The sequence below is a fragment of the Magallana gigas genome, chromosome 9, assembly GCF_963853765.1.
Source record: "Magallana gigas chromosome 9, xbMagGiga1.1, whole genome shotgun sequence".
NCBI classification, from domain to species: domain Eukaryota; kingdom Metazoa; phylum Mollusca; class Bivalvia; order Ostreida; family Ostreidae; genus Magallana; species Magallana gigas.
This window is the reverse complement of record NC_088861.1, coordinates 16,007,917-16,078,283: the sequence shown is the minus strand read 5'-3', so window position 1 is coordinate 16,078,283 and position 70,367 is coordinate 16,007,917. Positions and strand designations below refer to the sequence as shown.

Here is a 70,367-nt window from a genome sequence, read left to right as displayed (position 1 = left end):
GTGAAAATCATGACCCCGGGGATAGGTTTGGGCCACAATGGGTGGGGGGGGGGGGTCAAAGTTAAACATAGGAATATATAGAGTAAATATTTAAAAATCTTCTTCTCCGAAACTAATCAGCCAGATGATTCTTTATAATTGTTAAGACTTTGGCCCAAGGACAGTTCTTTGGCCTCACAAGAAGATTCAGAGTATATGAATATAATAATTTTTATAATAATACATATATAAACTATTGTTAAGGATCTTTTTGAGAACTGCAATACTCAACATGCGATATGACTATAAAATCAATATAAAATCATCCTTTTAGAAAAGGAACTTATGATTATAAACATAAAAATATTTAGGGGGGAAAATGGATTTTATTTATACAGGATCTACAGGTATTATTGTACATTGTCCAGGTAGTTTGCATTGTGACCCCATTAAGCTGATTTTATCATACCTATTGTTCCTCAGGTGAGAGATGTGGCCCATTTGCCTCTTGTTTTAGTTTTTCATTGTTTTTCAATATTAAAAATTAAACATATGTAACCTACGGTAATTTTCATGATGAGTACAAAACTAAAATCCGTTTTTAAATCGGACGATGCATAACAGATATCGGGGTTTAAAAATTGATTTTTCAGAAATTTTGATTCTGCGTTTTTGGTTTCAAAAATAGCGTAAAATTCAAACTCGTACCAAAAATAATTCGAATTTTGTTAAGTACTTTGACACCTTCGGAATTATATTTTTGTTAAGTCGTTCTTAGAATCGTTAAGGTTTTTGTTAATTCGTACATAGTATCATTCGTATTTATTTTTATCTTTTACTTTAAGTTGCTCTTGTTATTGATTAAAACACTCTGCTTCTTGCATGAACATCAAGCTTTACTCTTGACATGAACGGAAGACCCACTCGTTGCTTTGCAACGAGCTTTGCTCTAGTTATTATTATTATACTTTTTCTTTTTTTTCTGACTCCTTTTTTGCTTCATAACTCAAAAAGTTTTCAACCGATTTCAATGAAATTTCCAGAGATTTTAGCAAGTTATTGTCCCTCACAGATGTTTAAGTTTTACAGACAACGTCACTTCCGTTTTGACGTTACGTCATTTTTAAAATTTTAAAAAAGTCATTTTGTCCGGGACTTTTCTCAAAAATGCTTTAAGATAGAGGCTTGAAATTTTCAATGGTTATGATTTGGTCGATTTACCTCTGTAATGAGGCTATATAATAATTATTCGTCACTTCCGGTCGAAACCGGAAGCGAATCAAATTTTTCGAAAAATTGAATTTTTTGATCAAACAAAAAACGTATACGTAGTTTGTAGAGCTTTTTATGCTGAATGTAATGCTGAAAACCGTTTGAAATTTGGAGGATGCATTAAAGAGATATCGGGGTTTAAAAACTGATTTTCCCGGAAATGTTGATGCCGCGTTCTTGGTTTAAAAAATAGTACAAAATTCACACTGAAAGTAACTTCTACTGCAACAATTCGTACTGATCATTAAACTATATAAAAAAAACATAAAATTAGATGCATATTGTAGAGTTTGCAATGCTAAATACAAAACTTAAATTCGTTTTAAAATCGGATACTGCATTGCAGAGATATCGGGGTTTAAATATTGATTTTTCCGGAAATGTTGATTCCTCGTTATTGGTTTAATAAATAGTGCAAAATTCACACTGAAAGTAACTTCTGCTGAAAAGATTTCGTACAGGTCATAAAACCGAACTCCTTTTTTATATAGTTAATCAGAGTGTTTATTGAAACAATTTCGTTAATTCGGTCGATAATTACGTTGTTAGTTTTTTATTAGTCTTAATAGTTTTAACCGAAATAATTATCGTACGATTCACCATGTCAACTCGCCATGTTTTGACTGCGAACAACAGCTGATAGCGGTGTATCAGAAGAATGGCCTGCAAGATGGCGATAGTGGAAATTTCAGCTCAACTAACGTATGACAGATTATAAAGGTATGTTTCAATACAGGATATATCGTATTGACTTTTTCTTTTCAAAGTGTTTGTGCACTTTTCAATCTATTCCGACATTCCTCTGACTCTAACCTCCGCTTTTGACGTGCGTAACCATGCGCGGATCTAGTGGGGGGGTCGGGGGGGTCCCGACCCCCCCTGGAAAATGAAAATTTATTAAATTTACATAGTAAAATTATCGCGAAAATATGCCTCGGACCCCCCCCCCCCCCCTGGCAAACACAATTATCCTTCGGACCCCCCCCCTGGAAAAATTTTCTGGATCCGCGCATGGTAACAATATAAAAGCGGGCATTTGAGTCAGAGAAATCTCGGGATATTATCTGTCCAATGTATTTTCACGTGTATGTTTTGCACACTACTCTTTTGAATTTCTATTTATTATTCTGTATATGTATGTCTTATTTTTTATTGAACAACACAGCACACACTGTAAAACTGTGCAATTAAAAGGGGTGGGGGTCCAAAGGCACACAAGAGAAGAATGTTGTAATTAGAGTGCATGTTTGCATGATGATAACTTTACCCTAAATATTTGAATATAGCAGATCTTTACCATATCACCTCCACTTAATTAATGAATTAAAGAACTCAGACAGGCTTGTGCTTAATTAAATAAATATATTTGACATGGTAAATATTCAGTCTAATTAAAATTAGAACTTTTGTGTGGCTCGCCGTTATATATGATTATCGCCTGTGAAAGAGCATGTAAAACAGAGTGCAAGATGAAAAGAACTTTAAGTTCAGATTTTAGATTTATGTTCCCTGATATCTATAAAACATTTTTCTCAAGATTTGATTATTTCACAGAACCATTGTAAATTCTTTGAGATTAGTTTATCTTTTATATATATTGAATTTTATTGATTCATTTTAGGTAAACTTTACATGCAGAACACATCTACATTGTAAACAATTTTTACAGTAAGACTAATGTATGTAATAATTTTTACTACATGTGCCTCAGATCTCTCTCTCTCTCTCTCTCTCTCTCTCTCTCTCTCTCTCTCTCTCTCTCTCTCTCATGCTTTTAATCTCGGCAAAGCATCACAGAGCAACATCATTTTGTGCATATCTCTATCTAGTAAAAGAAATCAACAATGCTTTAAATTTCAAAATGAGCATGTTTTATCGTGCAATCCCTCATTTTTTCATTGTGCAACTAAAATCCAAAGCTTTGTAAAATTGTTTATGGAATTTTATACATACTAAACATAATATTGTTTTTAAAACCTGTCATTAATAAGAGAAAAAAAATCCTCGCTAAATTTATTTGCAAAAAAAACCCCAGTAGAATTCATTTAATAAAAAATGGTATAGCAGAAAATTATACTTTGAGGCTGTTTGGATGAAATACTGTAAGTCGTTTTAATTCCACCGTGTTAAAATTTCATGATTTTTACTAAAGTATCGATTGCGATGGTTTTAATTTCACGCTGCTTAAAAATTCAATTGATCAGAATAGAAGCATTTAAATTTCATAATATTTGGTTAAAGTGTTCAAACTAATGCTTCTTAGGAAAATCAAAAAATAGGGGGATGGTATACATGTAAGGGGATTTCTAAGTGATGTGATGCTTTTGTCATGATAATATCATGTATATGTATGTAGTTTTGAATAAAGTTTCTTATTTAGGGAGGTTGAACAACAGTTGACCTCTAAAAGATTAGGTAAAGATGCTTTATTTATGGAGAGCCCTATGAATCTGTGTTAAATAGAGGAAAGTGGAAATGCTGGGTTCACTTAAATGGCCATATTTATCTTAATCCTTAATGGAATTGGCAAAATGAGGTATACTTTTTCTCAGAATAGCATAAGTTTTGTAAGTTTCAGACAAGATGACTTTTTAGAGAATGTTAGTGTAAGTTTCAAGACTACATGGTATTTTCAGATTTCTCATTTAACTGTAATTTTGAGTGGATTTTGTACCAAAAGTAGTCTATTTTGGGGAAATGGATGATTTTGTTGGTTATATATGTCATTACATGATTTATTAGCTATAATATACAAGGGAAGTAACTCCCTTTTAAATGTGTAGAATGACCACCACTAGAGTAAATTGGCTTAGAAAGTAGGTATTTCCTATCCTGATGACAATTAATAGGCTTAAGTTAATTACTGAGATAAGAATAAATACTGTAAAAGAGTTTTGATCAATTGAATTATTTAAATGATAAATTTGCAGCAATTTTGCTGTCTGATTTCATGAAATAACATTAAGCAACCTGACTTATATAACTCAATTTTTTTAAAACAGCATATTTTTCTTTCAAATAAAATTCACATGTAGACAAATGCAGTTATCAAAGTATACAATATGTCAAAAAACTCAAGTTTTTGCTCCTTCCTATCCAAAAGTGATATTTTAGATATATTTACAGAATTCAAAAAGCCACCCCCTCTTTCCAATTGTCTGCATTACCATTACAAGTTGGATATGTAAATGTACATTTGACCTTGAAATAACATCTGCTATAATAATTACTCTCGAAATGATCAAGAAACAACATATTTTTACCCTTTTATTGTATATATGCATCAAAAATGTAGGAAAACATGTAAAATTTGAACATTTATCATGGAATTCTCATCCGTCCCCAGGTACCCGGTTGTGTTTGAATTTCATTTTAATAAAGAGCAGACATCACACTTGTAGGTCTTACTATTTTAGCAAAGTTAAAAGGAGACTAGAAACCAGAATAATAAGATATTCACTAAATATGACTACAAGCTTCCTGTTTCATGAAAACAAGAAATCACATGTATGGCGGCATGTCTTTTTGTAAAAAAAATGTTACATTTCATCCATTTATCAAGAAAAGATCAATTTTCAATATCAGTGATGGTTGTTTTTAAATATGTGTGAGAAATGACTCAAGGGAATTGCCACAAGTTTCATAATATTAGGTTAAGGTAACTCCATACTCGTAAAATTCTCTGATGAAAGTTGAAAAACCGAATTGATTTCAACTTATTAGACTTTAATTTCATCAATTGTTAGAAAAAATATACATGTCATCACACTTTTTGAGATGCCAGATAAACATAAACTAAAGCATATTTTAGCACCAGAAAACCGTATTTTTTTGGTTAAAAATAAAATTTTTGTAGGCAGAAATTTGTTTATCTTGTTTAATTTTATTGTCAACTTTATCAGAAAACTAAAACTACAAAAATCTTTTAAAATTCATTGTTGGGATAAGAAAAACTATGGCATTTAGACATACAACTGATAGAAAAGTAAGAAAAAGAGTTATTTCCCCTTAGCATCGATAAAATGTATAAGAAATTGGAAATTTTGCATAAAATTAAGCTGCGAAAATATCTTGAACCTACCAATAATTCTAATTTCTTCTGTGTTATTATATTTGCATAAAATAGATAAAACTATCTTGCAAAAATTTTACCAAAAAGTATGACATTACAGAACACTGGATCTACTTTAAAGTGTTCAAACTAATGCTTCTTAGGAAAATCAAAAAATAGGGGGATGGTATACATGTAAGGGTATTTCTAAGTGATGTGATGCTTTTGTCATGATAATATCATGTATATGTATGTAGTTTTGAATAAGATTTCTTATTTAGGGAGGTTGAACAACAGTTGACCTCTATAAGATTAGGTAAAGATGCTTTATTTATGGAGAGCCCTATGAATCTGTGTTAAATAGAGGAAAGTGGAAATGTTGGGTTAACTTAAATGGCCATATTTTTCTTTATCCTTAATGGAATTGGCAAAATGAGGTATACTTTTTCTCAGAATAGCATAAGCTTTGTAAGTTTAAGACAAGATGAATTTTCAGAGAATGTTAGTGTAAGTTAAAGGTAGCAAGGGACAGTTTCGGATAAAGTACCCGTCAATATTTTTGTAAAATTGAGAGTTGCTGTACTTGAAGGCTCATGAGTGTTGCTAAAATTCATGAAATGATTTTTAATGATTATCATTAGTTAGAGGGATGTCTCTTGTTGAAATTGATATTCAATATAAAGGCCCCATATGTTAGGTACATGAGATTCAGAAGTAAAGTGTGAAATCTGTGGCTATGACTGTTGTGTTGACTTTAGACAGTGAAAATGCAAGTTACAGACGAGAGGGAAAATAACACAAAAAGTAGGTGGATGGGACATTATAAACTAAACACCGGTAAGTTTCTGACTTGTGATAGAGCAACATGCACATTGTACGGAAGGTCAACCCTTTGCAGGGAATTGGCTGGGGGAGGTCTAAAAAGCTGAAAAATTAGCAAAATATGGAAGGGTCAATATCTCATAAAAACCAGTATGTAGAAAATTTTACAGGTTTTGACTAGTAATTTTCTTCAGAAATTGGTGATTGGCCTTATTAAGAGTGAATTAAAGGTATTTGTGCTGAATGGGAACTGAGGAAATTCTAGTTAGAGAGTTCCGAAGACACACGTCCCCAGGCTACAATGAAATGTATCAAAAAAACTGTCCTGTGCCATCTAATGTCATGAATCGGGATATGTCATACTAATTACACTGCATGTTCAGTGTATTTTTTTTTCAGAAATACCATGCATATGTTAATGTAAACACAGCTATTATTAGTACCGGTACATGTATTAACACAGCCTATTGATTTTTTTTAATTTCAGCTTTTGGTGGCCACATGGTTTTTACCTGTTGATTCTTTTCAGCTCTTGAGGTTAACCTGTCACCTCTACCCACATGCATATTCCTTATGTGTTCTACAGACTATTCACCAGTAATTCAAATTAAATCGGATAATTCATGAACAGTTACTTTAATGGAACTTTAAGAAAGCATCATGCCTTGATGTAGTTTGTGTTTGAAAAGAAATTATAACAAACAAAATTATGGCTGTTTAAAGTAATTTACAAATGTTAGCTGTGAAAATTTGTTTTTCAATAAAAGTATGCCATTATGTTTCCTTTATTTTATTTTTAGCTCACCTGAGCCAAAGGCTCAAGTGAGCTTTTCTGATCACAATTTGTCGTTGTCGTTGTTGTAAACTTTTCATATTTTCATCTTCTTCTCAAGAAGCACTGGGCAGATTTCAACTAAATTTGGCACAAGCACCACTAGGTGAAGGGGATTCAAGTTTGTTCAAATGAAGGGCCACGCCCTCTTTAAAGGGGAGATAATTGAGAATTGTTGAAAATTTGTTGGTATTTTTCAAAAACCTTCTACTCAAAAACTATTCGGCCTGAAATGCTTAAACTTGTGCGGAGGCATCCTCAGGCAGTGTAGATTCAAGTTTGTTCAAATCATGGTCCCCGGGGGTAGGGAGGGGCCACAAGAGGGGGATGAAGTTTTACATAGGAATATATAGAGAAAATCTTTTTCTCAGAAACTAATCAGCCAGGAAAGCTGAAACTTATGTGGAAGCATCCTTAGGTAGTGTAGATACAAAGTTGTGAAAATCATGACCCCGGGGGTAGGTTTGGGCCACAATGGGTTGGAGGGAGGGTCAAAGTTTAACATAGGAATATATAGAGAAAATATTTAAAAATCTTCTTCTCTGAAACTAATCAGCCAGATGGTTAAGACTTTGGCCCCAGGACAGTTCTTTGGCCTCACAAGAAGGTTCAGAGTTTGATGTAGGTTTATATCCCATATATAAACTATTGTTAAGGATCTTTTTGAGAACTGCAATACTCAACATGCGATATGACTATAAAATCATCCTTTTAGGAAAGGAACTAATGATCATAAACATAAGAATATTTAGGGGGGGGGGGGGGGAATGGATTTTATTTATACAGGATCTACATGTATTATTGTACATTGTCCAGATAGTTTGCATTGTGACTCCATTAAGCTGATTTTATCATACCTATTGTTTCTCAGGTGAGCGATGTGGCCCATTTGCCTCTTGTTTTAGTTTTTCATTGTTTTTCAATATTAAAAATTAAACATATGTAACTTACGGTATATTCCATGATTAGTACAAAACTAAAAGCCGTTTTTAAATCGGACGATGAATAACAGATATCGGGGTTTAAAAATTGATTTCTCGGAAATTTTGATTCTGCGTTTTTGGTTTCAAAAATAGCGTAAAGTTCAAACTCGTACCAAAAATAATTCGATTTTTGTTAAGTACTTTGACACCTTCGGAATTATTTTTTTGTTAAGTCGTTCTTAGAATCGTTAAGGTTTTTGTTAATTCGTACATAGTATCATTCGTATTTTTTTATCTTTTAGTTTTAGTTGCTCTTGTTTTTGATTTAAACACTCTGCTTCTTGCAGGAACATCAAGCTTTACTCTTTAATTTAACGGAAGACCCACTCGTTGCTTTGCAACGAGCTTTGCTCTAGTTATTATTATTATTCTTTTTCTTTTCTTCTGACTCCTTTTTTGCTTCATAACTCAAAAGGTTTTTAACCAATTTTGATGAAATTTTCAGAGATTTTTGCAAGTTGGCGTCCCTCAAAAATGTAAAAGTTTTAAAGAGAACGTCACCTCCGTTTTGACGTGAGGTCATTTTTAAAAATTTCAAAAAGTCATTTTGTCCCGGACTTTTCTCAAAAACGCTTTAGGATAGAGGCTTGAAATTTTCAATGGTTATGATTTGGTCGATTTACCTCTGTAATAAGGCTCGAAATGAAAATCTGTCTCTTCCGGTGGAAACCGGAAGTGAAACAAATTTTTCGAAAAAATAAATTTTCTGATCAAATCAAAAATGAATATCTGTTTTGTAGAGCTTATTAAGCTGAATCTAACACTGAAAGCCGTTTTAAAATCGGACAATGCATAACAGAGATATCGGGGTTTAAAAATTGATTTTTCCGGAAATTTTGATTCCGCGTCCTTGGTTTAAAAAATAGCGCATTGTTCAAAGTAAAATTAACTCGTACCAAAAATAATTGTTAAGTCGTACAGTAACACATTCGGATTTTTTTTGTTAAGTCGTTCTTGAAATCGGAAAGGTTTTTGTTAAGTCGTACTTAAAATCATTCGTATTTTGTTAAGTCGTACCAGGAATATTTCGATTTTTTTATCTTTTATTTTAGTTACTCTTGTTATTGGTTTAAGAGCTCTGCTTCTTACAGGAACTTCCAGCTTTACTTCCGACATTAACGGAAGACCCACTCGTTGCTTTGCAACGAGCTTTGCTCTAGTTCTTTTTATTTTTTTTTCTGACTCCTTTTCGGCTTTATAACTCAAAAAGTTTACAACCGATTTTAATGAAATTTTCAGAGGTTGTGTGCAACTATAATACCTCAAAGTTTGTGAAGTTTCTTGGACAACATCACTTCCGTTTTTACGTTACGTCATTTTTAAAATTTTCAAAAAGTCATTTTGTCCGCGGCGTTTCTCAAAAACGCTTCAAGATAGAGGCTTGAAATTTTCAATGGTTATGATTTAATCGATTTGCCTCTGTAATAAGGCTGGAAATGAAAATCTGTCACTTCCGGTCGAAACCGGAAGGGTATCAAATTTTTCGAAAAAATGAATTTTCTGATCAAATCAAAAATGATTATGTGTTTTATAGAGCTTATTAAGCTGAATCTAACACTGAAAGCCGTTTTAAAATCGGACGATGTATTACAGAGATATACGAGTTCAAAAAATGATTTTTCCGGAAATTTTGATTCCGCGTTTTTGGTTAAGAAATTAGTATCAAGTTCTTGGTTAAATTAACTTGTACCTAAAAATTAATTGTTAAGTCGTACTGTAACACATTCGGATTTTTTTTGTTAAGTCGTTCTTGAAATCGGAAAGGTTTTTGTTAAGTCGTACGTAAAATTATTCGGTTTTTGTTAAGTCGTACCAGGAATAATTCGATTTTTTCATCTTTTTATTTAAGGTACTCTTGTTATTTGTTTAAGAGCTCTGCTTCTTACAGGAACTTCCAGCTTTACTTCCGACATTAACGGAAGACCCACTCGTTGCTTTGCAACGAGCTTTGCTCTAGTTATTAGGGTCTTCCGTTTTCAACGGAAGACCCTCTTGTTATTCTATTGTTTTTTTTTATTATTATTATTCTTCTTGTTTTTCCTTCTGACTTCTTTTTTGCTTTATATCTCAAAAACTATTCAACCGATTTGCAAGAAATTTTCAGGAATTATGTTAAATAGTTGTCCCTTGAAGATTTTAAACTTTCAATCATTAAGTCACTTCCGTTTTCTAGTTACGTCAATTTTAAAAATTTCAAAAAGTGATTTTGTCCAGGACTTTTCTCGTAAACGGTTGTTTATAAAGACTTGAAATTCTCTGTGATTGTAAATCTGTGGATTTACTTATGGCAAATTTACAAAAAAAATTATTTTGTCACTTCCGGTCGAAACCGGAAGTGATTCTAATTTTTCGGAATTTTCATTTTTTTAAGCGAATAATAAAATTATATGCATGTTGTAGAGTTTGCAAAGCTTAATGCAAAACTGAAATTCGTTTTCAAATCGGATGATGCATTTCAGAGATATCGGGGTTTAAAAATTGATCTTTCCGGAAATTTTGATTCCGTGTTTTTGGTTTTAAAAATAGTGCACATTTCACACTGAAAGTAATTTCTACTGAAAACAATTCGTACTGATAATTAAACTATATATAAAACACAAAATTATATGCATATTGTAGAGTTTGCAAAGCTTAATACAAAACTGAAATTTGTTTTCAAATCGGATGATGCATTGCAGAGATATCGGGGTTTAAATATTAATTTTTCCGGAAATTTTGATTCCGTGTTCTTGGTTTAAAAAATAGTGTAAAATTCACACTGAAAGTAACTCCTGCTGAAAACAATTCGTGCAGGTCATAAAACCGGACTCTGTTTTTTAATAGTTAAATAAAGTGTTTTTCGATACAATTTCGTTATTTCGATCGATAATTACGTTGTAAATTTTTATTAGTCTTATTAGTTATAATCGAAATAATTATATCGTACGATTCCCCATTTCAACTCGCCATGTTTTGACTGCGAACAAACAGCTGATAGCGGTGTGTCTACATTTTTAAAAGAAGCAAGGCCTGCAAGACGTCGATAGTGGAAATTTCAGCTCAACTAACGTATGACAGATTATAAAGGTATTTTTCAATACAGGATATGTCGTATTGACTTTTTCTTTTCAGAGTATTTGCACTTTTCAATCTAATCCGAGATTCCTCTGACTCTAACCTCCGCTTTTGAAGTACGTCACAATATAAAAGCGGGCGTTAGAATCAGCGGAATCTCAGAATATTATCTGTCCAGTGTATTTTCACGGTAGCTGCAGAACTGTAGCTCTCCGGGAAAAAAATAATGACAGACCGGAGAGCTACAGGGCCACCCATTGAAAAAATTGTACATGTATATTTATTGCGCAGAAAAACGTTCGCTTGTTTTGGACTGATTTACCTTATTTATACGCAAATTCTGTGAAAACAATTAGTACCATTAAATTCCTCATGCAATTTACTACTGATATCGCCTCTTTATTTGCCTCAGACTTTCTCCGAAACACGCTACCGACTTTGGAAAATCAAGTATGTTGAATTTACATCGAGATCGAGAGTCGCCATTTTTACATGTAAACAAAGTGGACCACATGAATTTACGGGACTGGTGATGGTGTTTAAAAGACTATCCGAGACAAGTGAAGAGAGGATATCAGTAGTAAATTGCATGAAGAATTTAAAATTAAAAGCGGTGGGAGTCCTCAGGTACACAAGAATAGAATGTTGTAATTAGAGTGCATGTTTGCATGATGATAACTCTACCCTAAATATTTATAGCAGATCTTTACCATATCGCCTTCACTTAATTTATAAATTAAAAAACTCAGGCTTGTGTTTAATTAAATAAATATATTTGACAAAGTAATTATTCAATCTAATTAAAATTAGACCTTTTGTCTCGCTCTCTGTTATATATGGTTATTGCTTGTGTAACAGGCATGTAAAGTCTCAAATTTCATATTATATCAAGCTCAGAATTTAGGTCAATGTTCCATGATATCTATTAAACAGTCTTCTCAAGATATAAGTATTTCACAGAATCATTGTAATTTGAGAGATTAGATTATCTTTTATACATATTGATTCATTTTAGGTAAGCTTTACATGCATATCACATCAACATAGTATGTAAATAATTTTTACTGCATGTGCCTCAGATCTCTCTCTCTCTCTCTCTCTCTCTCTCTCTCTCTCTCTCTCTCTCTCTTTTAATCTTGGCAAAGACTTATGAAACTGTCAGAGGGCAACTTAATTTTGTGACAAAAATATCTCTATCTTGTAAAAGAAATCCAAAGTGCATTGAATTTTAAAATGAGCATGTATTATTAATCCCTCATTTTTATGCGCATTATACATAGTATTGTTTTTAAAACATGTAATTTGTAAGAAAAAAACCCTCGCTAAATTTATTCGCAATAAACCACAGTAGAATTGACAAAACATGGTATACACGTAGCAGAAGCTTATACTTTGACACTGTTTGGATTGGTAATATTCCTAAAGTTTGTAGTTTATGAATTGAAATATTGCTGTCGCACTTCAAGTAAAACAAACTCTCTCGCTCACTCCTGCTCTCGCTCAATCTGATATGTCTATACCCAAGAAATTATTTTAATGTTATGATATTATGACTTGATATGCACATTTTTGTTTTTGTACTGGCTAAATGTTAATGTCATATATTTGGATATGTCATACTTATAACACTGCATGGTCAGTGTATTTTTTCCAAAAATATTATGTATATGTTAATGTAAACACAGCTATTACAAGTACATGTACATGTATGTTAACACAGCTACCGTAATTTATTTTTTTTAATTTTAGCTTAAAGCAGACTCTTGTTACCACATGGCTTTTACCTGTTGATTCTTGTGGTTTCAGCTCTTGAGGTTAACCTGTCACCTCTACCCACATGCATATTCCTTGTGTTCTACAGACTATCTACCGGTAATTCAAATTAAATCGGATAATGCATGAACAATAATGGAACTTTAAGAAAGCATCATGTCCTATTGTGGTTTGTTCATGTTTGATAAGAAATTATGAAAAACAAAATTAAGGCTGTTTAAAGAAATATAATTGTTGTGAAAATTTGTTTTTCAATAAAAGTATGCAATTATGTTTCCTTCATTTTTTATTTTATAAAGATATTTAGATGTGTTTACATAGTTGAAAAATCACCCAACTCTTTCCAATTTTCTCCATAAGATTACATGTAGGATATGTAAATGTACATTTGACTTTTGAATAACACCAGCAATGATAATTACTTTTGAAATGAGCAAGACACAATCTATTTTCACCCGCTTAAGGTATATATGCATAAAAAAGTAGAAAAAAACATGTCAAATTTGAACATTTTTAATGGATTTCTCCTCCACCAGCTACCCGGGTGTGTTTGAATTTAATTTTATTTAAGGCAGATGTTGAACTTGTTGATCTTACTGTTTTAGCATGGTTAAAAAGAGACAATAAACCAGAATAGATTAGATATTTAATAAATATGATTGTTAGCTTACTTTTTTTCATGGAAAAAAGAAATCACATGCAGGAATACTTGTCTATTTAATTATTAAAATGCTACAAATCATTCAAGAAACATAAACAGATCAAATTCTAGTATTATTGATGATTGTTTTCAAATATGTGTGAGAAATGACTCATAGAAATTGCCACAAGTTTCAGAAAATTAGGTAAAAGATTTCAAACCATGACTTTTTTATGAAAATCAAAAGATAGGGGGTGGGTATACATGTAAGGGCATTTCTAAGTTATGTGATGCTTTTATCAAGATAATATCATGTAGATGTATGTTGTATTGAATAAGGTTTCTTATTAAAGGTGGTTGAACAACAATTGACCTCTAAAAGGTCAGGTAAAGATGTTTTACTATGGAGAACCCTGTAAATCTGTGTTGAGTAAAAGAAATTGGAAATGGTGGGTTCACTTAAATGGCCATATGTTTATTAAACCTCAATGGAATTGTCAATATGTGGTATACTTTTTTCTCAGAATTGCATTAGCTTTCTTATTCTAAGACAAAGACATCTGTTCATAAAATGTACTAAGTTAAAGGTAGCAAGGGACGATTCGGATAAAGTATCCGTTAATATTTTTGTAAAATTAAGGTACATCACTACACCTAGAATTATACTTTTTAAGACACTTCTTCACAAGATGGCGATTTAAATATTTTGTTGAACTCATAATATCGTTTGATTGGGTTGTATACCGTCATAGCTTAATGGTTAAAGTATTGGGTTTCTAAAGCGTTTGAGTTTTAGTCCGCCTGGAGCTTTTGTTACTGTTTATTGAATTAAATTTTTGAAAATGTAATTGTTCATCCAAAGGACTAAGTGCGGTTTTATGCAATTTTTGCCCCCCAAAATCAAAGTTTCAGAAAGAGCTTTAAAATAAGGTGAAAGATAGTTAAAATCATATTGGAAATAAAGGTGTAAAAGGTTATCACCACAGTGACGTCATAATGTAGAAATGATGTCATGAATATTGCAGTATTTTCATAAATTGATGTTTTGTAGCAAAATATGGGTGTTTTCCGATGGTTTTTCGACTGGGAAACATCGAGCGCAGGCTTGCTCAAGTACCATTTTTTAGTATAATAGATATAACTATCTGAAGTAAAACATATGTTAAAATAGCACTTGAGCAGACCTGCGCTCTATACTTCCGAATGCAAAATATAGAGCAAAAATGAGAATATCTTCATTTGTTTGCAAATTTGCGGGAATTAGGTCATATAAGTGACGTCATAGATAAACAGCGAGTGAGCAATGATGACTAAAATCAAAATTAAAGTTATAGGCATCCTCTTTACAATGATTTGTGAAGATTTCATTTTTATACGATACTATTTAAAAATTGGTTGAAATCGGGGGCAGATATTTGACCATACCGCACATAGTCCTTTGCACATTTTTTGCCTATTTGACTTAAACACTTCTTATCAATTATGATATCTATCATAATCAAGTAATTTTCTGCTGATTTGAGAAAATATTTCAAGGTGTTTTGAGCCACCTTAAGAGATGCTGCACTTGAAGGCTTATGAGTGTTGCTAAGATTCATAAAATGAATTTTAATGATCATCATTAGAGGGATCTCCCTTGTTGGAATTGGTATGCAATATGAAAACCCCTAATGTTTAATACGTACATGAGAATTGAATAGTGAAACTTGCGGCTAAGACTGTTGTGTTGACTTTACACTGTTTGTCAATTGCAGGTTACAAATGGGAGGTTATATAACTCGAAATTTATGTGGATGGGACATTATATACCTTTTCACTTGGTATGAGGATAATAGCAAGTTTATTGTCCTCCAAGACAGCCACTATTTCATGGGCGAAGCCAAGTGAAATAGTTGCTGTTGAGGGGGACAATAAACTGTCTGTCATCCTCACACAACACAACAGTCTCAGTCTGTCTTTCTGTCAGTAAATAGCTATAGGTATCTTAATTATTATCCTGAAAAAAACTTTATTTGTTGGCGATGCAGAATTTCTTGATGATAAACAAATTAGAATTATCGGACTTTGAATTTAATGCTGTGATCGGATTATACCAGAGGTGTTCCGAGTTTAAAAAAGGGAAATCGTATGCTGCTGGTGAATAGCATAGAAACTATTTCACAGTTAGATGGAATAGCATGTTTATTCATTGTAATTTTACATAGGAAATATTCACAGAAATATAATAAACTTTACATTTCTAAGTTTCTGACATTTGATGGTGCAACAAGCACAGTTTGGAAGGTCAAAGGTGACATCTTTTGTATCTGACTCCTTTTCGGCTTTATAACTCAAAAAGTTTATAACCGATTGAGATGAAACTTTGAGAGATTATGTGCAACTATTATGCCTCTAAGATCCTAAAGTTTCTTTGAAAACGCCCTTTCCGTTTTTACGGTACGTCATTTAAACAAAAAATTTTAAAAAGTCATTTTGTCCAGGGCGTTTCTAAAAACGCTTTAAGATAGAGGCTTGAAATTTTCAATGGTTATGATTTAGTCGTTTTACCTCTGTAATAAGGCTCGAAATGAAAATCTGTCACTTCCGGTCAAAACCAGAAGTGAATCAAATTTTTCGAAAAATTGAATTTTTTGATCAAGTCAAAAATGAATATCTGTTTTGTAGAGCTTATTCAGCTTAATCTAACACTGAAAGCCGTTTTAAAATCGGACGATGCATTAGAGATATCGGGTTTAAAAATTGATATTTCCAGAAATTTTGATTCCGCGTCCTTGGTTTAAAAAATAGCGTAATGTTCAAAGTAAAATTAACTTGTACCAAAAATAATTGTTTAGTCGTACTTGAAATAAGTAAGGTTTTTGTTAAGTCGTACTTAAACTCATTCGGATTTTGTTAAGTCGTACCAGGAATAATTCGATTTTTTTCATCTTTTTATTTTAGTTACTCCTGTTATTGGTTTAAGAGCTCTGCTTCTTACATGAACTTCCAGCTTTACTTCCGACATTAACGGAAGACCCACTCGTTGCTTTGCAACGAGCTTTGCTCTAGTTATTATACTTTTTCTTTTTTTTCTGACTCCTTTTTTGCTTCATAACTCAAAAAGTTTTTAACCGATTTCAATGAAATTTCCAGAGATTTTAGCAAGATATCGTCCCTCAAAGATGTTAAAGTTTTAAAGACAACGTCACTTCCGTTTTGACGTAACGTCATTTTTAAAATTTTAAAAAAGTCATTTTGTCCGGGACTTTCCTAAAAAATGCTTTAAGATAGAGGCTTGAAATTTTCAATGGTTATGATTTGGTCGATTTACCTCTGTAATGAGGCTATATGATAAATATTCGTCACTTCCGGTCAAAACCGGAAGCGAATCAAATTTTTCGAAAAATTGAATTTTTTGATCAAACAAAAAACGTATACGTAGTTTGTAGAGCTTTTATGCTGAATCTGATGCTGAAAACCATTTGAAATTTGGAGGATGCATTAAAGAGATATTGGTGTTTAAAAACTGATTTTCCCGGAAATTTTGATGCCGCGTTCTTGGTTTCAAAAATAGTGCAAAATTCACACTGAAAGTAACTTCTACTGTAATAATTCGTACTGATAATAAAACTTTATAAAAAAAACATAAAATTAGATGCATATTGTAGAGTTTGCAAAGCTAAATACAAAACTTCAATTCGTTTTAAAATCGGATACTGCATTGCAGAGATATTGCGGTTTAAATATTGATTTTTTCCGGAAATGTTGATTCCTCGTTATTGGTTTTAAAAATAGTGCAAAATTCACACTGAAAGTAACTCCTGCTGAAAAGATTTCGTACAGGTCATAAAACCGAACTCCTTTTTTATATAGTTAATCAGAGTGTTTATTGAAACAATTTCGTTAATTCGGTCGATAACTACGTTGTTAGTTTTTAATAGTCTTAATAGTTTTAATCGAAATAATTATCGTACGATTCACCATGTCAACTCGCCATGTTTTGACTGCGAACAACAGCTGATTGCGGTGTGTCAGAAGAATGGCCTGCAAGACGGCGATAGTTGAAATTTCAGCTCAACTAACGTATGACAGATTATAAAGGTATGTTTCAATACAGGATATATCGTATTGACTTTTTCTTTTCAAAGTGTTTGTGCACTTTTCAATCTATTCCGACATTCCTCTGACTCTAACCTCCGCTTTTGACGTGCGTAGCTATATGAAAGCGGGCATTTGAGTCAGAGAAATCTCGGGATATGATCTGTCCAATGTATTTTCACGTGTATGTTTTGCACACTGCTCTTTTGAATTTCTATTTATTATTATGTATATGTATGTCTTATTTTGTATTGAACAACACACCACACACTGTAAAACTGTGCAATTAAAAGGGCTGGGGGTCCAAAGGCACACAAGAGTAGAATGTTGTAATTAGAGTGCATGTTTGCATGATGATAACTTTACCCTAAATATTTGAATATAGCAGATCTTTACCATATCACCTCCACTTAATTAATGAATTAAAGAACTCAGACAGGCTTGTGCTTATGTGACAGTGGGTTGTCCCAAAGAAATAAACAAGTCCACTTTAAGGGTTCTTCATTTTATTCGGATACATGGATAGGATTAAACCCTGTTTATGGAACAAGGTTTCATGCACAATCCTGATTACTCTGAGAATGGTACTTTCTAATATAACTGACTGCTTCAAATATGTTGATGAAATAAATAAATAAGTGAAATCGTCTCTTGAAGAAATTAGGTCTTACTCTTAAGAATACTAGCCTTGGTCTGTCACAAAGGCTACTCAGTTAGAGCGGGAAAAAATTATAAAAACATACTATTGGTTAAGTAAACCACCTGATCCTGTCCACATGTATGTAAGTGACCATACAGGTGAAATGACTTAGGGCTATAAAATATCAGAAGCCACTAGAATAGGTAATTAAGTAATGATTACTTGATAGATGCATAAAAGACAGGGAGTTAAAGGGATATTAGTCTGTTTCTAAATATGTACATGTAAAATATGGAATATAGGATGATGATGTTGATGATGAAATATGAATAATATTCATGAATGTAATTATCATAAAATGCACCCTATTACACTATATTAAATAAATATATTTGACATGGTAAATATTCAGTCTAATTAAAATTATAACTTATGTTTGGCTCGCCGTTATATATGATTATTGCCTGTGAAAGAGCATGTAAAACAGAGTGCAAGATGAAAAGAACTTTAAGTTCAGATTTTAGATTTATGTTCCCTGATATCTATAAAACATTTTTCTCAAGATTTGATTATTTCACAGAACCATTGTAAATTCTTTGAGATTAGTTTATCTTTTATATATATTGAATTTTATTGATTCATTTTAGGTAAACTTTACATGCAGAACACATCTACATTGTAAACAATTTTTACAGTAAGACTAATGTATGTAATAATTTTTACTACATGTGCCTCAGATCTCTCTCTCTCTCTCTCTCCCTCTCTCTCTCTCATGCTTTTAATCTTGGCAAAGCATCACAGAGTAACATCATTTTGTGCATATCTCTATCTAGTAAAAGAAATCAACAATGCTTTAAATTTCAAAATGAGCATGTATTATCGTGCAATCCCTCATTTTTTCATTGTGCAACTAAATTCCAAAGCTTTGTTAAAAAATTTATGGAATTTTATACATACTGAACATAATATTGTTTTTAAAACCTGTCATTAATAAGAAAAGAGAAAAAAATCCTCGCTAAATTTATTTGCAAAAAAAAAACCCAGTAGAATTCATTTAATAAAAAATGGTATAGCAGAAAATTATACTTTGAGGCTGTTCGGATGAAATACTGTAAGTCGTTTTAATTCCACCGTGTTAAAATTTCATGATTTTTACCTAAGTATCGATTGCGATGGTTTTAATTTCACGCTGCTTAAAAATTCAATTGATCAGAATAGAAGCATTTAAATTTCATAATATTTGGTTAAAGTGTTTAATGCTTCTTAGGAAAATCAAAAAATAGGGGGAGGGTATACATGTAAGGGTATTTCTAAGTGATGTGATGCTTTTGTCATGATAATATCATGTATATGTATGTAGTTTTGAATAAGGTTTCTTATTTAGGGAGGTTGAACAACAGTTGACCTCTAAAAGATTAGGTAAAGATGCTTTATTTATGGAGAGCCCTATGAATCTGTGTTAAATAGAGGAAAGTGGAAATGCTGGGTTCACTTAAATGGCCATACTTTTCTTAATCCTTAATGGAATTGGCAAAATGAGGTATACTTTTTCTCAGAATAGCATAAGCTTTGTAAGTTTAAGACAAGATGACTTTTCAGAGAATGTTAGTGTAAGTTTCAAGACTACATGGTATTTTCAGATTTCTCATTTAACTGTAATTTTGAGTGGATTTTGTACCAAAAGTAGTCTATTTTGGGAAAATGGATGATTTTGTTGGTTATATATGTCATTACATGATTTATTAGCTATAATATACAAGGGAAGTAACTCCCTTTTAAATGTGTAGAATGACCACCACTAGAGTAAATTGGCTTAGAAAGTAGGTATTTCCTATCCTGATGACAATTAATAGGCTTAAGTTAATTACCAAGATAAGAATTAATACTGTAAAAGAGTTTTGATCAATTGAATTATTTAAATGATAAATTTGCAGCAATTTTGCTGTCTGATTTCATGAAATAACATTAAGCAACCTGACTTATATAACTTAATTTTTTTAAAACAGCATATTTTTCTTTCAAATAAAATTCACATGTAGACAAATGCAGTTATCAAAGTATACAATATGTCAAAAAACTCAAGTTTTTGCTCCTTCCTATCCAAAAGTGATATTTTAGATATATTTACAGAATTCAAAAAGCCACCCCCTCTTTCCAATTGTCTCCATTACCATTACATGTTGGATATGTAAATGTACATTTGACCTTGAAATAACATCTGCTATAATATCTCGAAATGATCAAGAAACAACATATTTTTACCCTTTTATTGTATATATGCATCAAAAATGTAGGTAAACATGTAAAATTTGAACATTTAATTATCATGGAATTCTCATTCGCCCCCAGGTACCCGGTTGTGTTTGAATTTCATTTTAAGAAAAAGCAGACATCACACTTGTGGGTCTTACTATTTTAGCAAAGTTAAAAGGAGACTAGAAACCAGAATAAATAAGATATTCACTAAATATGATTACCGGTACAAGCTTACTGTTTCATGAAACAAGAAATCACATGTATGGCGGCATGTCTTTTTGTGAAAAAAAATGTTACATTTCATCCATTTATCAAGAAAAGATCAATTTTCAATATCAGTGATGGTTGTTTTCAAATATGTGTGAGAAATGACTCAAGGGAATTGCCACAAGTTTCATAATATTAGGTTAAGGGAACTCCATACTCGTAAAATTCTCTGATGAAAGTTGAAAAACCGAATTGATTTCAACTTAATAGACTTTAATTTCATCAATTGTTAGAAAAAATATACATGTCATCACACTTTTTGAGATGCCAGATAAACATAAACTAAAGCATATTTTAGCATCAGAAAACCGTATTTTTTTGGTTAAAATTAAAAATTTTGTAGGCAGAAATTTGTTTATCTTGTTTAATTTTATTGTCAACTTTATCAGAAAACTAAAACTACAAAAATCTTTTAAAATTCATTGTTGGGATAAGAAAAACTATGGCATTTAGGCATACAACTGATAGAAAAGTAAGAAAAAGAGTTCTTTCCCCTTAGCATCGATAAAATGTATAAGAAATTGGAAATTTTGCATAAAATTAAGCTGCGAAAATATCTTGAACCTACCAATAATTCTAATTACTTCTGTGTTATTATATTCGCATAAAATAGATAAAACTATCTTGCACAAATTTTAAAGAACTCAAAGTTTTACAAAAAAGTATGACATTACAGAACACTGGATCTACTTTAAAGTGTTCAAACTAATGCTTCTTAGGAAAATCAAAAAATAGGGGGAGGGTATACATGTAAGGGTATTTCTAAGTGATGTGATGCTTTTGTCATGATAATATCATGTATATGTATGTAGTTTTGAATAAGGTTTCTTATTTAGGGAGGTTGAACAACAGTTGACCTCTAAAAGATTAGGTAAAGATGCTTTATTTATGGAGAGCCCTATGAATCTGTGTTAAATAGAGGAAAGTGGAAATGCTGGGTTCACTTAAATGGCCATACTTTTCTTAATCCTTAATGGAATTGGCAAAATGAGGTATACTTTTTCTCAGAATAGCATAAGCTTTGTAAGTTTAAGACAAGATGACTTTTCAGAGAATGTTAGTGTAAGTTAAAGGTAGCAAGGGACAGTTTCGGATAAAGTACCCGTCAATATTTTTGTAAAATTGAGAGTTGCTGTACATGAAGGCTCATGAGTGTTGCTAAAATTCATGAAATGATTTTTAATGATTATCATTAGTGAGAGGGATGTCTCTTGTTGAAATTGATATTCAATATGTAGGCCCCATATGTTAGGTACATGAGATTCAGAAGTAAAATGCGAAATCTGTGGCTATGACTGTTGTGTTGACTTTAGACAGTGAAAATGCAAGTTACAGACGGGAGGGTAAATAACACAAAAAGTAGATAGATGGGACATTATAAACTAAACACAGGTAAGTTTCTGACATGTGATGGTGCAACATGCACATTGTACGGAAGGTCAACCCTTTGCAGGGAATTGGCTGGGGGAGGTCTAAAAAGCTGAAAAAGTAGCAAAATATGGAAGGGTCAATATCTCATAAAAACCAGTATGTAGAAAATTTTACAGGTTTTGACTAGTAATTTTCATCAGAAATTGGTGATTGGCCTTATAAAGAGTGAATTAAAGGTATTTGTGCTGAATGGGAACTGAGGAAATTCTAGTTACAGGGTTCCGAAGACACACGTCCCCAGGCTACACTGAAATGTATTTAAAAAAACTGTCCTGTGCCATCTAATGTCACGTATTGGGATATGTCATACTAATTACACTGCATGCATGTTCAGTGTATTTTTTTTTTCAGAAATACTTTGCATATGTTAATGTAAACACAGCTATTATTAGTACCGGTACATGTATTAACACAGCCTATTGATTTTTTTAATTTCAGCTATTGTTGTCCACATGGTTTAAATTTTCCTGTTGATTCTTTTCAGCTCTTGAGGTTAACCTGTCACCTCTACCCACATGCATATTCCTTAATGTGTTCTACAGACTATTTACTATTTACCAGTAATTCAAATTAAATCGGATAATTCATGAACAGTTACTGTAATGGAACTTTAAGAAAGCATCATGCCTTGATGAAGTTTGTGTTTGATAAGAAATTATAACAAACATATGTTTAAAGTAATTTACAATTGTTAGCTGTGAAAATTTGTTTTTCAATAAAAGTATGCAATTATGTTTCCTTTATTTTATTTTTAGCTCACCTGAGCCAAAGGCTCAAGTGAGCTTTTCTGATCACAATTTGTCGTTGTCGTTGTTGTAAACTTTTCATATTTTCATCTTCTTCTCAAGAAACACTGGGCAGATTTCAACCAAATTTGGCACTAAACACCACTGGGTGAAGGGGATTCAAATTTGTTCAAATGAAGGGCCACACCCTCTTTAAAGGGGAGATAATTGACAATTGTTTAAAATTTGTTGGTATTTTTCAAAAACCTTCTTCTCAAAAACTATTCGGCTGAAATGCTTAAATTTGTGTGGAGGCATCCTCAGGTAGTGTAGATTCAAGTTTGTTCAAATCATGGTCCCTGGGGGTAGGGAGGGGCCACAAGAGGGGGATCAAGTTTTACATAGGAATATATAGAGAAAATCTTTTAAAATCTTCTTCTCAAAAACTATTAGGCCAGAAAAGCTCAAATTAAAGTGGAAGCATCCTCAGGTAGTGTACATTCAAGTTTGTTCAAATCATAGTCCCAGGTGGTATGGTGGGGCCACAATGGGGGAATGGATTTTTACATAGGAATATATAGAGAAAATCATTAAGAATCTTTTTCTCAGAAACTAATCAGCCAGGAAAGCTGAAACTTATGTGGAAGCATCCCCAGGTAGTGTAGATACAAAGTTGTGAAAATCATGACCCCGGTGGTAGGTTTGGGCCACAATGGGTGGGGGTGGGGTCAAAGTTTAACATAGGAATATATAGAGTAAATATTTAAAAATCTTCTTCTCTGAAATTAATCAGCCAGATGATTCTTTATAATTGTTAAGACTTTGGCCCCAGGACAGTTCTTTGGCCTCACAAGAAGGTTCAGAGTTTGATTTATCTTTATATCCCATATATAAACTATTGTTAAGGATCTTTTTGAGAACTGCAATACTCAACATGTGTCGTACAGGAATATTCGACTTTTTTCATCTTTTTATTTTAGTTACTCTTGTTATTGGTTTAAGAGCTCTGTTTCTTACAGGAACTTCCAGCTTTACTTCCGACATTAACGGAAGACCCACTCGTTGCTTTGCAACGAGCTTTGCTCTAGTTATTATTAGGGTCTTCCGTTTCCAACGGAAGACCCTCTTGTTATTCTTCGGTTTCTTTTTATTAAGGTCTTCCGTTTCCAACGGAAGACCTTATTGTTTTTCTTCGGTTTTTTTTTCTCATTCTTCTCCTTTTTTTTTCTTACCGATTTTGTGTCAGCGATTACTCGAAAACTGTTTGATCGATTTTAATAAAATTTGCAGATCTTATTGACATTAGTTTAAACTTGATCGGAAATTTTTTTGGTTGATGACGTCATTTCCGTTTTTGAAATATCGACGTTTTCTTGATTTTCAGAGTGTCGGCTTGTCCAAGAGAGTTATCAAAAACTATAAAAGATATTAAGTTCAAAATTTCAGGAATGATAGACAAAAGATTGTAGATATGTAATAAGGCATTAATAAATTTCAGGCACAAAAGGCGCTAAAGATCGGTAGGGCTCGAAAAATGAGATGAAAAAAGCGTTGTGATTTTGCTTGGTTTTCTTAGATTATCTTTTTTCTCACAAATATTTTGTTAAGACATGTAGAAGAACAAAAATTTATATTTACAAGATCTTTTGTTTGACTCCTAGAAAAAGGGGCTGGCCCCTCAAATTAAGGACCTAGAACCCTTCAAAGTTTTCACTTTATAACTCAAAAGCGGTTAAGATTTCGATATGGCTGTCGCGGCAAAAGTTGTTCATTATGATCTTATTAATGTCGTTACAATAATATTTTGTTCGGGTATTGCGTAATATGAGTGTAAAAAGCCAGACTTGTTACCATGTATTTGTGTTTTATTTGACAAATAAACGGGGTATTTGTGCGTATAACTGACATAAAGGGTACCGGTTTACACACGGAAAGTGTTTAAACATTTTAGTTATTTTCTAGTGAAACACATTATGGATAAAAGAACTGTTTCTATGCAATGCATTTGAGTCGCATTTAAAATCTAGCTGTATACCGAACTGTGTATGTTAACAATTACGTATCCGATCCCTTGCCGCAGCCGAGGAAATGGGTCACGAATGGACTAGCGAGCGGTCTGCCGTTATCTAATACACAAGATTTGCGTCTTGCTGTAATGCACACATGGGTTTTTTATGTAGCTGCAAACACAAAACTTCCGATTTTAATGATTTTAATAGTAAATAAAAAAGATTATACCTTTACCTAATACCATAGACAGTGTACTAGCTTGCATTCGGAAAGTGTTTAAACAGTTTAATTCTTTTCTAGGGAAATATATTATGTGTATAAGAATTGCTTCTATGCAATGTATTTGAGTCGCATTTAAAATCTTGCTAGCTGTATTCCGAGCTTCATGTATGTAAACAATTATACGTATCCGATCCTTGCCCGTGGCCGAGAAAATAGGTCGCGGCTGGACTAGCGAGCGGTCTGCCGTTATCCAATACACAAGATATACGCATTGTTGTAATGCACACACGGGTTTATTTATGTAGCTGCAAACACAATTAATTCAGATTTTAACGATATTAAAGAGTAAATAAAAAAAAGACTATATTATTAACTACGAAGTATTGCTGTTTTGCTCTCGTAATTAAAAAAAAAAATAGATAGTATGGCTGTCATTGAAAAAAAGGCGTTCTTTGTGTTCTTGTCTATGTCATGAAACAGTTTTATTGTTGGAAAATAAAATTCAGTTATCAAACTGCAAACGTTAACAGTTCAAACCCACCACGTTGAGTGTACATTTTCATAACACGGGCCGAGGAGATGCCGCGCTAGTGGACAGCCGATTCACTGTAGGACACATGCTTCTCGTGTTTATACGTTATCACACATTCCAATGCCCATTGATTCGTTGTTATTTTCATTTCCAATTATATTGGTTAACGATGCATCAAACCATTGATTTAAATCGTAGTTCGTATAATAAAGGGGAAAAAAAGCTGCCATCAATGAATATAATACAATTGTACGTTTTACAGTCGTACGATTTGAAATGTAAATAAATTCACTTGTGTCCGTTTGTGACATTTTGCTGCTGAGAATTAAATGCATTACACTACCAATTTCAACAAAATATAGGCGATATTCACATATCTATGATAATGTGATACTTCATTTGGCTAACAAAATATTAGAATTTTTATGAGTTATGAGAGAGAGAGAGAGAGAGAGAGAGAGAGAGAGAGAGAGAGAGAGTGTGTTAAGCAGGATGTAGTAAGTAAAAGTTGAAATATATTTAAAAAGCGTTCGAGATAAGGCAGCTTAAGAAGTCCAATGTTACATGCTTGCGGTAGGTACGGGCACGATAAAACAAACCATTTTTAAACAAGTTGAGGTTTTATTTACATTCAGGCCGTAAAATAATAAGGGTCACAATATTGGTATAACCTCTTCTCAGTGGTAGTCAGATTCATTAAAAAGCAAACTCATTGCTGATTTTATTCATTTATAAACTAATTTTTTTTGATTCTGAAAGAATATGTGAGTTTTAAAAATGTAATGTACATGTACATTCATTGTAAAAGTTTTGACTGTATTCGGACAGTTGAAGATCGAGTAGCGAACACTAGACTTAGTAGATTAATTGTCTAATACAAATCGAATTGGCTTTAAAATTTGCATATTCAAGCACACTTAAATAGTTTATTCATAAATTATATATAATTATGTTAATAAAAACGTCTGTATGCTGTATTATGTATTTGCTGTCTGATTAGGACTGTTCTTCCCCAAAAAGAAGCGCTCGGCGATCGCGTAAAAAACGTTCTGTAAAGTACAACACCTGATTGGAGTACATGCTTATACATAGGCGTCGGAACCGGGGGGGCTAGGGGGGGATTAGCCCCCCCCCCCCCCCCCACACACACTTTTTTTGCAAAGTTATACCTAACCATTACAAACATAGCCTGATAGAGGGTTCAGCCCCCCCCCCCCCACACTTTTTCTCGCAGGAAAGATTATTGTTCCTAAATATACCTTGAAAGGCTGAGAAGTTGGATTCAGATGCAGTCCAGCCCCCCCCCCCCCCCCCCCCCCCCCGGATTAGGATTTCCATGATTTTGGGAATTACTTTTTTCTCAATATTTCAGAGGATTAGTCTAGCCCCCCCCCCCCCCCCCCACTTTCAATTTGCTTCCGACGCCAGTGTTATATACAATTTTTTTAAAATGTGTACGTTTAACTAAGCGAAATTGTAGATGTCATGGAGTCAATAGGCAAATCAAATTCACCAATCAGGCAATATCAGTTATCTAATGCCATGTAAATATGAGTTTTAAAGCACTCACTGCTCCCGTATTAAAAGCTCCCGTTACCTGCATTCTTTTATTAACGATTTTGTGCACACATTTATTCGGAAATGGCTCAAATTTGTTACACGGGCCCGATAAGAAGATGAAAGGATGACCCCTAAAATTTCTTTCCCAAATATTTCAAGAACGGTCTCAAATTTCAAACACTGGTTGAATAACTTATAACTTAATTTGTACAAATTTTTATGTGCATGAATGACAATGTTCCTGTAACTTAACAAAAAATGACACTTTTTGAAATGTAAAAGTTTCTGAATTCATCATAAAATTAATAATGTTAGACGGCCCATGCAGCAAGTTTTTCTAGTCGAGTCTTTCGTTCATCAGCGCATCGATTGTGAACATTTCAGCGGGGTTTGGGGTTGCAACAAGAGGGTGAAACGACCACGAATTTTGACAGATTTGGCTACAAAGAGTTTAAAAGAGATGGATACAAAACACAGGTGCGATTATATCTTTAAGAGATAAAAAATGATTAATCTGTTTGCCATAAATACCCATTTTTATCATAAGAATATTTTAACATTTGGATCCGCCGAATATTTCCATTTCCCTTCATTGTTTGGTGCCTGATTTGAAATAACGTTTCGAGGTATAATAAGTTGAGAAATTTCTTCAAGCTGCATGTTCCGATTTGTCGGCCATTACAGTATCAAATAATTTTCCTTGCAAACCTAATGAATAATCTTACAAATTTATAGACGTATTTAAACGGAAGTGCTCTCCTTTCAACGTTAGAAATATTCAAAGTAAATAAAAATAAATTTGGGGCATACAAAAACCCCCCAAAATACATCATTGGAATGTTTAAAAAAGGAAACCGTTGGGTTTCATCCTCCGAATGATTGAGTTTATTTGCAATGCTTATAAACAACGTAAACATCAAAACTATTAATGAACAAATGTACACTGCTTTATTTTTGTTTAAAAAGTCATGCTGTATATTTTATATGTTATAATAGATTATATAAAAAAAAGATGTCAAAGTCGTAATACAATCATACTAGCTTCGACGTAAGGGGCCAGTTTAAACACGCGGCGAAATAACGCAAAACCCTTTTATGTCGATTATTTTGCGAATACACAACAAAACTTGTCTAATCCGGCGGAGGGTGGTTCTGAAAAAAAAATGGCCTGATTAGGCAACATCCGGTTTAGAGGATATTGTTGCAAATTAATTTTAGTATTTAATGCAGTAGGTCCTGATCGTGTATTCTTGCAAAATGTTTAATTGTTCTGAATTATATTAGATTTCATCGATCTTATTTACGGTACAAATTTTCATTTTAAATATTTTTTTTCAGACAATAAATCCATAACGGAATACATACGATGGAAATCCTTGAATTAAATCGTCGTTATTGATAATCTTTCAAACATCCGATTTACCTGAAAAGTGCATGCTTAACCGTAAATTGTTAAACAAAACATTAACAAGTCAACAGGTGGCTGAAATACCTGATGGCGAGAACTGTTTTGATGCAGGGAAACAATAGATAAATATTAATATAAATGAGAATTTTATATAAAAAAAAAATTGAGCATTTTGACAGAATAATATGCAACTCTGTACGTGTAGCCATGCAACGGAGATAACAAACGATATCGGCAGTCTTACTCCCGCAGTATCCTGAATCACGGCCTGAAAAAAAATTGGGTGAACTATAATCTAATTATCCAATTGCAATTCATAACAAGACTTTACGGTATTAACTGAAAAAAGTTGCTTCTTTGGATCTATATTAACAGTTGTTTAAATCAATAGCAACGACAGAAAAATTAGTCAATAATTGAGCATTAATATCTCGCAGAAGGCCGATCGATCGATAAGTGGACGGACTACGGGAGATAACTCTCACTAATAATATGCAGTAGGCTTTTTCATTTCGCCGGTTAACAGAATAGATAGGATCCGGATTGCACAAATTTTTTTTTAAACAAAAATGATGGGAAAATGTCAAGGGGCTGAATAATGTCGCCGGATTGGGCAGCATGCCCTAATAAACAACATCCGGATTCAACGAGTTTCAACATGTACATAATTTTTTCATTGAAATATGGCTTAATTGACAGGGAAAACTACATGTACTGCAACGTATATTATTGCACACATACTTAGCATAACCATCGTTTAAAAGCGTACAATTATTTTATTGAAAATCGGACCAAGCAGCTTTAACATTTACATGTGTAAGACACTTTATTTGTCATGTGCATGATCATGTGCATTAATTATTTTCAATACCTGCTTATTCTCCACAATGATCTCCAATTCCACTCACAACTGTTGTCATTCAAAATCACATGAATTAAACAAAATTTAAAATTTTGTGTCGATCTCAACTGTTATGTATCCAAGAAATCTATTGATTTTAACATGTGTTACGTAATTAGGTAATAACGTTTTTAGGGGTCAAACTTCATTTACAAATTACCATTTTTCCTTCGTAAACATTCACAGGATCGAAAACAGATTTCCTACGGATATTTATAATGGGGAATGTTTACATCTTTCCTCAATTCGGAAGTCTTTCGGAATATCTAGCACAATTTCTTAAAGTTATCATCCGGGCTTTATATTGGCTGATGCAATGCAAAATCCCCGTAGACGTTCTTTTATTAGCCGTGTATTAAAACCTGACAAGCTAGAGGGGGCGTTTCAAAAGGGAAATCTTGGGATTTTTTCATACTATCGAATGAACATCGTTTGAATCAAGAGATATTTACAAATATCAAATAATTTAAGAGAATGTGTGGCAAAAATATCTTGGGACAGACTTAAGGTATAATACGTTTATATATCCTTACAATATAATGATTTTCTCATGCGTTACCTAACTAGGGATATTAGGGGCCAGAGGTAAAAAAGTTTAATCTTGTCTATTTCAATTGAAAGAAATGCAAGTATTTAAAAAAGCAACGTAAGAGAACTTATAAAAAGCATTACAGGTAAGCATTAGTACTTCACTCCTATTTCCATATCATGTTTTGTTGTCGAAAATTAAAGTCGATGACGTGATTTACCTTTTAAAAATCGGACGGAAGACCTCCTCGTTGCTCGCAACGAGATCGTGTCTAGTTATTATTAGGGTCTTCCGTTTTCAACGGAAGACCCTCTTGTTATTCTTCGGTTTCTTTTTATTATTAGGGTCTTCCGTTTCCAACGGAAGACCCTCTTGTTATTCTATTGTTTCTTTTTATTAGGGTCTTCCGTTTTCAACGGAAGACCCTCTTGTTATTCTATTGTTTCTTTTTCATTATTATTATTTTTCTTTTTCTTTATTTTTCTGACTTTTTCAAAGCTTAATATCTCAAAAAGTTTTCAACAGATTTACATGAAACTTTCAGGGATTATGAAGCATTATTGTGCCTCAAAGTTTTAAAATTTTCAACTACAACGTCACTTCCGTTTTTACGTTACGTCAATTTTTAAATTTTAAAAAAGTAATTTTGTCCAGGGCGTTTTTCAAAAACGGTTCAAGATAAAGACTTGGAATTTTCTGTGTTGAAGCAATGATCGTTTTTATTTGGACATAAGACTGGAATTTAGTTTCCGTCACTTCCGGTCTAAACCGGAAGTGTTTTAAAATTTTCGAATTTTCGAATTTTTCGTTTTAATTTAAAATGTTTACGAGGTTTGTAGAGTTTGTTATGCTGAACACGAATCTGAAATCCGTTTGAAAATCGGACGATGCATTACAGATATATCGGGGGTTAAAAATTGATTTTTCCGGAAATTTTGATTCCGCGTCCTTGGTTTAAAAAATAGCGTAATGTTCAAAGTAAAATTAACTCGTACCAAAAATAATCGCTAAGTCGTACTTGAACACATTCGGATTTTTTTGTTAAGTCGTTCTTGAAATCAGAAAGGTTTTTGTTAAGTCGTACGTAAAATCATTCGTATTTTGTTAAGTCGTACCAGGAATAATTCGATTTTTTTCATCTTTTTATTTTAGTTACTCTTGTTATTGGTTTAAGGGCTCTGCTTCATACAGGAACTTCCAGCTTTACTTCCGATATTAACGGAAGACCCACTCGTTGCTTTGCAACGAGCTTTGCTCTAGTTATTATTATTATTCTTTTTCTTTTCTTCTGACTCCTTTTTTGCCTCATAACTCAAAAGGTTTTAAACCGATTTTGATGAAATTTTCAGAGATTTTTGCAAGTTGGCGTCCCTCAAAAATGTAAAAGTTTTAAAGAGAACGTCACCTCCGTTTTGACGTGACGTCATTTTTAAAAATTTCAAAAAGTCATTTTGTCCCGGACTTTTCTCAAAAACGCTTTAAGATAGAGGCTTGAAATTTTGAATGGTTATGATCTGATCGATTTACCTCTGTAATAAGGCTGGAAATGAAAATCTATCACTTCCGGTCGAAACCGGAAGTAAAACAAATTTTTCGAAAAAATGAATTTTCTGATCAAATCAAAAGTGAATATGCGTTTTGTAGAGCTTATTAAGCTGAATCTAAAACTGAAAACCGTTTTAAAATCGGACGATGCATTACAGAGATATCGGGGTTTGAAAATCGATTTTTCCGGAAATTTTGATTCCGCGTCCTTGGTTTAAAAAATAGCGTAATGTTCAAAGTAAAATTAACTCGTACCAAAAATAATTGTTAAGTCGTACTTGAACACATTCGGAAATTTTTTGCTAAGTCGTTCTTAAAATCGGAAAGGTGTTTGTTAAGTCGTCCTTAAAATCATTCGTATTTTGTTAAGTCGTACCAGGAATAATTCGATTTTTTCATCTTTTTATTTGCGTAGTCTTGTTGTTCGTTTAAGAGCTCTGCTTCTAACAGGAACTTCCAGCTTTACTTCCGACATTAACGGAAGACCCACTCGTTGCTTTGCAACGAGCTTTGCTCTAGTTATTATACTTTTTCTTTTTTTTTCTGACTCCTTCTCGGCTTTATAACTCAAAAAGTTTCCAACCGATTTTAATGAAACTTTCAGAGATAATGTGAAACTATTATCCCTCAAAGATGTTAAAGTTTTCACGACAACATCACTTCCGCTTTGACGTAACGTCATTTTTAAAATTTTCAAAAAGTCATTTTGTCCGCGGCGTTTCTCAAAAAGTCTTTAAGATAGAGGCTTGAAATTTTCAATGGTTATGATTTAATCGATTTACCTCTGTAATAAGGCTCGAAATGAAAATCTGTCACTTCCGCTCGAAACCGGAAGTGAAACAAATTTTTCGAAAAAATGAATTTTCTGATCAAATCAAAAACGAATATGTGTTTTGTAGAGCTTATTAAACTGAATCTAACACTGAAAGCCGTTTTAAAACCGGACGATGCATTACAGAGATATTGGGATTTAAAAATCGATTTTTCCGGAAATTTTGATTCCGCGTCCTTGGTTTAAAAAATAGCATAACGTTAATAGTAAAGTTAACTCGTACCAAAAATAATTGTTAAGTCGTACTTAAACACATTCGGATTTTTTTTTGTTAAGTCGTTCTTAAAATCAAAAAGGTTTTTGTTAATTCGTACTTAAAATCATTCGGATTTTGTTAAGTCGTACCAGGAATAATTCGATTTTTTTTCATCTTTTTATTTTAGTTACTCTTGTTATTGGTTTAAGAGCTCTGCTTCTTACAGGAGTTTCCAGCTTTACTTCCGGTATTAACGGAAGACCCACTCGTTGCTTTGCAACGAGCTTTGCTCTAGTTATTATTCTTTTTCTTTTCTTCTGACTCCTTTTTTGCTTCATAACTCAAAAGGTTTTTAACTGATTTTTATGAAATTTTCAGAGATTTTTGCAAGTTGGCGTCTCTCAAAAGTATTAAAATTTTAAAGAGAACGTCACTCCCGTTTTGACGTGACGTCATTTTTAAAAATTTTAAAAAGTCATTTTGTCCCGGATTTTTCTCAAAAACGCTTTAAGATAGAGGCTTGAAATTCTCAATGGTTGTGATTTGGTCGATTTACCTCTGTAATAAGGCTCAAAATGAAAATTGGTCGCTTCCGGTCGAAACCGGAAGTGAAACAAATTTTTCGAAAAAATGAATTTTCAGATCAAATCAAAAATGAATATGTGTTTTGTAGAGCTTATTAAGCTGAATCTAACACTGAAAGCCGTTTTAAAATCGGACGATGCATTACAGAGATATCGGGGTTTAAAAATTGATTTTTCCGGAAATTTTGATTCCGCGTTTTTGGTTAAGAAAGTAGTATCAATTTCTTGGTTAAATTAACTTGTACCTAAAAATTAATTGTTAAGTCGTACTGTAACACATTCGGATTTTTTTTGTTAAGTCGTTCTTGAAATTTGAAAGGTTTTTGTTAAGTCGTACGTAAAATCATTCCGATTTTGTTAAGTCGTACCAGGAATAATTCGATTTTTTTCATCTTTTATATAGTTACTCTTGTTATTGGTTTAAGAGATCTGCTTCATACAGGAACTTCCAGCTTTACTTCCGACATTAACGGAAGACCCACTCGTTGCTTTGCAACGAGCTTTGCTCTAGTTATTATACTTTTTCTTTTCTTCTGACTCCTTTTTTGCCTCATAACTCAAAAGGTTTTTAACTGATTTTGATGAAATTTTCAGAGATTTTTGCAAGTTAGCGTCCCACAAAAATGTGAAAGTTTTAAAGAGAACGTCACTACCGTTTTGACGTGACGTCATTTTTAAAAATTTCAAAAAGTCATTTTGTCCCGGACTTTTCTCAAGAATGCTTTAAGATAGAGGCTTGGAATTTTCAATGGTTATGATTTGGTCGATTTACCTCTGTAATAAGACTCGAAATGAAAATCTGTCACTTCCGGTCGAAACCGGAAATGAAACAAATTTTTCGAAAAAATGAATTTTCTGATCAAATCAAAAATGAATATGTGCTTTATAGAGCTTATCAAGCTGAATCTAACACTGAAAGCCGTTTGAAAATTGAACGATTCATTAAAGAGATATCGGGGTTTAAAAATTGATTTTTCCGGAAATTTTGTTTCCGTGTCCTTGGTTTAAAAAATAGCGTAATGTTCAAAGTAAAATTAACTCGTACCGAAAATAATTGTTAAGTCGTACTTGAACAATTCGGATTTGTTTTGTTAAGTCGTTCTTGAAATCGGAAAGGTGTTTGTTAAGTCGTACTTAAAATCATTCGGATTTTGTTAAGTCGTACCAGGAATAATTCGATTTTTTTCATCTTTTTAGTTTAGTTACTCTTGTTATTGGTTTAAGAGTTCTGCTTCTTACAGGAACATCCAGCTTTACTTCTGACATTAACGGAAGACCCACTCGTTGCTTTGCAACGAGCTATGCTCTAGTTGTTGATTATATTTTCATGCTCGTCCATTTCATCTCAACAGTCAATGTGAAAACCAGTTTAAACCGGTTTTACAAAACAGCTGTTCTTGCTATTACTTATTCACTCCCTCCGTGATCTGCACTTTATATCGATTTATTTAAGTAAACAATTGATTTCTTCAATAAGGGAATGTAAATATAAGCATTAAATGATTTATTTTTGACGTCGTCGTGTCAATAACTGCCGTCAGTTGAGCAGACAAATTGAATAACGCGCGTTAGCGCGTTATGATAATTTGTCTGTTTACCTGACGGCAGTTATTGACACGAATCAAAGCTATAGTATAACACATGTAGCATACGGGGGGGGGGGGGGGGGCAGTTAAATTGAAACTTGCCGCCCCCGCCCCCCCCCCCCCCCCCCCACACACTGATGATTAGGATTTTCAGAATTTTGGAAAGTAACCTTTTCTTTTTCTTCTTTTTTTTTTTTTTTTGCTTGTCAAGATTATTTGAATGAGTCTGCCCCCCCCCCCCACCTACTTTTTCAAAAACGATGCTACGTGCCTGCTTAGCTAAGAAAAAGTGGGCGGGGAGCCCCCAATCCCCCACCCCACCTTGGTTCTAAAAACCTTTTTAAAAAAATTTAGCTATTTTTTTTTATATTTATGTCGGTTTTTCCTCTACATATATTTTCAAAATTACATGTAAACAAGATCATGGAGAAGCATCGTTTATTTAGATTTTAGGAACTTGAGGAACAAAACAATAGAAAAGTAAAAACAATGCCAGCGCTCTTATTTAGTTGTACCTTGTACATCGATGAAATGCCATATGTCTTCTTGGTAGACAGATTAATAGGACATGCAGGGCATAGGTGCTTGAGGACAGGACCCCCCCCCCCCCCCCTCACTAATCCCAAGTATAAACTTTCGGGACTTTATCGCGATAATTACCTATATAAAAAAAATAAGAAATATAAATCTACCAATTAATTCATGAAGGTATACTTTAGATCAGAAATATATCCAGAGACAATATATAACAGTATAATATATATACGTCCCTGATATATCATAAAAGGATGATAAAAAAATAGAGTAAAGTCCCGAGGTTATACTTGGGGTGGGGGTGGTCGGATCGAGGTCGGTCGTTTCTCGAACACCTATACATGTATGGAATAAATAAATTATATTCCGATCTCAGATTTTTTTCTACCAAGAGACTAATCTATTTACAATTGATCTCGAAATGATTGTCTGAGTAAATTTTGCAACTTTACTACATGTATATTTTTATTCACTTTAATATGTATAGTTTACAATACCGAAAAAAGCCATGGTTTATCCATGTTAGCTTTATGACTCCTGGCCACGTGCATTTGTTTACGGAAGCAGCGGTGCATTATGGGATATTGTTGAGGGCACGAAATTCGAAAACAGGAAAAATGGCGATGCGTGCGGACAGCTTGTTAGACAGTCCTGTCTCATATAACAGTTTCCAGCGATCGATCCCCCTTAGAGCTTCGAAGATTAACATAGGTAATTTATTCATTAATGTCATTTGGTATTTATTTGAAGCGAAGTGTAAAATTTGTTTCCGTCTGATTTGAGCCTGTAAACAAAACGGGCACCTGTTGGCATTGATATGGTTGATTGCAGTTGTTGTATTGAATTTAACTCGTGATCAAATCGTTATGAACGACAGCGGTTTCAACGTTTTATATTACATAGATAAATGGAAGTGAGCAACTTGGTACTTTGGTCTTTTGGGAAATTACTATGACTTAACGTACGTGTACCATATATGGCAAGAAAATAGGACTATGTTTTGAGGTGATACTTTTGTACCGTAGGGTACACTCCTATATCTTTAAGAAGAAAAGGGGTTACAAGGAGGGTACAGTGTAAAAGCATTGGAAAATGAAAGTAGCAAATTATTAAAGATACTTGTAAGTCACTAAGGTACAGAGGGTACAGAGGGTACAATGGTAACATAATGACTGAATGCCACAGACTAAGTAGCCTACATTTGATTCAATCTTTATTTCCTCTTTACAGTTTTTCAAATTGATATTATTTGTTGTGAATAATATAAAACTTGATATTAATTTTAATTTATTTCTACGTGGGTCAGTTCTCTTTATTTGATATAATTAAAAGTTTTTCTTGAACCTAAATTGTCTATGAAGTCATATCCTTACATAATAATCATGATTTTTATATTAATTCATATATACCTATGTTATAAACAGAAATATATGAAGCTCTATATTTTGGCTTGTACATGCACCCAGTGATTATTGAAATCAATTAGTAGTAATAATACTGTAATATGTTTTTCTTTTTTGAAATATGTACAAAATCTGTAGTTAATATAGAAATATTCATTTCTTATGACATGTATATTGCAGGCTTATCGATTCACATCTTTTGGTAAAACAATTTTTAATGGTAATCTTAGGGACATAAATAGGGACATAAATAATGTTATTTATGTCCCTGGTAATTCATATAAAAGATTTGCTTGGCAATGTGTTTAAAAACTACTGCTGATCTATATTGGAACATCCCTTACCTGAGAGAGTTAGATAAAATAATCCTGGGTAAATTCACAATTAAGGTTATTTCAATGAGTTTTTCATGATAAACTGTGAGGTCAGTACTTAACTTTTTTTAGCTCACCGAGACGAAGTCAAGGAGAGCTTATGCTATACCCTCGGCGTCGGCGGTGGCGTCGGCGTCGGCGTCGGCGTCCGGACCTGGTTAAAGTTTTTGTTGCAGGTCCTGTATCTAAGCTATTACTTGTCCTATCTTCACCAAACTTGCATGGATGATGCATCTGGACCTACCTATGGACTTGAAAGACTTGGATGCTGAATCTGGGTCCTAAAATTCAGATGCTGGAGGAGGTTAAGGTTGTTGGACCAGGTTAAAGTTTTTGTTGCAGGTGCCCTTTGATAGCAGTATCTTAGTTACTGCTGGTATGTACTTCACCAAACTTGCATGGATGGTGTGCCTTATGATACTGATGCACCAGACAGGCTTGAGTGCTGAATCTGAGCTATAGGTTTCAGATGCTGGAGGAGGTTAAGGTTTTTGGAGCAGGTTAAAGTTTTTGTTGCGGGTACCCATTGATAGCAATATCTAAGTTACTACTGGTCCTAACTTCACCAAACTTGTATGGATGATGCGTCTTATGATACTGATGCACCTGACAAGCTTGAATGCTGAATCTGAGCAATAGGTTTCGGATGCTGGAAGAGGTTAAGGTTTTTAGAGCTGGTTAAAGTTTTTGTTGCAGGTGCCCTCTGATGATTAATCTTAGTTACTACTGGTCCTAACTTCACCAAACTTGTATGGATGGTGCGTCTTATGATACTGATGCACCTGACAAGCTTGAATGCTGAATCTGAGCAATAGGTTTCAGATGCTGGAAGAGGTTAAGGTTTTTAGAGCTGGTTAAGTTTTTGTTGCAGGTGCCCTCTGATGATTATATCTTAGTTACTACTGGTCCTAACTTCACCAAACTTGTATGGATGGTGCGTCTTATGATACTGATGCACCTGACAAGCTTGAATGCTGAATCTGAGCAATAGGTTTCGGATGCTGGAGGAGGTTAAGGTTTTAAGAGCTGGTTAGATAAAGTTTTTGAAACAGGTGCCCTCTGATGATGATATCTTAGTTATTACTTGTCCTTACTTCACCAGACTTCCATGGATGGTGTGTCTTATGATACTGATGCACCAGACAGGCTTGAATGCATAGTCTGGTTTCGGATGCTGGATAAAGTTAAGTTTTTAGGAACAGGTCACATTTTTAATAGATGATAGTACTATTTCAAACTTGCATAGTTGATTTAACTGTAATATGAATGAATCGCAGAGGTAGCTTCAGATGCAGAGCTTGATCTCCATTATCAAGGATGCTTAAAAATAAATCTTAGTTATTACTGGTCCTAACTTCACCAAACTTGAATGGATGGTGTGTCTTATGATACAGATGCACCTGACAGGCATGGATGCTGAATCTGAGCCATAGGTTGCGGATGCTGGAGGAAGTTAAGGTTTTAATTGCTAGTGCCCTCTGATGATGATATCTTAGTTATTACTGGTCCAAACTTCACCAAAATTGCATGGATGATGTGTCTTATGATACAAATGCACCTGATGGGCTTGAATGCTGAATCTGAGCCATAGGTTTCGGATGCTGGATGAGGTTTAGTTTTTTGGAACAGGTCACATGTTTTATAGATGATAGCTTGCATAGTTGATTTAACTTTATTATAAATTAAATGCAGAGTTTGCTTCAGAAGCAGAGCCTGATCTCCATTATCAAGGATGCTAAAGAAATCTCCTACCTCACTCAAACCAGCTCGATAGATAGATGTGTTTGTCGATAAATGATATAACATGATTCCTATGATAAAGTATTGTATGATATGAAACAATATTGTTTGATATGATACAATATGATATCATATGTTATATTATAAAAAGTTATACGATACGATTTGATATTGTATCAATTTTTTTGATATTTTATGATATGATTATGTATCATGATATTGTTATGTATAGTATTGTATATTATGATACAATATTGTATAATATTATATTGTATTTTTAATTTATTATTTTATCACATGATACAATTACATAAGATATTGCAAAATATTATATTGTATCCTATGATACAATATTGTATATTCTATAATATTGTATCATACAGTATTGTATAATATGATATTGGTTTCAGTAATATAGAATTATATCACATGAAATTGTATTATATGATATTGTAATATTATATAATATTGTATCATACGATAGTGTATGATATGATATTGGTTTATATGATATATTATCATATCACATGAAATTGTATTATATGATATTGTAATCTATTTTATTGTGTCATATGATGCAATATGTATAATATAATAATGTATTTTATAATATTTTACCATATCACATAATATTGTATCATTTGATAAGATACAATGTTGGAATCAAATTATATTGTATTATATGATATAATATCATATAATGTATCAAATATGTTTCAGTGTCATTCAATACAATATCATTCTATATTATACAATATAATATCATGTTTCAGTGTTATGATGTATTATGTAATATGATATTGTAATATGATACTATATTGTATTATATTTTATGATATTGTATTATGTGATCAAATACAATAAGGTATAACACAATACAATGTCATATCATACGTTACAATATCAAATCTCATTATTGTTTATTACGGTATTTTATTTATTATATGATATATATTATATTAGAAATATGACATGATGCAATATTTAATTTTATATCATTGTATTGATTAACATATGAACATATGATTATCATAAAAAAATTTATCAGACGATATACGATATTTTGTCAAAACAGAATCCATGAATATCCAAGATCATAAAGTATGATTTTCATATAAAATGATAAAGGTGGTCTTATGAAGGTGATGTCTCATAAGGGTGATGCTCCGTCTCGGTGAGCTTAGTAATCTATGATTACCTATGTTTAAAAAGGGTGATATCCTGAGAGAATATAAACATTTCACTTAGACATGCTTCTCAACAAGTGACATAGCTACATTTATTCTGCATGCAGGTGTTGTCAACAATATGTCTTTGAAGTTTGTATAAAAAAAAAGGTGTGAAAGTGTGAGTCCTTGCAAATAACACAGAATAGAGTTACACAGGTAAACCATACACATTGGAAAGTCCTTGAGGTGTGAAATGATTAACACCTTGCAATCAACATAGGACATGTGTATAGTTGGTGTCTTCCCACTTAGCCAAAATTCTGAAATTTACACAGGTGACTGGTTTTGGCTAGGTTGGAATGGTGCGCAGGTGGTTAGGGAAGGGGGAGAACAAAAGAAATTAATTACAGGTGACCTATAGTCCGTTTTAGAATGACCACAAGTGCTTTGAGAAATTTTTGATTTTTTCTTTAAGTGGGAATAAACTGTATAGTTACAGGCCAAATTAAACTTGTATTCCAGAAAAATGCAAAACACTTAACATGTTTTTTAAGAAAAGTATATAATTATTTAAACATTCACAATATTTAGTTAAAGAAAAACCTTTTTTCATATGTTATGTACAACATTAATTTTTATACAATTGAATATTTTTTTCAAATGGAAAAAGGACATAATACATAGATTCCATGTGTGCAATTAAACTAAATTATAACAAGTGACATCACATCTAACTGTTCTTTAGTAAAATATTAGCATAATTATATGATTGCTTGCTAGTGGCAGTATATGTACACCACTAAGTACTTAATTAAATTAAAGCAATAAAATTATTTTAAATCGTAATGAAGATCATCCCTTCTTGGCCTAGATATATATTGTTTTTACTTTGCAAATTGTAATGAATTATCTTCAGCATTATAAATTCAAAGTTGGAAAACTGATCTCATATTTTAGTTTTAATATGAGCAATGGAAAAATATGCTTAACCTGTTTGCAATAGCTAAGTGTAAATGTATATTTTGAATAACCACCTTGCCACCACCTTGCCAAGCACCTGGGTACAGGACACACCTGTTGTGTATATCATGTATATTCTGTGTTAGTTCCATGGTTTTTTTCTCCAGGTGAACAAACAATAGATTTTAATTAGATATACACAAACATATAAAAACGTCTAGACACACAAGCTGTGAAATTTTATCATGGGAAATAGTGACTTTTTACATACATGCATTTTTTTCCATAGACCTCAAGTCTAGCAGATTTAGCATCTAAAATCAGTATATAGAGATGATTAAAATTGAGAAACAAAATGCACTAATAGAGCCATAACTTGAATAGTACATTAAATCATTTTATACTACTACCAATTCTTTTTTTAAATTTTGAACAATATTGAATTATGTACATAACAGGATTGGACCATAGGCACTCTGAAATTTTATTTTTAAATTTGTTTTATAAGATTTTTCCTAAGACACATAATATAAAGATATATTTGATAGTTTTATTAGTAATGTAAATGCATGTTCAGAGTAACAAGCACCAATTTTGTTTTTTACTGATCGATAAATCTTATTTCTGAGCACATTGTGTATACAAATAAATTCATTAAAGACATTTTACTTTACTGATAGTGTCATGGTACTACTCGTCTGGTTAGTCACTTTCGCAGCCTCTGATATTCTTTTAAACAGCTCTGTAAAGTGACCTACCTACCTAGCTAGTGTATAGATTCTGTGCATGTTTAAACTGGTAACATTTGGACATAAGCCGGTTTCACAAAGATACCCTTATATGATGATATGACATTTCATAATTTAAGATAGATGCAAGATAAGTTATAACTCATAGGCGTCGGAACGGGGGGGGGGGGGGGGGGGGGGGGGGCATTAGGCACATAGCATCATAGAGGGTTCATACCCCGCAGCAAAGATAATTGTCCCTAAATTTACCTAAAAAGATGGAAATATTGAGAAGTTGAAGTCATAAGTATACTTGCGGATTAGGATTTTCATTTTTGGGAATCAGATTTTTTTTCCCTTTTTTTTGCTTGTCTTAGATTTCTGAGGATTAGTCTAGCCACCCCCCCCCCCCCCCCCCCCCCCCCCCCCCCTTTTTCAGTTTGCTTCCGACACCACAGTAACTGTAACTGAATTTGGATCTGTTCCTAAGATTTGCTTTTTGGGCACTGACTTATCATAATTAGGGCCCCGCAAGAATTTGCGGGTGCCCTATAGTAATCACTCTGTCCGTCCGTCCGTCTGTCACTCTTCTGTCCACAAATTTCCTGTTTTTTTCTAATAACTTTTTTTATGGTTGCCCAATCAAGTTCAAATTTGGTATGGTAGTTCAGTAGGCAGAAATACATATTTTGATGCTAAGTTTGGTTCTCTATGTCTTCTGGTTTGGAGCTGGGGTAGTGGGGTAGATTCCTAACTATGCACAAGAAAAATGGGCAAAGAGAGATAACTGCTGAGAATGAATGGGCAAAGAGAGATAACTGCTGAGAATGTTACCATTGTATACATGGAAGGCTGTGCAATATTTTTCCTTTGGGATTAATTAACCTTCCACAGGAAGAAAATCCTAAGCTTTATCTTTATCTGTCACATTGAGATTAATTACTGCACTGCCTGTGTCTGCAAATGAACTTTGTTTTGAAGTTAAGGTCAATTTTGAATGATGTGTAGTATTGTGTACATTTTTTGAAATATATATGGATTTAAAATATAATATTCATATTTTATTTTGGTTAAAATACCGTACACAATGATTTATAATAATTTTATTGAATAGAGGCAAAGGCTAGGTATCATTGCATTGGTATCAATTCTTTGTTTTTTAACAAATTTTATTTCATCCCATGTTAACCCACTTTATCCCGTGGATATGACTCATTGGATATTTTTTTGATATCCCACAGTTGTGACTTTACAATGGGATTTGCCTAGGCATAATGAAGTAAAATAATGTAGAGTTTTATAAACAGTGTAAACATTGATTGCGGTGTATAAAATATGGGATAAATAGAATCTCATGATTTGTAGTATAATATGATTTTTATCCAACTTGTGTGTTTTATCCCCTCACTAAGGCTCAAGAAAAAAACACTTTAATTGTTGGATGAAAATCATATCCAACTACAAATCACGAGATCCTATATATTCCAGTTCTTTACATCTTCTGCCGGGCATTTATTTTTCATCATTGTTAATATAAAGAGGATGGAATTCAAATTTTTTTTCACTTCTCTATATTAATTGTCATAGCGGGGCCCTTCCTGACTGGTCAGTTTTCTAGTTAAAACTCATATTTATTTAGCTAGGTCCTGCTTATGTCAAATTTTTAAGTTTAAATTTGTATGTACCCATGCATCCAGTAAATTCTTTTTTCATTTGATATACTGTAAATTTAGACTTTCAAAGTGAATTAATGTAAATCTTAATAAACATTTGAAGAGTAAAACCTGTAAGTAATGTGCAGTGTCTACCTTCAATGACATCTTGATGTACATTATGTGTAGAAGATTTTACATTTACATAATTGCATGCCGGTACATGAGTATTCAGATAAAGAAATCAAATTTATTTGATATAGAGAGATCAAATCCTATTCGTAAGGTTTTTGGTGTCACATCTCTATTTCAAATATAATTCTGAAAACAATGTTAACATTCACTAGCTAAGATGTATGATATCAACTGCCTAAACCAATTGATTAAAAACATTTAAACTGTCACAGCTACATGTTGATTTTTAGTCTAGTACGTACATTTTTTGTCTACTTCTTGGTCCATTTAAATAGTCTGTGTTAACTATAATAATTAAGTTCTTATTCCTATATTAAAAAGGCAAATTAGACAATTTAGACTTAAAGGTAGGCCTAGGTGGAATGGAACTTTTGAAATATTACCTCAATGTAAGCATTTTTTCTTTTGGTATGGTGTACATCAGAGATGGGGGTGTTTTAGGCAAAAAGAAAACGACACAACCAAATACACCTGATAGAAGAATCTAGATGAATTACGAATAATTCCGAATGGAACAGCTAGCATTCCTTCGAAGGAACTAGCATTTGATACTCTTGAATCAAATTAGGAGAGCCAGGATTCTTTTATAGGCGGTACCTAATCCGTAGTCTCTGACCTACATCACCCCCACCCCTACCCCCTCCCTGCAAAAAATTCAACAATCCCATCCCACCACAAAAGAAACACCTAAATTTTCATGAAAAAGAAAAGCTTATGGATGGATAGGTCAAATCAGCATGAGGTAATTTTTTAATATTGTTATAATTCATGTTTTTACCAAACTAACAGAAGGCCATGATTTTTTGCATGTATAATTTTAAATCTTTTACATTTCTAATACGTGTGAATTAACTTATTTAGTTAATCTTTCTCAATCATGTACGAAAGCTTGAACTGCTTTAAATATTTTAACATTTCTCATCATGCAGACATAAATTTATGATTTGATCCAATTTTGAACATTGCATGTTGATAATTTAAAACGGTCTTGTCTCATGGTTTCCAGATACCTGGTACATGTATATAGTGAACTTTTTGAAGCTTTAACTGACAGGCATGTGACTCCTGAACCTTTCCTAGTTTATCAACATCAAATTATAGGTACACAAAGACCAAACTTCTTCAGCATATGCTCTATTTATGGTCTTACAAAAGATGGTGAAGAAAATATCGAGATTTATTTCTCCAAGAAAAATCATATATTTTACGAGGGCTTTTTAGGGGAAAATCAATCTTCATATTTCCTGATTCAGAAAATTCATGCAATAAACCTTTTATAATTATACATGTATTCCTATTCCTATGTAAAAAAAAAAAAAAAAAACCCTATTGTGGCCCCATATATCCTACCCCCCCCCCCCGCCAGTGATCATATTATTTTACATTACCCAAAGATGCTACCACACATTAAGTTACAGCTTTTCTGCCCAATTGGTTTTTGAGATGATTTTTAAAGACTTTTCTCTAGATATTCCTATGTTAAAATTTGACCCCCATTGTGGCCTTATCCTGAAGAATATTTTTTGCAGTAGCCAAATGATCTACTAGAATATGATTGGGGATGTTATTTTGATGGGGATCTGAACATGCAGTTTTCAAGATATTTGGTATTTTCCTGTTTCATGCAGGGTTTTCTGCATTTCTGAGGGATGAAGGCCCAAACTGAGGGCCAAAGGACAATAAGGGGTACGCAGTTGCTCCCTCAGAAAATTTCAAAATTTTACATTGCAGGAGGTGGCATATCTTGGACCTCTCTTGACATATTGGGACCCATTTTATTTTTCACCGATCTGTTTGGGGGTCATGTAATTAACATCATTTGATGCTTCATAATGACATTAGAAACAAGAACATACAATGTTTATGGTTTGGTGGTGGGGATCTCAACAGTTTTCAGGTATTTTCTTGTTTCATGGGGTCACAAAAATCCCACAGGGTCATGGCCTACATTATATTGATGAATCATAATACATTCTGAATCTCGAAAACACATGTGATGTAAAACTAGTACCCGATGATGTTGACGTGCAAAAGCAAATAAAGCGCCAAGTTAGTAATAATTATATACACCATACGGTCTATGACATAAACTGTGATTATTATTGATTAAATTAATTTAAAATTTACATGCCAACGGTCAGCCTCAGTTTGCACATGAAGAAAGGTGAAAAATGTGCATATCATTCTTTATGAAAATCATAATTTTTAAAAACTACCAGAAATAGCATGTGGCTTTTTTTTTACTAAAACTTCTACAAGATAGTGTTATTTAGGGGCGAACACTTGGTGTGGGTATTGCTGTTTAATGACAACATATACTGATCTAGTTCCATTTCAAATGAGAATAAGGGTTTATGAAACATTCTCCCAGAGTTTTGCCAAGTTTTTTTTAAACATAATTTACTTACAGTAATTTACATTGTACATTTAGAATTTGTTTCACACGCATAGTCAAAAGCGTGATCTGCATGGATCGAGTCACAGAGCTGAGAACTTCAAAACTTGAATAAAGTTTTCCCAAAGAGTTGTCACAAGCATTTTTTACACAAAGGGCAATAACTGTGTAAACTCTGGGAGTTTTCAGACTTGCGTCTTTTGGTGCCATAACTGTTAGTAGACAATTTAATATAAACATAAAATAAGACTTGATCCATTAAGTCTAATAACAAAAAAACTATCCTGAGTCGATCAAGTATAAAAAGCAAAAATTACTAAAGAATTCTTTCATCTAAAAGGCCTTTAGGATTGAATATACAGTACCGATCAGACCCAACCTAACACCAGAGTAAACCCCAACTAAACCCCGGGTTTACTTTCTGGGTTTACTTTGGGTTTACTTTTTGAAAATTTGGGTCCACTCGGGGTTTAATTTGGGTTTACTCGGGGTTTACTTTGGGTTTACTCGAGAATTGCTTTTGGAGTCAACTATATGCACTTAAGTGTGAAACAGACCTGTATTTCATCTTATCATCCTACTGCCGGTAATTCCTGCCCCTTGTATATTCCAAATACACATGTAGCGTCTGCTTTCAGGGTATTCTTGTGAATGGGGTTTACTCTCTGTGTCCACTCTGGGTTTACTTGGGGTTTACTCTTGGTCCACTCTAGTAAACCCAGAGTAAACCCAGAAAGTAAACCCAGAGTTTAGTTGGGGTTTACTTTCTGTTAGGTTGGGTCTGATCGGTACTGTAAGGTTTTACACACAGAGAGAGAGAGAGAGAGAGAGAGAGAGAGAGAGAGAGAGAGAATTTACAGAGAGAGAGAGGGGGGGGGGGAAGAGTTGTTTTGGTGGTATTACTTTAATGGGAAACACACTCTGAAAATAGAGTTGTAACCTACCCTGTATCCAAGTGTACCCTTTGTACCCACTGTACCCTTTCCTTCAGCTCATATATTTGATTTTTTAACTTAGAGTAAAATAAAGACTAATTCTTCACCCTTGTATCACTTTCTAATAGAGTTGTAACCTACCCTGTATTCAAGTGTACCCTTTGTACCCACTGTACCCTTTCATTCAGCTCATATATTTGATTTTTTAACTTAGACTAAAATAAAGACTTCTTCATCCTTATAATACTTTCTAATAGAGTTGTAACCTACCCTGTATCCAAGTGTACCCTTTGTACCCACTGTACCCTTTCCTACAGCTCATATATTTGATTTTTTAACTTAGACTAAAATAAAGACTTCTTAATACTTGTATCACTTTCTCATAGAGTTGTAACCTACCCTGTATCCAAGTGTACCCTTTGTACCCACTGTACCCTTTCCTACAGCTCATATATTTGATTTTTTAACTTAGAGTAAAATAAAGACTTCTTAACCCTTGTATCACTTTCTCATAGAGTTGTAACCTACTCTGTATCCAAGTGTACCCTTTGTACCCACTGTACCCTTTCATTCAGCTCATATATTTGATTTTTTAACTTAGACTAAAATAAAGACTCCTTCACCCTTGTATCACTTTCTCATAGAGTTGTAACCTACCCTGTATCCAAGTGTACCCTTTGTACCCACTGTACCCTTTCCTTCAGCTCATATATTTAATTTTTTAACTTAGAGTAAAATAAAGACTCCTTAACCCTTGTATCACTTTCTCATAGAGTTGTAACCTACCCTGTATCCAAGTGTACCCTTTGTACCCACTGTACCCTTTCCTTCAGCTCATATATTTAATTTTTTAACTTAGAGTAAAATAAAGACTCCTTAACCCTTGTATCACTTTCTCATAGAGTTGTAACCTACCCTGTATCCAAGTGTACCCTTTGTACCCACTGTACCCTTTCCTTCAGCTCATATATTTAATTTTTTAACTTAGAGTAAAATAAAGACTCCTTCACCCTTGTATCACTTTCTCATAGAGTTGTAACCTACCCTGTATCCAAGTGTACCCTTTGTACCCACTGTACCCTTTCCTTCAGCTCATATATTTAATTTTTTAACTTAGAGTAAAATATAGACTTCTTAACCCTTGTATCACTTTCTCATAGAGTTGTAACCTACCCTGTATCCAAGTGTACCCTTTGTACCCACTGTACCCTTTCCTACAGCTCATATATTTGATTTTTTAACTTAGACTAAAATAAAGACTTCTTAATACTTGTATCACTTTCTCATAGAGTTGTAACCTATCCTGTATCCAAGTGTACCCTTTGTACCCACTGTACCCTTTCCTACAGCTCATATATTTAATTTTTTAACTTAGAGTAAAATAAAGACTCCTTAACCCTTGTATCACTTTCTCATAGAGTTGTAACCTACCCTGTATCCAAGTGTACCCTTTGTACCCACTGTACCCTTTCCTTCAGCTCATATATTTAATTTTTTAACTTAGAGTAAAATAAAGACTCCTTAACCCTTGTATCACTTTCTCATAGAGTTGTAACCTACCCTGTATCCAAGTGTACCCTTTGTACCCACTGTACCCTTTCCTTCAGCTCATATATTTGATTTTTTAACTTAGACTAAAATAAAGACTCCTTAACCCTTGTATCACTTTCTCATAGAGTTGTAACCTACCCTGCATCCAAGTGTACCCTTCGTACCCACTGTACCCTTTCCTACGGCTCATATATTTGATTTTTTAACTTAGACTAAAATAAAGACTTCTTCACCCTTGTATCACTTTCTCATAGAGATGTAACCTTTTCTATAGCTATTTAAAGTTGAATCTCTAAAATCCTTCCTGACTCCTCTACTTTCAGTTTTAGTAGAAATATATAGTGTAACCTGGTTGTAACTTTTAACTCATATTTTATATAGTGGTGTACCCTTGGGTACAAAACTATTACCTTAAAACGCAGTCCTAATTTCTTGCCATATCTAACGTGTACAATCAACGAACTGTGTAGGGACGGGGGGGGGGGGGGGGGGGTGCTGCCTAAGTTTCAGTTTTGCTTTGATAATTCATTGTCATTAGTCAACTTTGTTCATTTAACTTTTGTTTTTTAATATAACAGTACTTAATTAATGTAACGGTACTTTACAAATTTTCTAATTTGTTTTACTGAGGGGTGGGGAGGGGGGGGGGGGTAAAAAGATTAATTTTATGCTGAATAAAAAGTTCATATATTGATATAATTTGCAGAATTGTTTTGTTTCATTACTATTTTTATGATGAGTTCATGTTATAAATAAGTTTATTTAAAGATAATTAACTATTTACTTGTATTATGGGTTGTAATCTTTGAGTGTGTACATGTAACTCTTGGTTTTGCTGCACATTGACAATGTTGACATGAATTTCAATGCCTAGGGCTAGATATTAAAATGTCAGCTTGCCTAGTGGTAAATCTTGTAATACTTGTTTCTAATCAATCAGATTTCAAAGCGAGTCAGATGGTTCATAACATGTTTTGATGACAATAAAATTAAATGTGTCACATGTAATCCTTGTCTTTAATCCCTTTTAATCTACAGTATTACTATTAGACACTGACATCTCTCTCTCTCTCTCTCTCTCTCTCCCTCTCTCTCTCTCTCTCTCTCTCTCTCTCATTTAACTTGTTTCACCATGTTTAACAGAATTTTGAACACTGGTACAAGTTTCTAAGTATAAAAACGTTTCAAAGTCTCAGGCCTGAAGAACTCACTTGTTTGAATTTGACAATATTATGCAAGCAAAGAGCTCAAAGGGGCATGGTCATGATTTTGGTCAAATTCTATTTTCCTGATTTTATTATTTACAATGTTAATTTAAAGTGAATGCTTTAGGAATGCAATTCTAATGATCAAATTTAAATTTGAGAGTGAGTCATGGAGTTATAAGCAAGATACAGGGCTCACAATTCTTTGTCATGTAAACATGCCCTGTTTTTGTTTTCATTGATTCAACATACCAGTAAAAAAAAATTCTTTTTCAAGCTGATTTGTCTATCTTCTTATTCATTTTACGCATAGATAAACACATTAAAATTTCCTAACTTTTAACATTCATTTCAGATCTAAAACTTGAATTTTTACTTCAACATTCAAAATGTGAACAAATTAAAGCTTTGTTTACGTAGCAAAGAATTGTAAGCTCTGCAACTCACTTATAACTCAACGAATGACACTCAAACTTTGTTTGCCTACCGGAAAAACCTTACTGATGCATTGTAAACATTAAAATCATAAAAATGATTTTTGACCAAAATCGGGACCAATGATGCCCCTTTAAGGTGGAATAACACACCTGAAAGAAGTCACTCAAATTAACTGTAAATTGTTTGATTATGAAAGATATAATGATAAATAAACTATACATATTTCAAATAAGCGAAAAATTTGCATTTTGAGGATAAAAAATGAATATCTAAAAATCAATTAAGTAAATAACAACAAAAGCCCCTGCAGGATTAGAACTCGGTAAGTACGGATCACAAGCCCGACACTTTATCCACTCGGCTATGAGGTAAGTTATAAGTTGCAGTCGATAAAATCCTTTTAATAAAACAAAATGTCTTTTTGATCAGAGGTCAGCCGTTTTATGACGATGTGTTATTCCACCTTAAATCACTTAAGTTTTAAATGATACTAGGCCTAATCCAACTTTTAATGGCATTTTAAGATTTCTTAAGGGTTTAATGACGATACATTTCATGTGGTCTCGGGTATAATTGATACATATTGGAGAAGAAACTCAAGAGTTTGTATCAATGCAGCCAGATTAAAATAATACATTAAGCATGATTATTTGCATGTGTGTAAAAAAAATACATTTGAGCTGGGTTTGGGAGCACCTACGTGTGTTTTTCATAACTAAAGGATTTTAAAATTTACACAAGATTGCACGGTAAAAGCAGAATATAATGAATACCGGTATTCTTATGTCCAGTCCTTTGTGAAATAATCATACAAACTGAAAAGTATCCACTTTTTTACTAAAACCAAAAATAATATAGCAATAACAAATTTATGCCATTAAACACCAAAATATTTAGATACAATTTTTTTTTCAATTCAGAATTTCTCTTCTAATTTGTGGTGACAATTGATATGAAGAACTCAGCAACATGCCATCAACATGTTTAAAATTCAATATGACATTGTATCATGATTGAAGTATATATATATATACCAGGGAGCACATATAAAATAAAGTTATTAAGTTTTTCAATTCCATTGATGTATAACTTAAACATCAAGTTTCCATTAAAAAAATGCATTGAATGAAATAATAATTAAGCACTATTATATCAGTTGTCAAAGTCAATCTTCTCCTTTTTTTAATCACATTGTTTCAAACTTTCATGTCAGATTTAAAGTTGTCTTTCTTTGATTGCATTTCACTTCATTTATTCTTTAACAATATTTTATTCCTTGGCAAATAATTTTACATGTATTGGACTGCTGGCTTTTCCTATATAAACCGCTATAGCCATCCAAGGTACAAGCAAGTTATTCTTTAATTTGCTTACATTTGTTTTTAATAAAATACTTTGATCCTTTACAATAAAACTGCAATAAATGCATTTACATGTATTCAGTTTGAAATTGTGCCCAGTCTTAATTCTTTTTACTGCCTGTAAAATATTGAAAACTAAATATTTCATGGCAGCTTGCTTACGTAATTAAAAGTGTTTTGCAAGCAATAACTTTCAATTTATGGATTTTTAAAAGAATTTGTTTTATTTTTAGTTGTGTGACTATTTACACATTATGAATGTTTAATGATTGACAAGCTTAAAATGAATATAATGATTTAGTACCATTATCCTAAATGATAATATTGGTTGACTTCTAAAATCGTACCTTGCATCCATAAATCTTCAATGAGTTTGGGAAAATGGATGATTTCTGGAAAAAGTGTAATGTTTCACAATATCTTTCAATAAATTTCATTACTCAGTCTCATTGTGTAGTTCAAAAGGGTTTCGTCACATCAATCACATGTAATGTTCATCTCTCTTTATGAATAAAGTAAATGTTGTAAAGTTGTAAGTCATAATGAGAAAAAATTCAATAATGACAAATGCATGTATTTCTACAAAAAACTCATTTATCAAATTTTCAAAGTTCAAAGGAAACCAAAATCGGATGGATGATTTTTTAATTATTTTAAGCCAGCATGAAAGTGAAATTTAATGGTCAATTATTACCAGAATCCTGTTTTTCAGCATGTCATTTTCTTCCCCCAAGGTAAAAAATCTCACCTTCATCAGATTCACAAAACAATATGTTGTATAGTGGGTTCCACACATTTTTTGAGACCTTGAGAAATAGGTATACAAAGGTGTTAAAAACCAATTATAAACAGGTGTGAAATCAGGTGTTAAGGCATATGTCAGTTACATCTTCCTAGTTTTATTAAAACAAGTGGAAAAAAATAAAAAGGAAAATAGGTATAATGTGTGGATGTTAAGTGATTTGGAAACAAATATGGTTTATATATTGCCAGAAAGGAAATGTTTTTAAGCATTAGAATTTTGAGATTGAAGAGAGACACACTTAGATTGATATCAAATAGAAGCATATTATTATTTTATATATGAGAAACTTTATTTCCAAAGATTCTTAACAATGGTTCAAGCTGTGACCCCATCAAGTAAGTTAAAAAAAAATGATTTTTTTAAAAAGTTAATTTTTATGTGATCTTTTGAAAGCTTTGATGAAGCTTTATAGTCTAGACAAAATGTTCATTTTGTAAATGGAAATTACATGTAGTTAAGAATTAAGAAAAATATTTTTTTAAATCCTGAAATTAAACTGTTAAATCTAAAGAACTTACAAAAATATTTGCTGATCAGGAGAATTATTTCTTTTTAAAACAACAACAAATTAAGATTTTAAGTACATAAAACATATTAAAAGAAGTAAGTCTCCTAATTAAGATACATAATCCAAATGTTGTGAGAGTACATCTGTCAATATTTGAAAATCAAGAACCCTGAGAAAAACTTTTAATCTAAGTTAATTACTAATTAGCCAGACCTGTTAAATAAACAGGGCTCAGTAATAGGAGAAAGAGAAAGTAGTATGCAGACTGCCTTAGTTTTTACACCAATTAACAAATTTAACACTGACAGATTGAGAGAGAGTAGATCACTGCTAGGAATGCTTGTGTGACCCTAAGTAAACACCCAGGGAGGGGGTATATAATGGATGTGGGAAAGTTAGAAGGGGGTCAAAGGGAAACTATCACAGTCTGCCTTTAAATATCAAGAGATTTCAAGAGAACTGGACATTTACATTTTAACTGCCAACATGACTAGGACTCTTGGGAATATCAGTCTGAATGTGACTGGAGAAATTCATAGATCTTGCAGAGGTATAAGACTTGAAAGCTATTGAAATTTAAGTTTTTATACATTTTTGAAATGAATTTTTTAACTGTGACTTTTCTTTTAATGCTTTGGGGGTTTTTAATCTATGATTTAAAAAAGGAGTTTCTGAATGAAAAATTTTGAAATTAAATGAAAATCTTTTATGAATTTTTAAGTAACATCCTTAAACCTAAAATTAAAAAAAAAATACAGTTAAAAAGTTTATCTCTATTTTAAGTTTTCAATCAGGCAAGACAATTGATATAATTTTATTAAGTTAGATAAAAGCATTCCTGGAATTTAAATATCAAATTTCAACAATCTTTTTTGTGTATTTTTAGGGCCATTTCGGGCTACTCAGATCTGGAATGAAATCGTGGATCACTTGAAGACTAATGTGGAGGTCAAGAGACGTCGTTACAAGATGAAGACTTACGACAACAGTTTCTCCGGGGCCCACGCTGTGGATGTCGTCATGACTTACTTACTCAGTGAGAAAAACACATTCAGCACAGATCTGTCCAGAGACAAGGCTGTTAAGGTTGGTATTTCATAAAAATGGTTAATTTGATAAAAATTTTATTTTAAGATGTTGAACTTTATTGATTTGAACACGCTGAAATTTTTTTAACTAAATAATTGCACTTGTGTCTTAAAAATGATATATACATTTATAGCTGATAAGAATCAAAAGTATTGGGTATTTTTAAAATCAATGTCAAACAGTTCTACATCACATTTTTTTTTTCAAAGAGTGAAATAGAGTTATCCCCCTTATGCTACATGTTCAGAGTTCTGTATTTTATACTTGATTTTAAACTTGAAATTTTTCAATTTTACTTATTTTTGACTTATATTTTCCACAGCTGTGTCAGTCTCTGATGGACCGCCAGGTTTTCTGCTCCATTAGTAACCGCACCAGCGAGATCAAGAAGATGTTTGACGACAGCCACAGCAAGCTCTACAGGTTTGTGGGCATGGACCCCCCAGAGGGCCTCGAGAACTCCAACTCCACTATCATAGAAACCAGCTCCTCTGATGAAGAGCATGACTACTCCATCATGGAAGATTGCAGAGGAAATCAGTCAATCAGGTAAAAGATCTTTGAGATTTATCATAACTAATTATGAAAACTTGTTTGTGATTAAGAAAAATTGTGAAAGTATATTCTGATTTTTTCAGAATTATTTAAAAATGAAATGAAAGGAACTATAGGAATATTTATTGCATTGAAATTATAAGAATATATATGGTAAAGCCAAAAAAAAATTCTTAAGAAAAAATAACAGAATATTAAGATTATTTGTAGAATAATTTATTAGGGACTTGAAGTTTCTTTTTCATATCTCATAAATATATTTTCATAATTTCGCAGACTGAGCCCTGACCAGGAGAATGGTTTAGATGACAGTGTGGTGTGTAACCCCATCGCCGTCAACAAGAAAGGACAAGTGCTACAGGAGATTATCTCCCTTCATCAGTCCTTCACAAGACGTCGTAGTCGTAGTTCTCTCAAGTCTGACACATCTATTCTAAACCGCAGTAGTTACAGGGACTCTCCTATACCACCAGAAGGTAGGTTTTCATTGCAAATGGCAATTTCATTAAAAGAATTTGCATATACATGTATTTATGACCAAATTTTAGTTGCTTCTTCTATAATGAAACTTTTATTTTGTTTAATGTTTCATAAAACTGATGTAAAAAAGAAAATGTTAATTTACATTCAAGATGCAATTCCTATTTGTTTGTTGCTTAATAAAGAGTTCTTTTGCTTTCAGCTATGGAGTGCCTATGGAGAGAGGTAGCCCTGTGCCAGCTGTTGACCATTGTAGAGATCCCATTCCTGGAAGGTCTGCTAACAGAACAGAAATCTGGCAAGAAGAGCACCAAACAGAGCTTAATGTTGACCAACTCTGTCTCCAAACACTACAACAGTGTCTGTATGAACAGCGTCTCCGACCCCTTCATGAGAACAGCCCTCAACTGCATCGAGTGTCTGCCCAAAGGTTTACTAGTGCTAGAGAAAGACTTTGTCCGTGAACAGAACCCAGCCGCCAAGATCCAGGCTTTCCATGTTCTTAGCAGCCATTACAAGTCACGGAGCGATTCCCTGCTGCCAGAGAATTTCATCGAGGTTCACCTGGCCATCTTGAATTTCATCATCCAGCAGAAGCATGAAGTGGCCATCGCCTCGCTACAGCTAGACATGATCATCCTGCCCTGGCACATCAGGGAAGAACTTCGCCGTCTGCTCAAGTTCATGGTGGCCTGTTCTGAGATGACCGACTTCTCTGTTGATTCCAAGGTATATTTCTTTAGAAACTTTTTTATTGGACAGAAATTAGTAAACTTTTAATGTAGAAAGATTTCAATCCAATTTTATTTTGAAATTGAAAGTGAGAAAACCAGAAATTACTAGCACTGACAAGATTTCAAATAATTAGTTGATCGAAAATTAAAATACTGAATGATACTTGCGTCAGCCTTGATTTATAAATTTTAATTACTGTTGTAGGTTAACAATGAGACACTGGTCCTGGACACATTCACTGACTGTATCATTCAACACAAAGTGGTGGCTCACAAGCTCGCCCGAGTCCTGGTCCTGTTTCTGATGAAGAATCTCAAGCGGATCTTTACTGTTCCCAAGGAAATCAAAGAACGAGTAGTCACACGTCTCAACGACCTAAAAACTGGCGAAGTCTCTCCTGTACGAGGTGCGTGTCTTAGATGTTGTTTACAGAAATTTTGAAATGAACAAATTACTAAATTCGCAAAAATTTTGAAAATTAAATTATTTTTTCAAAATTTCAGTTTTATGCTTAGACTCACAAGAGTCAGATATTTGAAAGATTTTAGTAAAAATTACCCCCAAAAAATAATAGAGAACTATATTAAAGTTTCTTTTTTTCACTCTTTGACTCTTTTTCCTGACAAAATAATGTAGGGATGCTTCTTAATTTGATTACAGAGTAAATTGAATATTTCTGAAGAAGCATCTTAATTTGATTAAAGTTTAAAATTGAAGATTTCTGAAATAATGTTTAATTTATTTATTTTACAGATAATGCCTACTGCAGTCAGGTGACTTCAGACGAGTACCAGAAACAGGCCACCGAGTGCACAAACTCGGCCTTGGTCTCCATGATGAACGGTATCCTCGACAACACCAACTTTACCCTCAAAGAAAAGAAACAGCGTCTACGACAGTTCCAAAAGTGTCATCCAGAGCTGTATGCCAAGAACTTCCACGGAATGTTGTAACGATGGAACTCAGTTTATCGGACTTATGGTGCTCTTTCTATGTAAACGAATTCTCTTGATATGTACCTTTTCAGATAATGCAGGGTTCATTGTCTCTAGTGCAATCTTATATTTTTTTACCGACTGTATAACATGTGATATTGTACATATATTTGTATAAATTGAACATTATTTATTGTCACCTCAAATAACTTTAGAACTAGAGTGTATTAACCTTGATAGTATTCTTTACTCTTTTTACTATTTACTATAATCCCTTTATTTCAACTAACAATCCAATGGATCTCCTATTATTCACTAATATTTTTCTGAGTCTTATAATCCCTTTTTTGTTACAACTGAAAATTCAGTAAATCTCATGCACTCTGTCTCAGCCACCAAGTATAGAATGTAGACGATTTTTAAAATACAATTTTTTTCACAGTATTGTCACACCTAATATTCAACTTTTCTTCTTCTCTGTCTCTTGTGACCTTTGATCTCTATTGTAACCTTTTTGCACTTAGATATTAACCCTATAGTCTTTGATATGTACTATATAATATTATGCATGATATTTATCAAACAAATAGTGCCAAATGCCTTGATTCCTTGAGAAAATGGAATGATATCTTGTTCTACTTACCAAATGTAAAACTTGTCTATGGATTGAAACATACACTTTGACATGTAAATACATTTTCCAAATTGCTGAATTTCTAAAAATAAAACATTCCTATACAAAACTGATATGATATTGTTTGTGTTCTTTTACATGTCACTTACAAATTCCAATAATGACATGTTATACAATATTTTCATGAAAGACAACAAGAATATGCTAATTTAAGAGGGCTTGTTGGCCAAGGCAATTTTTAGACTATATTGGTCTCCTTTAGAAAATGAGCTCTATGTGAAAATACCAAAATTTAAAAGTTAAAATGTATGGATTTTTTCTTTACCAAATACGTAATTGTTTGTAGCTTAAATAAAATCATAACTTAAAATTTTAGGTAGGTCTAGGCTGTGTTTTACAAAAGAACTTATGACGAAATCAATGAATGCTAATTAATCACCAACTAACCAATGATTTATTTTTATGGCTGGAAAATATAATTATCGGAATTGAAATATTAATTAATATGAAACAAATGGTTTTATGTCAGTTTGGTTCTTTAAAGATCATTTTACGAGGCTGTAAATATTAAGACTTTGTTGAGTTCTTTAAAAGTTCTTTAATTTGTAAAATGCAGCCCAGATGGTTAAGTTGATGACCTTCGAATCCTCAAAACTAAAAAAAAACAAAAAGTATTGATTTAATATAATTGATAGACACCAGAATTAAATGCATGATCTGAAGAAATTCCTTGCAAGAATCTGCAAAATTGATTTTTACTGGACAGGAATATTGCATGTATAATAATTTTCAAGTAAATTTTCTTCATGACAAGGATGTAGTATGTGAAAGAGTGCATACAAGACTTGATCACGCTGCTCATTATACGGTAATTGTTCTCTGATGTTTAAAAATTTATATTTTAAAAATATTTTTTTCCATTTATGGTAACAATAATTGATAAAATCCTTCATAGCAAGTAAATCGCATAATGTTTGTAACATGAAATTAAAATGTTTCAATCCTCAAAACCTTATAAAAAAATCAAGGATAAAGTCAGAAGAAATATGTGCAGTTTTCTTTCCATAACCAACCCCCCCCCCCCCCCCAAAAAAAAAAAAAAATAAATAAATAATAATAATAATTAATGCTGCTGATGACTGCGAAAGTTTCAACCAAAAAAATTTTAATTTTGAAGAAGAAAATTATGTCAAATGGATATAATAAAAAACTGACATGGCTTGATTATTTCAATTTCATAATTCATACTTTTTAAAACTTTTTTTTTTTGCTTGCATATCAACACAAATCGTTAAAATAAGATATGATATATTTCTCTAAACTTGAATTTTTCCCGAAAAATCTAACAATTCCATTGATATTTCCCTTATTATCTTCGGCAAATTAATCGACATTTTTATGTTTATTTTATTTCGTCCTCGAGAATATTAATTTGCTGGGGAAAGATAACTCTATATTCTCTTCACCGGGGAACAGAGTTACACCCCTTGTTTCCAGGTCGCTAGGGAAGCGTTGCCTAGCTGTCTACCAATCGTTTTTTGCGATACACAACACGTGTGCAGTGCCGTGACGTCGGTCTGTTTGTCTGACAACCTTCTGCGAAAAAGGAAGATAAGACAGGTTGGTTGTTTTATTTAGGATCTCACTCAGCCGCCATCAAGAGGTGAGTCTGCCACCAAGTCACGTAATTCATAATTTACAACTCTGGAGCATATTTCATACATGAAAGCTCTTGGATAAAGTAATTCAATCGTGTCTTGAAAGTTCCTCGGAGATTATTCGAGAAACATGCATGTGTATCCATTGCGTTGCAGTACATATGTTATATGCGTAGTATTTATATTTTATATGCACGATGTGAAAGTCTAGGTGCCTAAGTAGATATAAAATGCAGCTCTAAAGATTAATACTAGGGAGAAAACTGTTCATTATTGACGGTACATGTTCTGTATATTTAAAAAAATCCTCAAGACTGAGAAATTTTTTGGTAAGAGAGTATGTTGGTATGACAACGACGTTTTTGTTGAATGGTTTGAAGTATTTTGATAAGTTCTGGTATTAATATAGGTTTGTGATTATCTGTGTTCAAATTTCAATAGATTTCAGAACCTGATTCAGTCATGACTGTAAAGAATGAAAGTGTTTTACTCTTCACATAATCATAGCTGAGTATGGTAAATTTAAAACAAATATTAATGACTCCAAAGATACTGTTTGCATTGCTTGATTGAAACCCATGTTCATTTACTTTTTGAAATTAATTTATCTCCTTGAAATTTAAACATTTCACAGTTGATTTAAAGCTTTAAAATGTTTTTAGAACATTGTATTTGCATAAATGATAGACAGTTAAGTTTGAAGACTTCCCATTATATCTCATGCATAGAGCGTGCTAAATTGCTTCTCAACCCAGCTTGAAATTTTTTATTCTCAGTTTTAATCCATTTAAATTTCATTGCAACTTGTGAGTCAGCTAGGAATGGTTTTAAAATTCATAACGATAATGTACACTAAAAAGAAAGGGAATGTTTTGTATTAATCAAACGTGTACTTTAAATCTAAAAGACGTACATTTCGATGTTTTATTGCATTCATATTTTGTGAAATGATATGATCATGATATCTTTTTATTTGTGACCAAATTCTTTTAACCTTTTAAAAAAATGACTTGGCATAACTTATAATGGCTTTCTACTTTTGCTTAGTCACTTTTTTAAGCTGGCATATTGAGAATAATGAGAAAAGCCTTAAAGGTTAACTCCTAAGATATATAGTGTGTTGGAAATACTAGACTCCTTTAAAGTTATGATTTGGAATGCACATCTAATTTTTGCGAAGATTCCACCCCGTTTTGAGGTAAAAATCCGACCAATGTCAAGCTTCTCTCTGGTTTGCTTTTGATGTAAAGGTATGAGGTTTCATGCACCTGGAATCCACCTCATTTCCAGGTGGATTCAACCTCAAATATTTGTAAATGTCACCTTTTCTCTGACTTGACTTTCCATGCAGGTATACACGTATTATATACCTACACCATTGATTTGAATAGCATCAATAATGAATCCTATTTGATCTATTCAGACAATGAATCCCATTCAGAGAAACCAAATGTTATAGAGGCTTTAAGGGCACTTAATAAGCTAAGTGTAAACTTGGAAACTCAATCAAACCCAATAATCAACAGATTAATGTTTACCGTATATTTATATGTAAAATCTGTCAGTAGTCCTGAACCATGGATCAGATTTTATACCTAGGGGCTTAAAAACCCTGAAATCTACGAGGCTAGGTCACAGTTCAGTTTAAATACCGCTACTTTGTACTATGGAGGTATAAACTATATATACATATAAAACCCGGGCCAATTTGTTTGCTAGGTCAGTTGTTACATATCTTTATATACTATTTATCATTTAAAGTTTTGCCAATGAGGTTCTTGAAGCAATAGTCCTGTTTAATCGTTGTGAATACCTAGGTGAAGGGTTAGCCTTAAATATCAATACATCAATAGGTTCATTGTTTGCCAGGGTCGTATTATAAAAAGCCCCCCTTCCATATCCCCCTTATACATGTGCAGCCTTTTTTACTATTTCCTCTTGATCTCCCTTTTAAAGGAATATTTTTTTCATACAAATTTGTGTTAAATGATATTATACAAACTTGTTTTGTTTGAACTAACATTTTGAAGACCTATTTAGTGAGTTTCTTGGGAGATCGCAACTGATTTTTTGGGGATAATTTGATAATTTGAAGATGAAATCTTCCATTTATAAAAATGGGGTAGTGTAAGGATTCTACCATACTGTAACTTGTTGGATGATTGGAGAACTTGTATTGAAATCAAAGGTTTCAAGATCTGCAGTTATTAAGAGTAAGGCAGTTGGGGGTGATGGGGTGACAGGAGGTAGAGACAGGCCAGAAAAGGAGGGTGGCTTACAAGTGGAAAGTTGAATAATACATATATCTATAAACATCATTGAATTTCAAATATTGTATACGCGGTTGCAACTTTTGTATAAATGGTCAGTTTACTATTGGTCAAAATATAGTAATAAGGAATTTATTCATATTGAAACTGAGTTTATTAGAATTAAGCCGCTTTAAAATGATAAAAATAATTAGTTTTTGCACTACACAACAAAGATATGATAAGCATTTTACATTATTCAAAAAGAAAAACTCGTATTGATTATATGACTATCTAGCTTAATAACATTTCTGAAGCAGGCCATTCCTATAAAATTCAGAACCTACTGTACTTTTGGGGAAAAGAAACTTGAATATTTGATAAACTTTTCTCTTGATGAGTAATGTCTGCCTTTGAGATGGCAACTTAATTTTGCCAGGAAACTGCCTAGTGGGTAGAGCCAGAGTTATTTGACATTTCTTTGTGATCGCATTTATTTTTTTTTTTTTTGCATTGAATAGAAAATATGTCACCCAGTTTTATCTTTTATCAACACGCAAGCATGCAATATGACTTGGTTATCTTAACACAGCCAGAAACTTTTTTGTTGGTACAAGATTTGACCTTATTGTACACGTCTATTTTACAAATCTGAAAATTGAAAAGGTGTAGATTTATGATGTCACTACAGGTATATATTTTAAATGCTTTAAAAATGAATTCATTTTCACCTTGCTTTTAAAAAAAAAAAGTTATCTCAGTAAAATGTAAATACATTATATCAACTTTTGATCTATAAGCATACACCTGTTTAATGATTGTTGAAAATTTTATGAGCAAACGTAAATTTAAATCAAGCCTTAACTAGACTTGTGTCTGAGAAAAAAAAATCATTAAATTTTGATTTAGGTTTGAATCAGTTAAACAACAATTGGAAAGATATTATTGAGTTTCCATTTATTGAGAAACAGATTATTACCATACAGATACATATATTATTAATGCACCTCATATTCAAATGTTCTGCCTGATTGAGTCTGAAAAATTAGCGGAAACAAAGATAAATGTGATGATTTTAACTATCTCACCTTACAGGTAATGAATACAATTGAAATTTTAGGAATTTTTTCATTCCGTCTGGCAGCTCTGGCTCATCAGATTTGATTTGTAAATTGTAGTAAATAAAAAAAACAACAAATCCCGGTCGTCAATTACAGAGTGTTATGAGGGGATTTTTAAAAACATACTGCAGATAATCAATATATTAAAAAACTGCATTGTATTTAATTTTTGTTTCGCTCTGTATGAAGTTATAATCAGCTATTGATTAAAGCTTTTTAAAGTGTGTATATATACTGTGACGTACAGGTCTTTTCTTGAATTAACGGTGAATACAGTCCCTTTAAATCCAAAAGCCGTTACTTGCATTGGCCTGGGCCTTGGTTGCCGGGGAGCTCGGAGTGCAAACAATAGACCAAACAAAAAGCAGTTAAATATATGTTACTGCTGGACTAGGGTTGGGATATCGTCAAGTCCACATATATTTTTTTCAACTTTGGATATTTCTCTGTGTAAAACTGTGATAGGATTTCTCTACTGAATGGTATTGGAAACTTATTCTATTAGTTGAGGTAATGATTCGTTTTTTTGTCATGCTGATTTTTTGATTGTTACTAGTTTCTTCTGGTGTGAATATTGATCTTATTCATTAAAAAATAACAATGTCCGTTCTCCATTTTGATTTTATATATCTCTACCTGCATTGTGCCTCTCAATCAAATTTTTTCTCAGCCTAGCAACTTATTTTTCAGAATGAATTGAACATTTTATTAGAATTTTTACCCCCCCCCCTTTCTTAAAGTAGACAATACTTTTGAAATGAGGTTGAAACAAGATATGGTTTTATTTTTTTCTTCAAGTTTTGCATAATATTGACTGAGAAATCCTCCATTTAAGTAAATGTATTATTTTTAATATTTAAAACAATTTTTTTTCTTTCCCTTTTTACAGGAATCAGTGAGTCAGTGTAGATAAATAACAAATTTAGCAACCATGGTGTACAATTATACAAAGCCCCGTGGCCCCATTGCTGCCATGTACAGCAGCCCCGGCCCCTGTTACGGACTTCCAGGTTTGGTGGGACAGAAAACCCATGATCCCCGCAGTGTTCACCACAAAGGCTCCGCCTACCCGTTTGGTGTTCGCCACGGAAAATTCAGGGATGACTGCAGTCCTGGACCCTGCTATTACCCCAACCCCAAGGTTTACAGGGACGGAAACGATGGCACCCCCCATTACTCATTATACAGCCGCCAAAGGGATGGAACCATGTTTAAAGTGCCTGGCCCCGGGGCTTACAGCCCTGAGGGTGTTGGACCCACCGCTCACTTCCGCCACCCTGCCTACAGCTTTGGAACTCGTCACAGAAACAGGAGAACTGATAACACACCTGGTAAGATTCCTGCTTCTTTTTACAGTATTTTATAAAACATTAGTTTACAGTCAAACTCACATTAGTTTACAGGCAGACTAACAGTAGTTTACAGGCAGATTCAAATTTTTTACAGTCAAAGTGAAATGTCTTAATAAGAAAATATTTTCATACTTTGAAAACAGAGGGACTCATTAAATAATCACCCATACAGATCTAATAGCATAGCTGTATTGTTTAAAACAGCTCTACTTCAATCATGTCATGGGGATTTCTCTCCTTGTCTACCTAAGATACAGTCAATAAATTCAAAAACTTTATCATTTTGAAGTGTATTTGCAATGGTTTTGGGGGGTATTCCAAACTGGGAGAAAATTGGATGAATTAGCACCAGGTGAAATAGCATGATTGATTCTTGATTCAATATCTGACCATTGATTTTATGGAGAGTCCCCCCAGGACATTTTTTTTCGCTATTATTGGCTCTGTTCACTTGAACATCGACACAGGTAATTTGTTTCTTGTGGAAACGGTTCCAACTGGATCTGTAAAGACATAAGATGCCTATTTATCATAGTTTGGTTGCTATTAAACCGATCAAATGAAGGCAAAAAAGAAAAGGCCAATTCGGATCTGATCTGATCCAAAAATCAATGAGTTAATCTGAAAACAGCCATAATTGAAATGCATCTTGATAAAAAAAAAAAAAAGACCAAGAACCATCTCAAAGAAAATCAGTTTGATTGAGGTATAAGTTGTAAAAAAAAAAAAAAAAAAAAATGTGTTCAATATTTTTGAAACCATTTATCATTTCAGCTCCTAACAACTACACTCTGACACCAATGTTGGGAACCACGAAGGAATCTGGCAAACCCCAGGCCCCAATCTTCTCCATGTCTGGCAGACAAAAGCAGGGAGGATTCCACGAGGATTTGGCCAAGGTGAGGGGCTCCTCTCACTGACCCCCTTTTTATTAATGAGTTATCCCCCTTTTATTAATTTTTTTTTAAGTTATGATAACTTACAAGACAGCTTTATAACTTTTTTTTTTTTGGGGGGGGGGGGGGGTAGTGTTATTTATCCAGTCACTTGACACTTTAAAGTGGGCTGATAAGGATTCTATTTAGAATGCTTATCAGGATGCAAACCCACTCCCCCACCCCCTAAAAACTCTTTAAAAACTGATGAGGAAGCTTATAATTAACACATTTAACCAGTTACAGATTCCTTTGGAATTTAGACTTCATACACACATAGATACATGTACTTATTGGATTTTGTCGAAAAACCTATTTGATCTGGCTGTGTGTACTGAACTGTCTAGAAGACTGTTTATTGTTTGGTCAGAATAGTAAACAATGGGCAGACCTCTCCTCCACATAAGTAATCTGTCAAGTGGTTGACAAACAAGTCTGAAGAACACCACCTATATGCTACTTTAATAAACAAAGTCTAGCTACTTCAGTTAAATACCTTTATTTTCCATTTACTCATATTCTAACCTATACTGATAAATGTACCAGGAATACATCTTGTTGAATTAATTAAGACTTGCACTTGTACGCCTCCTTTTTCCAAATAATGTTTTCCCATTAAGAGGGATGGGGAGGGTCTCTGGGACTTTTGCTCTCTCTCTCTCTCTCTCTCTCTCTCTCTCTCTCAGTGTTCAGTCAATTCCTGAATCTATTACTTGGCATTTAGCCTCCTTTTGAATAGTGATATCTAATTTTTGGTGATGCTATTTCAGACCCCTGGACCAGGAACTTATGACACCTCTGATCCCAGCATCTACAAGGATAAGGCGCCACTGTACAGCATGACCAGCCGAAACGTCATGCCCGGAGACACCACCCGCAAACCTGGCCCCGGTGCTCACTCCCCTGAAACTGTAAGCTACACCACTTTGTCATTCTCTTTTAAAAATCTTAATACAGTGGAATCATTAGAATTCATGGTGGCTTAATTTTTGTGGATTTCATGGGTCAGACACCTCATCCATAAATTTATATCCATTATTTATTAATACATTAATTATCCAAGTATATGAAAATAATGTGGCCCTGTGACCCTGTGAAAGATTGACAAGCAAAGAAAATAAGACCCCACAAATTTTAATGATTTCACAGTAATAAAAATATTGATTACATATAGATAATATTGTTAATCTGTGAATAAAAAAGAGAGGAAAATTTTAGTTTTTTCAATTAGAATTATCAATTGTTTAACTTTAGTTGAACCAATTTTCAAATCTGTCATATTTTTTTTTTTCGCCTTTTACAGGTCTGGACTCACAAAAAGAAGATGCCCGAGTTCTCCTTCGGAATCCGTCACAGCCAATACTTAGCTCCCCTTATCGTAGACCAGGCTGATTGAACTTGAACATACATTCTAATTCATAAATTTTTAGGATCATATTTTTCTTTTTTTTTTCTTAAGAGATGTTATACCGATTTTTATATTAAGATTTGAACACATTTCCAAATCAAAAAAGAACTTTTTTTTCAGGTTTCTAGTACATTTTTAGCACTGGTTTATAATATTCTTTACGATAATAAAAAAAAGTGATTGGTTTTTTACATTCCGTCCATTTACTTTTTTTTATATATATACTTTCATCAAGTGATGAAAATTTTTTTGTTTTTTTTGTATGCATGTATTTACCAAGGCTGTGATAAAATGCGTTGAACAACATGAAAATAAAAAAGAATTTAATTAATCTAGCTGTTTCCTTTTTTTAAGTTAAAGTTTTTCAGTTCCAATACATTTTGTATTCGTGAAAAAAAAAAGCAGTATTAGGATGCATACAGGGACTCACTACATAAAAGTATTATCGCTGGATATAAGCCTAGCCTACATGTAGTGTAAAAGAACTCGGACTTTGAGCCTCAGGAGTGAATCGTGTTGGGTTTATTATTTTTTTTCTTGAGCCATAACTGCATTATCATCGTATGATTGTGACTTTAATATGTCAGCTGTATAATAATATTATATGTATGTAAATTTTTTTTTTTTTCATTTGTACAAAGTTTTTTTTTTTTCCTCTACGTGATATAGTATTATTATTGTCATTTTTTAATACAAAACAAACTCGTTTTATATTTTTTCTATATCTATACAGTCACTAGTTTGAGTTCTGTGTTGACAAAAACAGTGAATTATGTCCCCTATTTCTCGCGCTCTCTTTTTCTCGAGTTTCTCCAGTATTTGTGATCATAAGGAATGCACTTAATCATAAATGGTTGTGTTTGTTTAAAAACTTGCGGCGTAAACAAAAAAATATACAGCTTGTTAATTAGATCAGTTTGCCAAAAAAACTCGAAATATTTATGAATTTTAGATTAAAATAGCCATATTTATTATTAGTTTTAATATATTTCTATCAAAACATTTCAAGAATTGTCAGGGTGTTTTTTCGATGTATGTGACATTTTTTTCGAGGAATTTATAAAATTCCTTCAGCAGAATTTCACAGTGTGTGCGATATTGTGTTTGATTACTGCTGTAAAATAATAACAACAACAAACTTGACAATTCTTGATTGTTGTGTATTTTTTTTGCTCAATTTTTCAGTCTTTCTGTGTTAATTAAAGTCAGTATCAATAAGTTTTTTTTTTTTTTAAAGAGTTATCTCCCTGTACATGACAGCAGCATGTAAATATAAATTGATCAGTGACACCATATTTCTGTAGAAACAACTAACAGAATAAAATATGCATTGTTGAAATACATGGTTTTTTCTTGTTATTTGATTTCTCCTTGGAAATTACTCTCCTCTATATTGCAAAAAAGAAACGGGAGAAAATGCTTTTCAAGGGAGACAATTGCAATGTTATAGGAATAAGTCTCTAACATGCACTAGGAAAAGAAACTGTTGAGATGATGGGGATTGTTTAAAATGATTTTTCAGTACTTGCCATAAAAATCTCTCTGTTGCACTAGCTGCTATACATTGTTTACAAAGAAACTAGTGGTATAAATGTTTGGGTAGCTAAGATATTGATTCAATATGCATCACAAAAGTTGAAGTGAGAAGAAAAAATTGGCACCAACTGAACTTTGATATTGATCACTTTTTACCCAGAGGTGATATTTTTAATTATACATTTAAACCATAGATTGGTTTCTAGGTGCCAAAAGAATATGCACAATGATTCATTCTGTTTCCTGCATGTAAAGAAGCCCAAGGACAAAAATGTCATTTCTATCCCTTCAATATCTCAATTTCAGGAAAATTCCATGATTTTAGAAGCAAGAATACCATAAGCACCTGTAAAATTGGCTTGCTGTTTTATCACTGTAGTTTCCCATCAATATTTATAATTTTTTTAAACACCAGAATCTTGTAGTAGAATAAACGCAGACAGGCAGACTTCAGTGTAAAAAAAAAACTGCTGGGAAATACATACGGTACATATTTTTTAACCAAATGCCATGCAGAAAGTTAATTTCCTTTATGGCCGGTTCACTGCTTAGACAGAAAGTTTTGTTGTTTTTTTTTTCGAACAAAACCTTTGAATAACCATGCATAAAGAAGCTTTGACAATAATTTTGAAGGAAAAACAATAAAAAATGCCTTTCGAACAAATATTAATTAGCTATGATTGCTCATTGAGGTTCGTATTATCAATGTCAGCCTTGCAAAGAAAAAAGCCTTGAATTCAGTTGGGACTGTACACATAAAGACACCAAAAAGCTTCTTAAAAGTGCTTGAATATTTGAATATGCCTTGCATGATGCAGTAACCTACAGAAAATTGTTAGGCAATACACATAAAATCTCCCCTACAGCCAGACTAATAGAGTGAAAAGATAGCACTAGAGCGCAAATTTATGACATGTTCGAGTATGCACTTGGTACATTTAATTCACCTGGCAAAGTTTCAATACACTAGAAACTGTCTCTAAAATAGAGTCTACCAATAAACTCGTTTTGAATTTGAATGTTTAAAAGATTTAAAAGGAAATTTAGGTACATATCGTAGGTACATCGAAACAATTGGAACATTTTTCTGCTTTAACTGGATCACCAATGGCTAATCTAAAGACTGGATTAAGAGGTTTATATAAATCAGAAAGAAATCGTACATAGTATAAGCCCAAAAGGCTCAAAACTAGTTCTCTGTGGGTCAAAATTTACAACGACCTCGCCGTATTCCTAGTAATGGTGTATTTTGCTTGGCAAAACTTCACTGGTAGCCATAACAAAGGAAATTCAAATTTCACCTGGTGAAAACCTTTTATATAGAAATCTGTAGGGTTAACATACATTTAAAGTAATTTATTTCTGTTGATCTTACTTTTTGATCTTCCAAAAAAACAATGAACAATATATATACCTGTACATGTTCCAAACTAGATATAAAAGTAAAAATGGAATAAATTTGTCAATGGGATGATAAAATCTGTTTCCTCCTTATTGAATGTAGATTTCACTAAAGATTGTAACACCAATTGTATGTTTTAACTCTCTCTCTCTCTCTCTCTCTCTCTCTCTCTCTCTCTCTCTCTCTCTCTCTCTACCACTTTCTCTCCTCTATGACTTATTACAAAACTGTATTAGAAATTTGATATCATCTCAAAATGTATTCAATATGAATTCGATAAAATGGTTCATATCAATTGATAATGTCTGTCTGTCCATCTGTCCATTCATCTGTCCATCCATCTGTCCATATATCTCTCTCTCTCTCTCTCTCTCTCATTATGCAATATGTTAAACTGTAACCCAATTTAATCGTCATTGAAAGTGTGAAAATAAATATGTTCAAGCACGCAGTATTTGACATTTAAAATCATTTTGCCTTGAAGTGATGTACAGCGTTGGGTTCATCTAGTTTGACAGATTACAAACAATTTGAAAATAATGGTCCTATCTCTCTAATGATTTGCTAAATATACAATAATATTATCCAAACGTATAATCATATTCTTTGGTGAAGGCTTTTCTGCAGTGTAATCCAGTGCTTTATAATTCATGCAGCCATCTTAAAAAGTAGAAACGCTTTAAGCAATTATACTTTTCATTCTTTTAAAATTGTTTGCACATCTTACCAGTATATCTAATAAAATGTTACTGTAACATATTTGATAACATATCATGCAGATATTCCATTCATAACTTACTTTGGTTGATTAGATTTTTTTTAAATTGAAATTTAACCAATTTTAAAATCTTTTGCTCATTTATTCAAAGAGTACATTTACTAGGTTTTATCATTTGAATTATGTCTGGAGCCTCATATACACCCATATTTACAAATTAGCTTGACAAATTTTTAAATAGGATGTGTTTTGCTGGTATCCATATTTATAGCCATATCAAATATCATTTAACATTCATTCAATATTTGCTTTATATACTAAAGATGTGTATCCCACAACATGCACAGATCTAGAGGGGGGGTGGACTGGACCTCTGGAAATTAATCAACATAGTAAAATTACTCGAAAAAAAGAAATGCCTATGACCCCCCCCCCCCCCCCCCCCCACACACTACCCAGCCACACATAGATATCCCTCATCCCCCACCCCCTACCCCCACCAAAATTTTTTTGGTCTGGTATTAAGCTAGAAGTTTTTGTTAACTGGGTACCAATTTGATCAGAAAATTAATTTTAAAAGTCAAAATTTAAGAGTCTATTCTAAGGACTCGGTGTACTGCCTTAATTTAATCAGTTTGAATTCACATGCATATCAAAATTATAGCTAGTTTATCAAAAATTATTTTTGTTTTGTACCAAAAATTCTAGAAGCTGTTTTCTTTCCACAGATTTGTTAATTTTTTGGCTCAATCATATTGCATACCATTTTGTACTTGAAATTCAATTGTAAGGGGTTTTGCTGTTGATTTGCCATTGAAGCCATGCTGAATTAATATTTGCGTTACTGAGGAGAAACTGTTAACTGCATAGAACCTCATTGATCCAAATCATGTGAAAGCT

The 70,367-nt window shown here is 32.9% G+C and overlaps 2 protein-coding genes and 1 long non-coding RNA gene across 5 annotated transcripts; all 3 read left to right on the top strand.

Annotated features, from left to right (window-relative positions):
- The first annotated feature begins 10,211 nt into the window (after positions 1 to 10,211).
- On the top strand, positions 10,212 to 13,039 carry LOC136271852 (uncharacterized). Its single transcript, XR_010709846.1, has 2 exons — positions 10,212 to 11,005; positions 12,743 to 13,039. It is a non-coding gene; the product is annotated as an uncharacterized lncRNA (long non-coding RNA).
- Positions 13,040 to 35,792: 22,753 nt separating this feature from the next.
- LOC105344562 (DEP domain-containing protein 7) lies at positions 35,793 to 57,113 on the top strand. 2 transcript variants are annotated; one of them, XM_011452353.4, is made up of 7 exons: positions 35,793 to 35,952; positions 53,547 to 53,746; positions 54,072 to 54,298; positions 54,581 to 54,780; positions 54,987 to 55,513; positions 55,724 to 55,925; positions 56,273 to 57,112. In XM_011452353.4, the coding sequence occupies exons 1-7, from the start codon at positions 35,859 to 35,861 to the stop codon at positions 56,470 to 56,472; spliced, it is 1,650 nt and encodes a 549-aa protein (XP_011450655.2). In that variant the 5' UTR covers positions 35,793 to 35,858; the 3' UTR covers positions 56,473 to 57,112. The 2 variants fall into 2 exon arrangements, with proteins under 2 accessions (XP_011450655.2, XP_019929298.2); XM_020073739.3 differs by lacking the exon at positions 35,793 to 35,952 and adding an exon at positions 53,132 to 53,210 and having other exon boundaries at positions 56,273 to 57,113.
- Positions 57,114 to 58,593: 1,480 nt separating this feature from the next.
- Positions 58,594 to 67,152, top strand: LOC105344573 (ciliary microtubule associated protein 1A). Of its 2 annotated transcripts, none has more exons than XM_011452364.4 (5): positions 58,594 to 58,751; positions 63,006 to 63,447; positions 64,243 to 64,367; positions 65,174 to 65,314; positions 65,707 to 67,152. In XM_011452364.4, exons 2-5 carry the CDS (start codon positions 63,048 to 63,050, stop codon positions 65,797 to 65,799), a joined length of 759 nt encoding a protein of 252 aa, XP_011450666.1. In that variant the 5' UTR covers positions 58,594 to 58,751; positions 63,006 to 63,047; the 3' UTR covers positions 65,800 to 67,152. The 2 variants fall into 2 exon arrangements, with proteins under 2 accessions (XP_011450666.1, XP_011450675.1); XM_011452373.4 differs by lacking the exon at positions 58,594 to 58,751 and adding an exon at positions 62,467 to 62,626.
- The last annotated feature ends 3,215 nt before the right edge of the window (positions 67,153 to 70,367 follow it).

What these genes read in the sequence shown, in the direction of transcription:
- LOC105344573 (XM_011452364.4), top strand. Translation starts at nt 63,048, where the DNA reads ATGGTGTACAATTATACAAAGCCCCGTGGCCCCATTGCTGCCATGTAC. An exon ending in TCCACGAGGATTTGGCCAAG is followed by an intron (nt 64,368 to 65,173) that starts GTGAGGGGCTCC and finishes ATGCTATTTCAG; the next exon opens with ACCCCTGGACCAGGAACTTA. An exon ending in GTGCTCACTCCCCTGAAACT is followed by an intron (nt 65,315 to 65,706) that starts GTAAGCTACACC and finishes CGCCTTTTACAG; the next exon opens with GTCTGGACTCACAAAAAGAA.
- LOC105344562 (XM_011452353.4), top strand. Translation starts at nt 35,859, where the DNA reads ATGGCGATGCGTGCGGACAGCTTGTTAGACAGTCCTGTCTCATATAAC. An exon ending in ACTTCTCTGTTGATTCCAAG is followed by an intron (nt 55,514 to 55,723) that starts GTATATTTCTTT and finishes TTACTGTTGTAG; the next exon opens with GTTAACAATGAGACACTGGT. An exon ending in CGAAGTCTCTCCTGTACGAG is followed by an intron (nt 55,926 to 56,272) that starts GTGCGTGTCTTA and finishes TTTATTTTACAG; the next exon opens with ATAATGCCTACTGCAGTCAG.